Source organism: Elaeis guineensis, chromosome 2 (assembly GCF_000442705.2).
Source record: "Elaeis guineensis isolate ETL-2024a chromosome 2, EG11, whole genome shotgun sequence".
Lineage (NCBI taxonomy): Eukaryota > Viridiplantae > Streptophyta > Magnoliopsida > Arecales > Arecaceae > Elaeis > Elaeis guineensis.
In genome coordinates, this window is record NC_025994.2 from 61,809,527 (window position 1) to 61,881,615 (window position 72,089).

A 72,089-nucleotide genomic window follows, 5' to 3' on the forward strand; every position below is an offset into this window, starting at 1 on the left:
AGCTCGATGAGGAGAAGGGTTCAAGTTCTTTACTTTTTGGTTTGGTGTTTTAGATGTGAGGAAGAAAAAAAAGCAGAAAAGCAAGTTTTAGAAAGCAAAAAATTTTTGCTTTGCATATAAAACAATTATTTAGATTTTTGCTTTTTGCTTTTCATGGTATTACCAAATATTGCTTTTTGATTTTTATTTTTTAAAAATTAAAAAGTAAAAAAAAAATTAATAGCTAACCAAACGCACTCTAAATAAGTTGTTATCAATTTCTAAAGTTTGTAATTTGTGGGCATCTTGTAGTCATTATATGTAGGCTTTCTCAGCCAAAAAAAAAAAAAAAGATTTTATCACTAAAAGTAAAGACAAATCAAAAAACAAAACTACAAATCAATTTGCAACATTCTGAATTGCAATTGCAAGTGAAACTATAGTGAAATGGAAGCACATTTAACAAAATACTTCCTAAATCAACTAACTCTAGATGAAAGAAAAATTCTCTAAGATAATTATACTTCTTAGCAACCAAAAAGCAAAAAAGACAAAGTATATGTATTAATCAGTTGCAGCCTTTGATCATCCAAGCAAAATGAAATGTTTTCTAGCCGAAACTATGAACAAATTAACGAAAAAAATTATAAATTGAACCATAACATTTCAAATTATAATTATAATTTAAATTACATAAAAGTGGAAACATGTACAAGCAACCCAATGGGTCCCAATTGGACAATTCTCAGAATAAGAAACTTCTTATAGATTCGATTATTACTTTAAAATAAAATTTATTAATAAAAATAATAATTTTATATATCAAAAAATATTAGAAGAGATAACGAGACATGTTTATGTCCTGGCAACTCTATTGATCAGTTTAGAAGTGCGGTATATTATAATAAGATAGTTTTACTTAACTAAATTTATGCAAGCAATTAAGTAATTCCAAATTCTTCTAGGGGATTAAATGAATTAAGAGTGTAATATATTATAATAAAAAATTTTATTAAATATGGTTCATGCATCTAATTAATGATATTAGAAGCTTTGCAACATTCAATGCACTGGCATTATCCATTCAGCTAACTATTAAATACCGTAGGTTACTAAAATAATTTCTTTCCCCATATTAATACTCCCATGCTTAGTTACGTACCAATTTTGATCTATACATTTAACCAAATTTACACCCGAGAAAAAAAAGAAAGACAATCTTATCTTTTATCAAGAAAAAGAAAGATAATCTTTTAACAATAAATTATAGTTCAGAAAGTGATAGGTACAAATTTAACTTTCCATTCTTGTCTTTACATGCATTGCCAAGGAAAGTCAAACGAAAGATAGCCACACTAAACTGTGCCATTCTTTCTAACGTCTTTTTTATCGCTATGCATCCGGCGTTTCTTTATCACCGTTAGACGCACGATAGTTTTCAAAGAACGAGGACGAAAACCATTCTGTATCCACTCATTCTCCGCCACGTACACTACAGGGGCCCTCGCCAAGCACAAAACGGTAGCGCTAAAGGCGGACGCGAAAGTCGCGGTTCCAATCCGGCTCTCGATTCTTTCAGGCCCGACGCTTCGCTGACGCCGTTTGCGGGGTCGTAGCGAGACCGGGCACCGGCTGAGACCCGGCGGTCCTTAAAACCGTCAATTATTTCTTCCCCGTATAAATATATTAATATTTTTTCCCGAGCTCGTGCCCATTCGTTCGAGAGCGGGAACTCGTCCATTCCAGCGAAAACTCGAAAACAGAGCAGATGGCAGCCAACGACGCGGAGAAGAAGGTAGTGGAGGAATCGCCAGCTGAGAAAGAGTGCGGCGCGGCAGAGGATGTCGACAGGGAGCTCACGGCACCATCGGGCTGGAGGAAAAAGGTTCGATTTCGATTCTTTCAATCTCTTTTTTGGGGACCTCTGGTTCGTTCTTCTCTTCTCCTGCGCTAATTTCTTGTTTCCTGTGTGTTTTGCTGCTTCTGAGATGAGATCTTAGCTCGGTTTGACTTGTGTGAAGTTCTTGCTTTGCATGCTAGGGTTTCCGAGCTTTTCTTTGGCTGTTTCTTGTGGTTTCCTGATCAAGATTTGTTTTGGAGATGTTTTGGTTAATATTAGGGTTTTGAGGTGGTGTTTCGTTTGGAGTTTGGGAGATTTTGAGGTTCTAGGTGATTGATCGTGGCGAATTATAGTGTTTCCTTGCTGAATCGTCTAAGATGAAGTGCTTCGGTGTTGGAGTGATCTAGGGTTAGGTGTGGGTTGTTTGTTGATGGTAGGTGGTTCCAGACGATAACTGTTTGGACCAAGTTGATCTTTTTGATTCTCTTACTGGCTATAAGACTGCAGAGGAAAAGACCTGTGATAAGTGGGGTGGAGGGAAATACTGCTAAACATAATTTTCGTACTAGGGTTGAGTTCTTTTTCACACTAATGAAACATTTTCATGCCTGCTGAAAACTTCTTTTTCGTTTTTTTTTTTTTTTAATTTTTAAATTTTAAATTTTTTTTTTCTTTGTTTTTCTGTTTTTTATGCGTCAGTGCGTACATGCGTGCGTGTCTGATAGAAAGTCTTACATCTGGTTAGAGAATAGGATATTTGAAAGCTTTATTACTAACTTTGAAGTGCCATAGCTACTCTATGCGGTAATTTGATTTGCACTTGTGAATTTTTCAGTTATCTATGCTAGGACATACTGGAATACACATGAACCCGTAATGCACTTATCCTGTAATACTTTTTAGTTCTAACTTTTTTTTTGCTTTTCCATTTCAAAGTGTTAACATGGTGCGTAGATTATACTCATCACTATGCGATATTTCTGAAAGCAGGTACATCCTACACATTATTCATCTGAAAGCGTAATCCTAAATAGCAGATGCTATTAAAATTATGGCGAGGCTGCTTTCTGTACTTTATGATTTGTTCATGTTATCAAATGTCTGAGTTGTATGTTAGAATAAATAGATATGTTTTAACATATTTAATTGCATGAAAAGTAGTTCAACTGATGGTTTAAAATTGTATGCTCATCATTGTTCCCCTCTAATTTTTCTTTTCCAGCTTCTATGGGTGTGGTGTATATTTGACCATGCAATCACTGCTGATTAATCACAGTCTACCATAAGATTTGGGAAAAGAAATATCAACAGATTGTTTCATTAGAAGTTATTGTCTTCTAGTTTGTTGATAATTATAATTTTAGTAGTGGTTTCATAAATTTCAATCAACCTACAGTCTCTTGTGTGCCCCCTCAAAGTTTTAGTTTAACCTGTTTTCTTGAGTTGTAGAGTATTTGATGGTCAACTTTTTGTCTTTTTTATGGAACCATGTTTGATTTTGCTTCAGATGATTATTGGCATTGATTTGTATTAGTCAGTTTCACTAGATGTTGCTGCTATAGCGTGCACAGGAATAAACACTCTATGCTCCATGTGAATTAATTTCTGTTAATTTCTGGGTGGACCAGACTTAATGGACCTTATCATCAATTTACTTTAGATGGACTAGGAAACTTCATTATTTCCCCAAACTCACAAATGCACCCACTTGTGATGGGAAGACCTTTAATCAGTAATGTGTTTCCATTCATGGTAATTATGGCCAGACTATGCCACATACCACAAGTATGTGAATTTGCAAAAATCATATTATTTCATGTTACTGACGTGTTTATTTTCCTACTTGGGGTTGCAACCAGATTGGCTTTGAGGCCTGTTTAGGTTTGATTATATGTTGCCACAGGCTGGAATATGTCCTATTTGAAAGCTTTGGAGATGCTCTGCACAATGTGCTAGAATAAGATGGAAATTCACCACTTCAATCCACAAATTGAAACAATGATACAAAAGCAACAATGTAACTAGACAAGAACCTCCAGATGTTGTCGTAGTATTTATAACATCTAGGTATGATAAAACTAGATTATAAGTGGAAGTTTCACATCAAATTGCAGGCAATTGAGAAAATGAAACCCTTTCCCTGATGTATCTGATAATATCAATTGCTGATTATCTTATACATTATCCTCTCATTTTTAACTTTCTGTGCAGAACCATTATGTAGCATAATTTTTTATTAAAACTCAAGCTCCTTATTCTGTTTTGGTTTATTTACTTAAGTCTAGCATTATTGGATGGTAGTTCGTTAGAATTTATGATCTAAAATTGTTTGAGTATGCATATTGTTCATGTTATGCTTGTCAATATGAAATTCATGTTTATTTTATTTTAAGAGCTTATGCTTAAAACTTTTTGTCTAATTGTTCTGTCTATATACCCCTGTAATGCATGCAGAAGCATGCTGGGTTCAAAAATGGACTTCCCTTTGGATGTGAGTAACTGTATGCTGCAGTAATGTGGCATCATTGCATGTTGAGTCACATAGTATGTGATACTGAGTCAACCTTGGTATGATGCATGATGGATTGTAATTAAAAGGAGAAAGATGATACATTGACACCATGTTGGACTCTGTAATGGAATATCCCCCACCCCCCCTGAAAGTAAGAAGGAAAAAAAAAGTAAAGGCTTTTTGGTCTGCAAGTGCACAACTTGGATACTTAATTGCACTTCAGATTATGAAACATGATGACATTGTATTTACATGTCAATGTGAGACATTCTCATAGTCTTATAAAGCTTGTCGATTTCAACATTAAATTGAGTTCTTGTAGCTCTTGTTAGTATTCTTAAATTTAACATGTTGGTCCTCTTTGTTATTCGGACATCGTGATGCTTAACATTAACATTGATTTCATATATTCAACTAAAACCCCTTCTAGTGTAAGGTTGAAATCATGGAATGCTGTACCGGCCCATACTATGCAGTATGGAACGTACAGTTTGGCATGAAGGAAGACATGGGTAGTGTTCTTAACACTTCGCGATTATGACTTAATATAATTTAAATGAAGGATTTTGGTCTCATGCACATCCAAAATATATTTAAATACATCATATGCAATTTTAATTCTAACTACCAGCATGTAAGAGCATATAAAAGAAATCAGATGGTTATGGAATAAAAATTCATCCGAGCTATAGGATGGTAAATAGGTTAAACCCTATGTGTATCATAGATGGAACTATCTCATGGTCAATCTTAATACGTCTTTGCTCTCTAATTGCCTGGTAGTCCAGTCTTCATCTCCATGAAGACTTTCACAAAAGCTTCATCTTTATCTGAAAATAGAAAGAAACAATTTCTATCTATTTTCAAATAATTTTTTTTTTATAATTTTATATCAATATGTAAAACTTCCAATCAACAGTTGAGAACATATAAAAAAAAAGTACAGCTGAAAATACAATATATCAGGGGCACCCAGTCCTTATTGCAACTATTGCAGATACATCTATATAATCAGCTAACAAGGAAGCATTCATGTATACATCCATCACATGGATGTACCATAGTCTATAACCACTGATCATGTATTTTATAATAATTATAAATCATGATAAAAAATTTCTCATGTTATTCTAATTGTGATATCATTCATAAACATGTCAATGAAGATGTTTAAATATATGGGCATAGGACCTATATAGGATTTTAGATTCGGGTTCAACTCTTGATCTAATTTTAATTTAATCATTTATCATCCTTTTGAGTTGAGTTGGTCAATTTTTAGATTGACCCTAATCCAATTAGGTAAGCAAAGATTCGATCAACTATAACTCAAGCCCTACTTAAATTAGGTCAATGACAATTTGATCAATCTTAATCAAACATAATTTCTAATCAAATTAGAACTATGAATTTAATTTAATCTATAATCATAAATTTTAATCACATTAGATCAATGAATTATAGTTAAAATAAATCCATCGGCAAAAATCCTAATCCATGTCTTGAAGCATCCTTTTCATGATCAAATTTTTTCGGTTCCACACATACCTAGGGCAATAATCATAATGGAAGACCCATAATGATGAATGCTCAATTACATGGTGGTCGGCTCTTGGATCTTAGGTGAATGCATCATATGCAAGAACCCAAGTCTTGGCAATGTATATCCAATGTATCATTCCAAGACTTCGCGCATCACATGCACTGGATTTACAATTTTATAGAAAATTAGATTATAGGATCTAATTTAAACTTGTCTCATAAGTCTAAAGACCACGGAATCTCATATCCAAGTACGATCATGGATTGATAACATTTATCCTTAATAAAGGATGTATCAAGAAATATCAATTAAACATTATTCAGAAAATATGATTTTGACATAATGTGAATAGGATCTAATCTATATCATAATAATAACATGATGTTTGATTGAATCAACCAAGGGTAGCTCTAATATCACTTTTGGATTCCGGTGACGCAGTGGAATATGGTTTTTAAAAATTTTTATATGCATTCAACTATTAAAAACAAGTTTTAACAATTAAAACATGATTACCGGAATACAAATCTTAGGAAATTCTTGATGATTACACTCAAACAATTCTAGCATGCAGATTAACGAGAGATTAGAAGTCATATACCAAACATGAAGATGATGATTTGATAATAGAATGATCTCCACAAGGCTCTAAAGTAGAAACCCTCCAGCGGTGATCCACACGGAACAGATCAGGGTCCTTCCCAATTTGATGTAGTGCTGTAGCCATCTTCATAAGTTCACTGTGATTGTCCTTCTCAAGAACGGATTGCACCACTGCCTGTATGCCTTCGAACCTCCATCAGAGCCATACTATAAATCTTTTCCCAAAAGGTCTCACCACACAACATAGACTAGAAAATCCAACAATTGGAAATTTCTATTTCTAAGAAAGGTAGACAATCTCCTTTCTAATTCCTTCTCACTTTCTATTTTTCTTTCTTTCCTTTTTCTTTACTTTCTTTTTTCTTTACTTTCCTTTTCTTTTCTCTTCTAATCCCATGCCTAACCAGAATTTTTTCTCTTCTATTTTATCCATATGGGGCGCCCCTTATTTATAGGATAAGAAAGGGCGCCACACATTCCCAAGGGACGCCAACACTTGGCATTAAACACTTCCATATGGAGAAAATAATTAGGCATGGAATAAGAAGTGTTTCACAAGCAGAAGGACTCTCTTTTCTGCGTCCACATCCCAAGATGCCATCTGATGGCGCGTACCACAATTAAATGGCGTGGGAAAAAAGGCAAGGAATTTAAGAGAAGTAAATGAGAAAGACTTCCTTCTCTTGATGCCAATTAAAACTAGGCATCCCAATTAAATGGCGTGTGAGTTCCTTCATACAGAAGGATTCTTCATCTTCTGCGCCTACATATTCCCAAGAGCCATCTGATGGCGCGTGGAATAATGCATTGCATGGAAAGATAAGAAGGAAATTAAGAGGAGTATTTAAGGACTCCTCTTTCTTAATGCCTAAAATAAAAGGGGTGTGGCTTTTAAATTTGTGTGGACAAATGGCGTGGAGATGGTTGAGTCCAGATAAAACTCTTTTAAGTGGATTGGTTAGCCAAATCAAGAAACTAAAAGATTGAACCTAATCCCATTAGGACAAGGCATCAAGCTTAGGGTTAGCACAAACACCTTTGCACCAAACTCAATTGGAAACTTGGGTTAATTCATGTACTAGCAATTTAATTAACCTATAGGATTTACAATAAATCCAAATAGATTAGATCAAGATCAAATCCTTATTGTGTGTGACCCATTGGATTTCATATCTAGTCAGCAGTGGATCCAGACTCATGACTTAATCCGATTAGGTCAGCCCAAAGGCATCAATTAATTAGAACACCTTCTAATTAATTTTTGAATTAAACTCCTTTAATTCTTGCAAGTCCACAAGTTAAGATTGACGTCTAGCAACGTGTCATGACTATCTAGAAGACAGAATTTGGTAAAAATATCAAAATTATCCTTTCGTAGTGAGTTACCGTGCAATTCAATCCTTCGATCACAAAACATTCCAGACAGATCATGGGCATGGAATCATGTCAAGCCCAAATACCTATCCATATGTATTTTGATCTGATGATGATGACTTAATTGATGAACCAATAGAAATTTTTTCTACTGTTCATGCCTGCTCTGGTCAGAGACTCTCAGAGTCATCATCCTATGAGATCACATAGGATGTTCTCTCCTTCTACAAGAGTGACCGATTCCATATTGATCACTCACAACCTCTATACACACTTCACCAAATCCAGAATATCCCACACACGTCTTAAAGTGGCATGCTAGGAAATAAACCAAAGTATAGATCCATATATACAAGGCATCATGGTGATCTCAGATTAAAGGATCACTTGTACCACTCTCTCTGGAGAATTATCCATCGATATGCTATAAGGCTCCATCAGATGCTCTCTCTGTGGATCAGTTCAGTGAACTCATTCTCTGATGAGCATCTACATCCTTGTATTAATGTCACCACACAAGTGATTGTGAGATTAATCACCTTCTCTATTGAGCATATATAGGATGTACCAGTCTTATCGGTATTATCAATCTTCGACTCGATGATCCAACGACTGAAAATATTTTAGATTGGGACTATCAAGATTTTAGGTTTTACTGGCATGATCTCATCATGGTCCTAAAATCATTGTCCTAATCTATGGGATTTATTATAATCATAAAAATATGATGCAACAAATGATGAAACACAATACCTCATAAAATAAAAATAACCAATGTCATGCAAATGAGCAGAAAGAAAAAACACAGAAAAGTCTTTTCGCATCACCCATGCGATTGGCTTATAGGGCACTATTCTTTCAATACCTATCAAAATATGTTTCAAATTTATCTTGATAAGGCATGATTTTATCATCTAGTAAGATTTTATAAAAATTGGGGGGCATTTGGTATTTGAACCTACAAAAAGTAAATTTGAACAAAATTTATGTATTTATAGCATATATTGCTTATATATATGCCATATGCCATTTCATTTATGACATTTATTCCATGATAATCATTCATTTTATATCTCAAATTTTTAATTATAGAAGTATGCATGTTTAGTGCATATTTATGAACAAAGTTTGAAATTTATGAATAATTTGACATTGGAAAATGTTATGGGGGGAATCAACCATTCGACCTTAACCTCTTCTACCTTGGGTTGAGGCCGAGCACTCACCTCGGACTGTTACCGACAACCCATATGGAAGCTACATCAACTCCAAAGGACCTCCTCAGATGGAGTGGAAGATTGGATGACCAGATTGTCTTGCCAAGATGATTCTTCGACATCGGCTATAATCCGACCCCGTACTCAGACGCTCATCGATCTTAGGGTTGGGCTCATGCTGATGACACAAGACGAACTCCAAACCATTAAGTTGTTAAGAAAGAAAGATTGACTTGATGAAATCTCCCAAAATCTCCGGCGGTTCTGTTCAATTTTGGGTAGGTGAGCTAAAATCACATATATAACACCTGTAACCAATAACCCACGATCCTCGTGCTCGTGGACACTGACTCTCTGCTTCCATTATCGAATTTTGAGGTAACACACGACTACTCCCTTCTATATAAAGGGGAACAAAGGAGATCTTTAGATAAGTTTTTCTCCATGAGAACAAGAGCACACACTCTCTCTCTCCAATTCTCTTTTTTCTACTGTTTTCAAGCTCTGGCTGACTTAAGCATCGGAGGGTCCCCTATCGGAGAATCTTCGATAAGAGTAATCTTCCTTTTTCAGGCTTTCTAAGAAAAGCCAGTCCTTGGTATGCCATCGAACTCCAGGTCAGTAGGAGACCAATCCCGTCTGCAACAGCTTGGAGAATGTAGCAATAGATTGGTGTGAGTGGAAGGATCTTGCGCCATCTTGAAAGGAAAGAGAAAATGGTGAGAATAAGGGTATAGAACAACACCGCTTCACGCCGTTCGTCGTCTTTGGCAAAGTTGCCGGGATGCATGTCCTTCAGCAGCAGTAGGGCCCACATAGCCCACCATGATGGTGGATCCATAGCAATTCGATGTGCTGGTCTCACAAGTCTAGGCATTGACCATTATTGTACTATAATTCCAAGGCGATAGCAACAAGAACCCGTGCATTAGGCAGCTGTGCCACGGAAGCCCAGAATGCCCCCTTGGCCCTCACATCAATGCGCTCTTGCCATCCAGTGATTCCCTTCTTGACGTTGGAGCCCTAGAGGAGAGGATCAACACTAGTGTAACCTAGAGTCTTCGGACGGAGATTTGACTTCGGACTACTCGTTGCGTCTTGGAAGATCCTATCGAAAGGGCGATCTCGAATAGAAGGTTCGAGAAATAGAGCATTGGTTGGGAGAAGTTCAAAATGAGAGTCAGAGGTAGGATGATGGCCTCAATTTTAACTCGCATCCCCCTTCTCTCGAAAGATACTAGAAGAACCGATCTCGAGTAGGTTTAAGATACCGCAGATGGAGCCGTACGAAGGCTCAGATCTACTTGACCACTTGGAGGGCTACAAGGCCCTCATAATGCTCCAGGATGCTTTGGATGCCCTCACTTTCTCAGCCATGCTCAAGAAGTTGATGCGGATATGGTGCTCCGGTCTCCAATCGGAGTCCATTTATTCATTTGAGCAACTTGGGAAGCAGTTTGTCGTGCATTTCGGCAATAACCGAGCATAGCTGAAGAACTCCAATAATCTCATCTCGATCTAGTAGGAAGAGTGGGAGTCGTTGTGTAACTATATGGTGCGGTTCAATGCGGCCATGCTTGAAGTGTGCAACTTTGACGAGTTGGTTACTATGTCGGCTCTACAGCAAGGACTTCAGAATGAGCACCTCATATTCTTTATTGATAAAACTTTTCCTAGGAACTACGTTGACCTCCTCATGTGAGCTCAGAAGTATGCACAGGTGGAAGAGGCCCGGTTGTGTGTTGGCATGCTGAGGGAGGAAGAGCCACCAATAAGAAACGAGCTCATAAGGAGCCCCGTGAAGCTCGGAATGAAGGTGACACATCTAACCACTAAAGAACCTTAGGCCAAGGAGCCCACCTCGGCAATTTAACAACAACATCCCCTATCCACTCCTCGAGCCTAGATCCTGATGGACATTGAGGGATAGGGATATTTACGTCGATCTCAATCAATGAAGGCCCCATTGACGAGGAGCAAGAGAAAGTATTACCTTTAACTAAAAGATGAGATCGAAGCACTAATCCGAAAGGGCTACCTTGGCAAGTATGCCAGGAGCAGAAAAATCGGGCGACTGAAGAGCCACCTCGGTATTAGCCCGATGAGAACAATGGTAATCGACCGTTGGTCGGTGTTATAAATTTGATCTCAGGGTTTGCCAGTAGTATAGGGGTCAAGGTTTCGGAAACTGGTATTGAGATCTGTATTGGTTCCTACTCGGTACGATATGGTACCATACCGTACCATGACAACATTAAAAAAAATCAAAAAATTCCCACCCACCACTAAAAAAAAAGAAAACTGCGCTGAATTGTACTAGATCGGATCTGTACTGCACTGAACCCGACTGAACCGTCTGGTTTTGCACAGTTTGGGCTTCTATTGTACCGAACCGATCGGTACCGTCCGATTCGGGCCATGTACCAAAAAATCGATCTGAGTTGTGCCAGTTCTCCATCGGTACGGTATGATACTGAGTGTATCGATCGGTTCGAGCCGATATGGAATACCATAATAGGGGTAAAGGATCGAGCTGGAGATCTGAAAAGGTGGTGCACGGGAGAGATTATTTTTTTCTGATGATGATCTTTGAGGAGTTCAAATTTCTCATGATGCCATCGTCGTATCAATGACCATGGCCAGCTATGATGTAAACCGTTTTGATTGATGATAGAAGCTCGGCCGATATTATTATTATTATTTTTTTACGATGCATTCCAAGGAATGAGGTTACCCATCGACCAACTCGGAAGGTGAACATGCCCCTAGTCGGATTTTTCAAACTCTGTTGCAGTCCAAGGGGAGATTAATTTGCTGATAATTGCTGGACAAGAATCTTGGCAAGCAACCGTCCAACTTACATTCCTTGTAGTTTGGATGCCTGTGCCTACCATGCAATCCTAGGTCAATCCGATTTGAACGCACTGCAAGCAATCATCTCCATGTACCACCTGTTGATGAGATTTCCAACTTGGAATGAGGTCAGAGAAATTTGAGGACATCAGGTGCTAGCCCAATAGTGTTTATTAGCAATAATAAAGGGGAAGAAACCAATGGAGACACTGGTGATTGAAGGATTGGACCATAAAGAAGAATCCAAAGAGGTTCGAGGAGAATTGGCCGAGCAAATAGTCTTAATCCTGTTCGGAGACGATCCGAGTAGGACTATTCAGATTGCGGTGCATCCAACGCTCGAACTTCAGGATCGACCAATGGCCTTCCCATGAGTCAACGAAGATGTCTTCACTTGATCGACATTCGACATGCCAGACATACCATCTGACGTCATTGTTCACAGGTTGAACATTGATTTGGAGCACTGCCCAATTCAATAGAAGAAGAGTTTAGCTCTAGAGCGACAGTAGGTGATTGAGGAGGAAGTGGACAAACTCTTAGTGCGAGGTTTATCCAAGAAGCCTACTATTTGGAATGGCTCGCCAACATCGTTATAGTCAAAAAAGTCAATAACAAGTGGAGGATTTGCATTGACTACATCCATCTCAACAAGATGTGCCAAAGGACAACTTTCCATTTTCAAGGATTGACTAGCTCATAGATGCCACCATGGGTCACGAGTTTGTTGAGCTTTAGGGATGCCTTTTTGGCATACAATTAGATCCAGATTGCACCTAAAGATGAGGAGAAAATTACATTCATCATGGATAAAGATCTATATTGTTACAAGATGATGCTTTTTGGATTGAAAAATGCAGGAGCTATCTATCAATGTCTTGTCAACAATGTGTTCAAATGCGAGATTGATCGCAATATAGAGGTCTATATCGATGACATGCTGGTCAAAAGCACCGAGGCAGATCGGTATATAGCCGACCTTGAGGAAGCATGCGGCAAGCTAAGGCAACACCAGATGAAGCTCAATCTCAACAAGTACATCTTTGGCGTGTCTTTGGAAAAAATCTTAGGTTTCATGGTGGCATAATGTGGGATTGAAGCGAACCCGAAGAAGATTCAAGCACTATTGGAGATGAAGCATTCAGGCACCAAGAAGGATGTAAAATGCTTGGTGCGTCGGGTAGCAGCTGTCAGCCGATTCATCTCGAGATCGATCGAAAAGTGCCTCCCATTCTTCAAAGTCCTAAAGCAGATGCAGAATATCGACGGATCGGAAGAATATCGAGCTCCGTTCAAGGATCTCAAGAAGTACCTCGGAATACCCCCATTACTGTCCAACCAATGGTAGGTGAGAAATTGTATAAGTATTTGTCGATCTCACCTATCATAGTTAGTTTAGTCCTTGTCCGAGAAGATGTGGGAACTCAAAAGCTGATCTATTATGCAAGCAAGGTCTTACAGGATGCAGAGATGAGGTACTCAAAAATTGAGAAGATACATGCGCTCATCACCTCCATGCGGCAACTCCGACCATCTTTTAGGCCTATTTGGTGGTTGTCTTGATCGATCAGCCTCTAAAATGAATCCTATAAAGGCTAGACATCTCGGGGCGTATAACGGTGAAGTGGGCGATTGAGCTCGGAGAATTCGACGTCAGCTACCGACCCTACCAGCTATGAAAGTCCATGTATTGGCCGACTTCCTCACCAAGTGCACCATATTCGACGAAGAATTGACCTCGACTGTTGCCTAGAAGATTAGCAATCCAAGAGGGGGGTGAATTGAATTTTTCAAAAACTTCTAGCTAGTTTAAAATCTAAACAATTATGTTTTTTAATCAAACTAGAGTGTTTGTGGTGAATATGCAATGTGTAGTAACGAAATAAAGTCAATGAATGAAAAGCAGGAAAGATAAAGCACAACACAAATATCAGAAAATTTATAGTGGCTCGGTGCAACCCCGTATGTATGTCCACTCCTGAAGCTTCATTTAAGAATTCTATTATAATCTCCTTGATTACAGTATGATTGTTTTAATTGGACTCACAATCAAATCTAGTTGATTTTTCAGGCCCATCAATCAAAATCTTACATAATTATTTTTGAGGATCACAATCCAACCTAGTTGATTTTTTGGACTCATCAATCAAAACCATACAAAGTCCAATTCCGAACTTGGATGGGCCTAATCCAAGTTTCTTTCACCCCAAAGTAACTTGTAAAAAAACTCAAAAAATAAGAGATAAGAATTATGAGCACAAATAGAAAGATAAAAGAAAACTCTTTTAAGATCGGAGAATATGTTGAAGGATGGCTCTTTTGAAGCTTGAATTTCTCTTCTTTGATGTTTGAGAGAATGTAGCTAATGATGGTATGGATTACTCTTGAAAGCTTATTGAAATCTTTGCACAAAAAATCTCTTTCTTTTTTTTCAAGGATATTCAATGATGGTTCTCATAAATGATGTATTTCTCTTTCTAATTCTCTTGACTTTTTTCTCAAATGATTTTCTAATCTTTTGTAAGTTTAAAAGTGATTAGAGAATAAGTTTTGACCGTTGGAGATTGAACTAGCCATTAGAGCCAAAAACTAGCTGTTGGAGGATAGAAAGAACTAGCCGTTATAGCTTTCTCGTGTCAGGAGTCGGCTTGCAGTGTTTAGGAGTTGACTCGACCTGCCCACGAGTCGACTCGACCTCTTCAGGAGTCGACTCAGCCTCCAGATTCAAAAGTTCTGCATTCTGTCTTTTTTAAGAGAGTCCGTTTGCCATCTTCGTGAGTTGACTCGGCTTGTTCAGGAGTCGACTCGGCTTCTTCAGGAGTTGGCTCTTGCAAAGATTCTAAAAATGCAGTCTTCTGTCCTACCGAGAGAGTCGACTCGCAGTCTATGCTAGAGTCGATTCTTCATTCTCTAGGGTCGACTTCTTTTGGCCAAACTTGTGAAAAACTTATTCTTTGAAGTATTTTGGCTGGGCATCTTTGAGAGAATTTCTTCCATGGATAATTTCTTCATTATGAGCATCTAAAAAATCTATATCCATCTTTGAAACATGTGATTAGTATCATTTTTATTCAATATTTTGTTATCATCAAAATCAATCTTAGGATGCACAAGTCAATATCGGCTTAACCCAAGAAGGAAGGTCCTCAATGGGTCCTACACGTGGGTGGAGCCTTAAACTCGCATGGGTGTGCAGTGGAGCTTATTCTTCTAAGCCTAAAAGGAGCTGTGACAGAGTATGCTCTTCGATTTGACTTCAACATCTTTAGTGGTGAAGTCGAGTATGACACATTGATAGCTGGCCTTGGCATCGCCAAGGATCTCAGGATAGAAGAACAAAGTCTTTACCGACTTGTTGCTCATCATCGGTTAGATATGAGGTGAATGCGAAGCTCGAGATCCGACGATGACCCAATACTGCAAAAATTGAAGGACCTTTGTTTGACTTTCTAGAGTTTGGAGGTGCAATAAATCTTGAGGTCAGAAAATGCCTGAGCCGATGTCCCATCTCGTCTCGCCACCTCAGGGTATACCAACCTGAATAAGGGGATCTTCGTCGAGCATTTAAAGAAGCTGAGTATTAAGGAATAGTCAACCATCCTATAGGTCGGGCATGAGCCGAGCTAGATAGACCATCTCATCGATTACCTCATTGACGGCAACCTACTGACCAATCTTGTGGAAGTCTGGAAGATCAAATGCCAAGCTCCTTGGTATGACTATCTAGATGGAAGACTATACAAGAAGTCATTTTCACTATCCTTGCTCCGATGTCTATAGCCATTCGAGGTAGATTACGCACTCTAGACGATCCATAAAGGAATCGACGGCAACCATTTCTCATTGGCCTACAAGATAATCTGACAAGAAATTACTGGCCAACCTTGCAATAGGATGCAGCTGATCTTGTTAGGAGATGTGACCAATGTCAGAAGTATGTTAACATCCAGCATAGGCTGACGACACAGCTTGCATTGATCACTATCCCATGTTCTTTTGCCATGTGGGGAATTGATATCTTTGGACCATTCCTGTAGGCAACTGGATAAAAAAAGTTTCTAATCGTCGTAATAGACTACTTCACAAAGTGGGTTAAAGTCGAGCTGTTGGCATAGATCATTGAGAAGAAGGTCTAAGCTTTGTTTAGAAATCCATCGTACGTCGATTCAGACTACCTCGTGCTATCATTATCGACAATAAGTGGTAGTTCAATAATCCAAAGCTTAAAAAATTCTGCTCGAAGCTTTACACCGATCATGAGCTCACCTCGATTAGCCACCTACAATCCAATGGAGAAGCAGAAGTGACTAACTGCACCATCTTGCAGGATTTGAAGTCGAGACTCAGTCGAGCAAAAGAGCTCTGGACCGAGGAGCTTTACAATGTATTATGAGCCTACCAAATGACACCTCGGACGCCTATTGGAGAAAATCCCTTCAACCTTGCCTTCGGAGCCGAAGTTGTTATTCCTATCGAGATCCGCATGCCGACGATCAGGGTAGAGCAGTATAATGAGTAAGACTATCCAGATTGGCTTCGGACGAGCTTAGACCTTCTAGTTGAAATAAGGGAGTGAGTTCAGATTAGGATGGTTTCATATCAACAGCGAGTGGCTCGATATTACAATGCTCGAGTCAAGTCGAAGATGTTCTTGCTCGGGGACCTTATCCTTCAAAGAGACTGTCCAAGTCCACAGAACAAGACAAGTTGGTCCTAAATTAGAAAGGGCCCTATCGGGTTACCGAAGTCATCTGACCCGGAGCTTATATAATTAAGGACCTCGATGGCACCACCATTCCTTGGATTTGGAATGTCGAGACCCTAAGAATGTACTATCAATAAGTCTTGTGTTGACTACTTGATCAATGAAGTTAATGTTTTCCTTAGCCTCTGTACAGGTCCTCTATAAAAAGCACTAAGGAAGAAATCGATTGAGGTCGGCTAAAATCGATCCCTCACGAAAACCTCGGTCATAACTGAGGACCTCTAAAGAGATGTGCTAAAGTGCAAACAATCTAGAGATATCCGAGCTTTAGCTTGGTCCTCGACAAACGAAGGTCACACAAAAACCGACCTGGGGATATACAAACTCCAGCCTGGATCCCCGATGACTAGGTCGAAAAGAACTGACCTTAAGGAGATACCCCGATTTCGGTTAGGACCTCCAAATGAGTGCTCGATAACATGCTAATCATAAGGAGATATCCCGACCCATGTTAGGACCTCCACAAATTTCAGGTTGGAAATATCCCAACCTCGTGAGTCAGCCCCAGTCGGGTATAGACGACATCATGAATTCGATCGTAAGGGAATTGGCCAAAGCAACCCAACCACAATTCCCATCAAATTTTGCTGAGTATCTACTTCGAATGCGAGTTCGAATTATCAGACTCCACATTGTATTGACTTCGGATGTGAGTCCGAATTGTTGGACTCCACATCAGATCAAACTTCAATTGTGAGTCCAAACCGATGGAGTCCACATTGGAACGACTTTGGATGCGTGCCAGAACTGACGGAATCTACATTAGATCTGAAATGATCAGCTTCGGATACTTGTTTAAACCGATGACCTCCATATCCGATCCATCTCAAACACTTATCCGAGGTGGCATGTTTCAGGTCGGATTGTTTGTAGCATGACCCCAGAACTCAGAAAAATAAACAACAAGCACATCAGGGCAAACACATCAAAAAGTGAAGAAGAGAAAAAGTTCATTTCATTAATAAAGAAGTTCATTACAAAAGATTGGAGGAACAAAAATATAAACTAAACTAAGGAGCCTCGACGATAGGCTTGGATGCAGATCGGAAGCAGCTTCGACAGCTAGGGCAACCTCGGCCTCGGCGGCACACGACGATGTAGCCTAGTCATCCTCCTCTCAGCTTCATCGTCACTGGCTTCGGGGTCGAGACGTCTTGTGTCGACTCCGGAAAAGAGTCGAGCAACCTGTGCCTTACAGGCCTAAAATCCGAAGCCATAGGCCACCATAGAGCCCTTAAGCGGCTTCAGCTTCAAAGTCGGTGGAAGCCTTGAACTGGTCGATGGCTTAGGACTCAGCCTCGGCAACCACCTTTGCCTTATTTGCTGTCATGGTGTGAGTGTTTTTCTTATCCAAACATCCGTGTAGTGCCCCGACATGCCACACACCAAGGCTAGCCCTTTTGAGTCCTTTTCTTGGACGTACAAATAAGCAAGCAGTAGTCCAGCCACAGCAAGCATGCACCTCTATGCCTCTGTCTAGCAACTCTGTTGCATAGAACATATGCGACACCATCAAGTGCCCGCAAGCAACCCGACCTCTTGGGTCAATCGCAATACTCATGCACACCTGCGTGTCATAACGTAGACTCTTCTCAAGAGTGTTCCGTAGCTTGGCACCTCTGTGCCAAATTTTTAAGGCATACACAATAGACTGGATGATCTTTGCAGGTAATGCTGCAGATTTGGAGGGCTCCTTTAGGCTGTCCTTGACTACGAGTTCCTTTGATATTTCATCTATTTCAGATTAATTTGCTTTTTCTATATTTAACTAATAGTTATGATCATTATTGACTTAATACTAGAGCTTGATCGATGTAGGCATTGCGAAATTGTCGTAGCATGTCAATTTGAGTCTGAAAGATCTCTTACATGGGCTGAAGTCATTTCGAAGCTTAGAGATTTTAAGGATGAAAACTTTTAGATTCTGAAATCCGTGGTATCTGTCAATTAAGCTATTGAGAACATGCATAATATTCAAACTATTACGGAAATATTATTGCAGATATATTCATATGGAACACGTTTAAAAATTTAATTGTGATGTTTATATCTGTTGTGTCATGCATTTTTCAATAAATATTGCATATTCTGGTCCTTGTTTAGGTGCAGCAACCCTCTATGCTTGCCCAGTGAATACCCTAATGAACATAGGATGAATCATCTGAAACTTTTGGGCTTGACCTGGAAATTCCTTCCACAGTTGAGAACTCTTCAACAGTTTTAAAAAACTCACTTTCTATGAGAAATAATTTGAACTTTTAACATAGGAAGAATCATCTAACTTTTGGGCTTGACCAGGAAATTCCTTCCATTGTTGAGAACTCTTCAACAGTTTTAGAACTCAGTATCTTTCTATGAGAAATAATTTTTGAACTTTTAACATAGGAAGACTCATCTGACTTTTGGGCTTGACCAGGAAATTCCTTCCATAGTTGAGAACTCTTCAACTGCTTTATAACTCATTATTTCTCTGTGAGAAATAATTTTAAAACTTTCATTCTCACTGTCATCATTTACTACATCAGTTTTTATTATTCTAGATTTTGGAAGCACTTTTGCTTTATACTAAATATATCTCAGCTGTAATGCTTATGTTTTTAGTTACTCTTTATGGTTTAGTAATAGCTGATCTTCTTTTTTATATTATTTTCCCAAAATACAAATTCTTGTCCTATTCAAGTTATTTTTTCAAGTATGAAAAGATTGCATGGTCATGCTTTTGTAAATAATTCCTACCTCTACATTATTATTGCAACCATTCAAGTATCTCCTTGTTCAGTGGCAAATTATAAATTTTCCCACCATATGCAATGCTTCAGTTGCATGCCATTCACTTAACAATTTTTTGGACTTCTATTCAAGAATATTACCTACCATATGATCTATTTTATCCATGATATTTGGAGAGTGACATAAGATTTTTCTTATGGCATTTATCACATCCCATGGGTGCTGTCCAAAGCGAGCTGTCATGATCAGCTTGTGTTTGGCTTGAAATTCACCTAGAAATCAGTTTGCTTGATCGGTACATGGGCCAAACCCAAGCAAAGATTGTGAACTTGAATATGTAAGTGAATTGAACGCTAGTTATCCCAGCTTGCATGTGTCCAACTAGAATGTCTTGAATATAAAGATATATATATGTGACTGTACATGCTTATACATATGGGAAGACAATTAAGAAGCATCTCAGCTGACCCCAACGAGACCGAAATTCACCAGAGGACCCTCAAAAATATATGAGCATATATATGTTTATTATTATTATATTCTTTCTATATCTTTTAACTTATTTTATAGAAAATTTAGTTTTATTGATGGATAAAAGTTAGTAAACTTGGCAGTCTGATCAAATCTAATGATTGAAATTGAATATTTGATGATAATGCAGATGTAGAGGGGCAAAACCCACCACCACCCTGGCTTTTTACCTACATATTGACTCTCCCTCAGAAACCTATTCTTCTCTCCTCTTCCCCTCTTTTTGTTCAACTCCTTCTCTCTCCCTCTTTCCAGTTGAAAATAGTGGTAACATTTAAACTGATCCACACTCCCCTAATTTCTTTGGTACATTCTTTGGTGCCTCTGCCTCAACCTCAACCTCAAGCTGGTCATCATGATGCTTGAAACCAACAAATTCTGTCCACATCTTGGTTGACTGTTCCACCTACCTGATCCATTTCATTACCAACTCCTTGATCCTCAAACAAGGTAGGAGCTGACTTGAGCTGAAACAAGTAGAGCTTGAGCTGGACCTAGCTCGCTCTAGTTTGGCTTGTTCACACACCCTTTCATGCTGCCCCTGCTGTCAAAACTGCAGCTAAATTATTCTTTTTCTTTTTGTTGGACTGAGACAAACTGTTCTTCAATGAGATGGAATTTTTGTTCAGTTAGCATAATGCAGTACAAAACTATTTTTGGTCAGTTGGCATAATGCAGTACAAAACTGTTAGTCTATATAGGGAATTTCATTTGATGGATGATATATAAAGGATTTATCAGTATTCTATGGGTCAAGATTGTCAAGCAGATTGAATAGGCATTTAATTGCATTATCTTCAAAGTAGATTTAATCATTTATTTTTAAAGAAATGGTATGGTTATTTTTTTCCAGCTTCTGATGAAATTTTGTGCGTGTCCTGTTGGTTAATGAATTGTTGTCTTTTACCATGTTGGTGCCATATGACTATGGTAAGTGCACCAGTTCTGTCTTTTCTTTTTTTTTTTTTAAATGTTTTTTTTATAAATTTCTGCCAATAATGTGTGCAATCTTAGAATTTCTTTTTGCATGGGCTGTACATTTTATTTGGCCACTTTTTTGGAATTATAATCAGCCGGTAAAACAATTGCTTGCTTAATACTTAGTTTGAGGTTGGTCATTTTCTCTTAAAGTCTTGTATGAGTCAATAAGCTCCATGCATTCCATTGTGCTTATAAGTCAAAAAACAATAAGCCTCCACCTAAGTAACATAAGTTACATTACTTTGTTCTAACTAATGTGTATTGTGACATCAGAGCTATCCATGGACCAATCCTAAAGAACTGAAGAAGTCTATTGAGGGCCAACTCTAACGTGGTCATAGGTGGGCACCTAGGCATTTGGACAACTCAAACTCCTAGGCACCTGGCATTTTCTAGGCCTTTAGGCGAGGTGGTCATCTAAGCACCTAGGTTAGCACCCTAAGTAGGTGCCTAGCTGCCTAATGGCTGCTTTTTTTCTTGGTTGGTGTTTTCGGTTGCTTATTAAGGGCATTACATTTTCTTAACTTATTTCTTATTGAAAAAGTAAAAGAAAGTTATTAATTTCAAGAGAAAAAGAAGTTGAGTTCATTTATAACATGTTACCTTAAATACTAGTTGGTGCTTGAACATATTGCTTTTCTAAAATGTCTTAAATCCTTTAAATCACTTAATTGAAAAACTATAAGTAAAAGTAAAGTAATTAAACCAAAGAATTTCATTACTACATATCTTAAGTAATTGGCAACCTTACTGTTTATCTGCACGCATGTATATATGACTATATATAAATTATATGATTTTATTAACTCTTAGAAATATGTTTAGGTATGCACCCACTTGGCTGCAAAGGGATAGGCCTAGGATTTAAAAGGATCAATGGCTAGGACAACCTAGGCAATTTGACTACCTTGGGCCTAATCATGGATTGCCATACCACCCCGAATTGTTTGATACAGAGCATATCGTACTGTAACGGATTGGAACCAGTACAAAACTCATTTTTGGGCCGTATACTGAGGTGTACTGATGTGTACCATGGGGCGTACCAATCCATACCGAGGCATATTGAGATAAAAAGTGAGGTAAATGGTTTGAAAGCTATTTCATATAGGGTGCATATCGTATCATATCAACCCAAGGATTGTCGAACCGGAATTGGTGGCCGTGCTGGCCGGTTGGCAGTATGGTTCGGTACAGTTTCGTACCATCTCGTGTTGGGCTGAACCGAGAGGGTAGAGAAGGGGAGAGGGAGAAGAAAGAGAGGTAGAGAGAGGAGGGAGAGAAGGAGAGAGAGGAGGAGAGGGCCTCCGATGATCGAGGCCACGTCAAGGTGCCAAAAAAAAGTAACATAGGTGAGTCGGCAACGGATTTGTCAACTTCACGTGATGAAAGCCAAAAAAAAAATCTGAAACAAGGGCCAACCCTTGTTTCACACGGGATGAGGGTGGAGTCCCTCCTCTGGCCTCGGCAGCCCTTAGGCCCCTCGGTGCGGCCTTGGACGGCCTCCAATGGTCGTTGAAGGCCCTCTCCTCTCCCTCTCCTATTCTTCCCCCTCCACACTCTCTCTCTCTTCCTCTCTTTCTTCTCCCTCTTTCTGAGACGGCCGCCATGCCATTTTCCATGCCGGAATCGGACTGGTTCCTGCTGGTACGATTTGGCATGGCCTGAACCATCCAGTTTAGGATGGTTCAGAAAATGCTATACCAACCTATACCATACCAAAATTGGTAACATATTGGCATGGTACCTGGTATTGAGATTGCGAACCTCGGCCCAACTAAAGCAGAACAGTTGTTTTTGCCCTAGCAATGAAGCCCATAACGTGAAGCACATTTGATTAGCCCCTACTTTTGATGTTGAATATTTTGGTCGGTTCATATTTAAGGGTAAGGCTAGTTTTCGAATTAATTTCTAATAGCCACAAGTTAAGCTTACAATTACTTGTTTTGTCTCCCTCGAAAATTTGGAGTGTCTATATTGGAAACATATTTCTAATTAATGCATAGAGATAGATACTTGTTCCTTCCTATGGTGTCCAATCTTTATTCTCATTCCCTCCTATACCATAAAATCTTTATACTATGTATGGCGAAGATAAAAATTTTCTTTAGGGAGTTCTTTTACTTGCTTCTCCCTTTCATAGTTTATTCCATAAAGGTGTGAGTGTTAATCTGACGTCTCTGTTGTGTTGCCTCTCCTCTTTCTCCCACATCAAGTTGGTATTGTATCTTGGGTCATCATGATGGCCGATCATTGTAGGCGTGGATTGGACATGGATGAACCAATGAAGCTTCGATTCATAAACCCATTTGGCAAGACATCGAAAAGGAGACAAGTGCGGCATCAAGAAGAATGTCTTCACTTAAAGTCTTGTAGCATGATGATGCTTTTCATGATTCAAAGGAATGTAATGATGATCATCTTTACTATACGAGATTCATGGTCAACCAATTATTGCTTGAGTTTGCCTCCTAATTTTGATGTTTATTTAGATGAAGTTTCTTATGATTCTTGTGAACTTATCTTTGCTAGTGATTCTAATCTTAATAAAGATAAACCTATATTTGTTAATGAAAAAAGGGTGGCCCAATGCATAAGACTTTTGCAATTGTGGGAGGGTTAAATATATGCGGCCATACCCCTGCATGTAGAGAGGTTGTTATGATGTTTTGAACTCATGACCTCCATATCACAATGAAGCAACTTTATCATTGCATCAAGGCTCGCCCTCATAAACCTATCTTTATTGCTGAAGCTCAAAAATTATGAAGGGGGTGATGTCCAATTCTTATAGGATGTTTTAGATCATGTTAACGTTTCCTTGTAAAATTGGTTCTCAACCGTGGTTGTCAATCATGTAGTGGAGTTAAAGCCATGCATGGTGAAGAAAAATGTATCAAATTATTCGTGAAAATTAATGGTTTGATCTCTTCAGAGTTCCGTTGGAAAAGAAGAATCACCATTGTCAGGAAGTCAAGGAACAATACTTAATCACTTTCTCTCTTCCTCTCATTTATTCAAAGAATATAAGCAAGGTTTTAGTTACTGCAATATGGGGCCGTCCCCTTCTTTCTCTTGGAATGGGATGCCCCATCTACCAACACTTGCGTGATGGTGGATATGTCCATTTCTCAAGTTATCCTCATGCTGGAAACAATGGGATGCTCTCTATCACACCTTTATTTAAAACCATGAATACAAGGATCCTACTTGGAGGCGGATTAACATGCTCGTCATATTATCAAACTTTTATTAGAATCAAGAAAAGCATATGGAAGGAAAGCTTTTAAGATGTTATTGAACATAATTTTGCAGGAATTTCACTAACAATTACAAAAGAAATTGTTGATGAGAAAGTTATGAAGAAAACAATCAAAGTAGCATAGCAAAAATTTTTCTTTTGTTTGCTTCATTGACTTCTTGATGAAGAGTTGAAATTGAGGGCAAGTTATTATTCGTTATAGGAGCATGACATTGGAGGTTCCATGCACCAAGATTAAAGTAGCCTCCTAAGTGGCAAGCCAGAGTTTGATTAAAGTAGGCCTAATTAGTTGGCCTATACCCAAGGGGAGTCCATGGGATGATGCATGTTTTATCATCCTTTTTTGAATTTCAAATATATGAGTTACTAGATGTATTTGAGGTCACAGTTAGTTTTGATTAATTTTTAAGTTCCAAATTTTCTATGGTTACTTTTATTGTCTCTTAGTATCTTGGATGGCTATTTTGCAATTTGTTTTTGATTGAATGCATATAGTTGGAGACTTGTTCTGTATATGCTATATAATCTTTATAACATGCATGATAGTGGATTACTATTTTATATTCAAAGAAGAAAGTTCTCTCTTGAGGACTTGCCAAGATATGCCATAATGTACCAAACAAAGCAGATGAGGCATATCGTACCATATTGGTTCAGTATCAGTACATGATACCGGGGGGGGGGGTGTATGGACACATATATATACTGAACCAGCCCTCATACTGGGTGCGCCAACACAGTGACAAGGTGGCATTGGTATGGGGCTTGATACTGAGATGGCGTACCTTGTGCGTTGCTGTATTTTTGCTCATGGTGGATTTTATAAGGGTATTCATGCTTATTTGGCAACTAGGTACCATCCAAAGATTCAGATCCCAATGGGACGTCTCACAGGACATCGAGATGGGGTACCATCCCATGTGTCGGGACAGGGCATTCCGCTAGCATTCCAGCATCCCGGTGTTCCGATCGGGATGTCTTGAGACATTCTTTGTCCCAAGTATCAGGATGAGGCGGGACGACAACACATCCCGTTCCATGAAAAAATCGGAACAACCCCATCCCATCGGATTTAAAACCTTGGTACCACCTCTCTCGATTTTATGGCATTATCTAGGGTTGTTAGCCAAGATAATTTGAAGTCGTAAGAATGTTAACCAAGATAGTTTGAAGTTGTAAGAAATAAGAATGATTAGGTGTGAATCCATGAGAAGGGCAAGGAAAACTGGTAATGCAATGCACATCTATTGTTGGAAGACTCAATCCGATGGCGATGGACTCTTGTAATATAACCTAATAACCTATAAATTCCTATATGATGGTGGAGTTGTTTTCCTAGTTGCAAAAGATCTTTGGAGCTTTCCCCTTCTTGGGAAGCCTAAAATCTTATTTGGATGTTACTTTAAAATAAATTGCTTACAGCTGATAATCGTAGAAAGAGAATCCAAGCTTGATTTGATAATTGTGTCTTACGTAGAAGAGTGAAGGACTCTGCTAATATCTTTTTTCGAGTTGTGGATTTGTTTCATCAAGCTGGAAACATTTTCTCTACAAAATAGGAGTCTGAGGTCTGCACTTTCTTTGGATGGGATAATGGATTCTTTGGAGGGAGGATAAAATCCTAAAGAAGCTTATCTCTCGATTGGATATGGTTTCAGTAATTATTTGTTAGAAAAGTTGGTCCGAATTCATGAAAAGCTCGGATCTTCAGGAATAACAAGCACATTGGAATCCAAACAATTAGAAGCATTCTTGCATTATTCAAGTGCTATGCACTTTTAGAAGTAGAAGAATGAAGTGGGCATAGGAAATTCGGAGTTCTTGTTAGAGTTCATTGAGTGTTAGTCCTCTTTCTTGTTTCCTACTCTATTTTCATATTTTATAATGTTGTGTAGCCTTCTTCCCCCAACCCTCTCATACTCTCCCTGTACTACTTTTCTGTAAACTTCTTTTGTAGTCTTCTTTTCGTATTCGATAAAGTTCCTTGGTGCCTAGCCCAATTAGCCTCTCAAAAGGAAGCCAATAAAGGAAATCATGAATGCAATACAAAGAGGCAATTATCATTAATGGCTAGACTCTAGGTATTATGTTGTTCACCCTTGATGGCATTAGCCAGATTTGGTTGTGGTATGGGGAGACCGGTAGAGAAAAATTCATCCTGTGGATTAGTAGGCACAAGAAGAAAAATCATATGTTGCTTCACCATTTGCATTAGTCGGAGTACATACCATATTCTGAAAGCTATATATGATACATCCTCTTGCCTTCTATTTCAAACAAAAACAATAACACAATGATGATATTGTCCTTATATTTTTGTTTCTATTTATGTTTCCTTTTTTTTCCACCATTCCTTTTTCATGGTTCTGTTTTTGATTGGTACATCGCTTTGTCATCACTTGTAGTAAGCTAGCATTTTAGGATCACAAGATGCTTGTTATTTGATATTTTTCTATTTAAATATCCAACCATGTTGATCTCATACCTAGACTTCTTTTTTATAGGGTTTTAACTTGAGAGAGGAAGATACAGCTTGTCCATGACCTTTTTAGTGACATCTTCTTTTAAAGGGTGCTTTGTGGGAGCAAGAAATGATGTGCTATAACAAGAAATTACTTGACTGAAACATGTTCGCATGTGGTGATGATATCCTTGTATTAGGCTGGTATACAAATTAGGTAGCAGCATGCAAGGTTTTACGTCCTGGTGGGATAGGGGGTGTCTCGGCCTTCCCATTCCATTCCTGTGAGAAAACAGGATTGGGACGGGCTTGTGACTTTGAAACCCACCCACATAGGGAGAGAATAAGAAGGGAAAAAAGGAAGAAGGAAAGATGAAGAAAAGAAAAAAAAATGGAAGGAAAGAAGAAGAAAAATGAAAAAAAGGAAGGGAGAAGAAAAAGAAAGAAAAGGAAAGAAAGAAAGTTAGAGGAAAAGAAAGAAAAAAAGAAAAAGAAAGAAAGAAAGAAAGGAAAGAAGGGGAGAAAGATGGAGGATATTCACAGAGGTGCATGATCAGGATTGCTGTCAGGATGGGACGGGATGGGACAACAAGACGTTCCATTCAATGGAGAAATCAGGACACTTTTGTCCCATGGGATTTAAAACCTTGGCAGCATGTCTATATCCATATCATTTTTTTGTTTGAAAAATATGAATATGGATATAGATGTTAGTTGATGCTAAACTTAGTGTCCATATTTGTGTTGAACTTTATGGGTAGGATATTCTTCTACTTTTCAAACAATGATCAAAGAAACAAAGATGTTTGTCAAAATCTACTTAATCACTAACTCTTTAGTGGATGTTGATAATTCCACTAGGTTGGATGCTTTGGATTAAAGAATGACAATTTAGGATGCAATCCATCAAATCAAAGATATTGCTATGCGAATAGATAGTTAAATTAAAGACATATTGACTACTACAAGGACACAGTCCATTAAATCAAGGACGTATCCATATGAAAAGAAAAGTAGACACATGTTGACGTTCTCATTTATTTCCTTTTGAAGTTTATCATGGATTGGACATTTGTGTATCGGGAGCAAGAAATGCATGTGCTATAACAAGAAATCACTTGACTGAAACATGTTTGCATGTAGTGATGGTATCCTTGTATAGGGCTGAAAAAATGATGGTACACAGATTAGGTAGCAGCATGTCCATATCCCTATCATTTTTTTTGTTTGGAAAATATGAAGGTGGATATGGATATTAGTTGATGCTAAACTTTGTGTCCATATTTGTGTTGAACTTTATGGGTAGGATATTCTTCTACTTTACAAATAATGATTGAAGAAACAAAGATGTCTGTCAAAATCCACTTAATCACTGACTTTTTAGTGGATGTTGATAATTCCACTAAGTTGCATGCTTTGGATTAAAAAATGACTATTAAGGATGCAATCCATCAAATCAAAGATACTGCTAGGTGAACAGATAGTTAAATTAAAGACATATTGACTGCTGCAAGGACACAGTCCATTAAATCAAGGGTGTATCCATGTGAAAAGAAAAATAGAGATATGTTGATCTTCTCATTTATTTCCCTTTGAAGTTTATGAAAGCTATATAAGATTAAATGGAAGTGCCAAAGGAATCATGGATTGGATATTTGTGTATCCATTTGCTTATCTGCTTTCCTTTGATGGATGCAATTACAGATATGGATATTCGCTGGAGGCCAAAATGTATATCCACATCTGGATAGATTCAAATATGGAAACATGAACAGTATTTCCTCCATTTTCATCTCTACTTAGATGTTATTGCAGTGCAACCATTAGGCATGAGGGATGATATCTATGTACAAAAGATTAAACTAGATGATAATGTCTACTATATTTAATTAAAGAAGCCTTCACATCTAGATTTTCATCTGTGGTTGAGTACTTTGGTGTAGCCAGACTTTTGTAATTTATTACAATATTTAAACCCAACACTATTTGGAGCATGAAAGTTTCAAGGATTTGTGCTTTGTCTTCAACATGCAAAGGCATTGGGTTGTGTAGTTTTGTTTTCCGTCATTCTCTCTTCCGCCTCTCCTAGGAAATAGAAAAGGAGGAAGCCTCTAACCTAGAAAATAGAAAAACTAATTTTCTGCAACACATCACAGCCATCTAAGAAGACCATCTTACCTCTGAAGAAATCTCAGAGATCTCAACAGAAGTAAAAGATGATAGCCATGTACAAAGAACCAAACTATATGATAATTATTGTTAAATTGGCAGAGGTGATTCTTACCTTGATTAAAAGGAGTAACTGCAAGGATGTGACCACCATATTGAAATCTATTGTGGCGCTCCTCTGTGTGTTTGTATGTGGAAGCATGCACAGAGAGTATTGCATGCTTGGCATTGGTACATATCGTAACACGTTGCATGCTAGTATTTGCCAACCATTGGTATGTGATTGGCTCCGTAATGCTGCTTGTCAATTAGCTGCTAGTGCTGTATGTCATGTGACATGTTGTTTGTCATGAGTGACATTTAAATCCACGAGCATGCACATCTATACTATGATTTTAAGGGACTTCCTGGGTGGAGAAACTATTTGATTGATCTTATGAATCTTTTATTAGTTGACTGTTCTGGTTAACCGTGCCCTTTGCTGCTGATTTTAACCTTCCTAAACTTTTTCATAGTTCCCCTCCAGGTCAGCCTACTTTATTACCCTCTGTCTAGATTGTTTGTCATGAATTACTAAGTTAAGGCTGCTGTAAATGTACAGCATCTTTTGAGTGCTTACATGTAGAAATGAGGTAATGATATGCCATTTGTGTTTATTAGCAAAGAAGGAAATAGAGAAGGGTAGTTTGGTCAGTTAACCAATGTATAAATCAGTAATTGCTGAAGGTTTTAGAATTCTTTTTAGTTGCCATAGTATGTGTATTATCCTCTACACATGATGATGATGATGATGATTATCTTAACCATGGAACGTTGAATCGTCCCGAACCATCCAGTTTAAGGCATGCCGAATCGTACTAGTGGTGGATTGGGAAATGGTCTCTGGAGTCCATCGGAGGGTTGGCGAGGCCACCGCTGTCGTGTCAAGGCGGTGGGCCTCGTCCCGATTTGACACAATTAAGGGGAGAGGAGAACGAAAGAGAGGAGGAGAGAGAGAGAGAGAAAGGGAGGGAAAAAGGGAGAGTAATGGGTTGCGGAGGCCATGGGCCTCCATTCAATCGAAAAAAGGGCTTTGGTGCATATCTTTTTTATTTTGAGTTCCTCGGGAGAAGCTGATAGTGGTACGATGGCCAAACATGGGCAACGGATTGGGTTGCCCATTACACGGCCCGGCTCGGCCCAACATGAAACGGGCTTGCCAGGCACGGCCCGTTTGCTACAGTAACGGGCCGTGCTAGGCACGACCCATTAAAAAGGGCCGAGCTGGGTTGAGGGATTGCAGCCCGCGGCCTAGGCTCGGCATGGCCCAAGGCCTCGTCCGGCCTTTTTTTTGTTAATTTAAAAAATATAATTTTTTTATAAATTAAAAAAGGGTTGAGTAAAATTAAATATAAATGTGGGATTTTTTTTATAAAATAAAAGATTATCTTGTAATGGTGGAGGATTTGGCATGGACCCCTACTAGTTTATTAATAACAATCAAAATGATACAAGGATGGGAGGGGGGCTAGGCTTGACCTTTGAATACAATGAGGAAGAGAAGAAATTGAGGTGACTCACCTCAATAATTAAAAGATAAAAACTAAAAAGTTATAAATATCTAGTATTAATAAATAAAAATCTTATTAATCGTCAATTCGTCATGCATCATTGGTAGTATTTGTATCGTCGTCGTCATCAGATGTTGTATTATATCCATCTTTATCTTGAAGTTTCGCCTCGGCATCAACCAATCTTTGAAACAGAGCCGTATGTCAATTATTTCATCGGTCATCCTACTCTTTTTGTCCAGAACACGTCGATCTGCACTAAAAGCAGATTTTGATGCTACTGTGGACATCAGCACAGATAAGATATCACGTGCAATGGCGGACATTATAGGATATTGATTTTTAACACTTTTCTATCAGGCTAACCCATCAAGATTCTCTATTTGATTTTCATCATATGCAGATGGAAGATCATTTCGTAAATAAAATTCAAATTCACTACTTAAAGATGAAGATGGAGATGAACTTGAAGAAGCATGTGTATGTCTCTTATGTGCAATGAATTAGAAAATAGATGATTAACGAGAAGTATTAGAAGAAGAGGAGAAGGTTTGTGAACGAAAAACACTAGACCCACGAACCTTTTCATCATATAAAGCATAAATGTCATGAACAAGTTGGTTTACCTCAGCTTTAGTGGGTTCGGGATCTTGATTCATATTTTCACAATATGAAAATGGAAGAGGAGGGTATTTATAGGAGTTCTAAAATTTTTATTTTCCTCAAATACCCCAAAAACTAGCTGTTTTATGGCTGTTAGGGGGGTAAAATGATAAAAAAATAAAAAATAGCCATTACCCAACCCAAAAAACAAAAAAAAAAGGAATTAGCTATTACGGGCCGTCCCTGGTCCGTAACGGCCTTAAACGGGCCGTGCCAGGCACGAGCCCATAACGGGCTTAAACGGGTTGTGCCAGGCACGGCCCGTGGGCCTGACGGGACACTGCACTGTGCCTAGCATGGCCCGTCAGACCTCGGGCCTAGGGCCATGCCAGGTTAAGGTTCGGGATAAACGGGCCGTGCCTGGCATGGCCCGTTTGGAGCCTGGCCCGGTGGACCTGGGCCGGGCACAGCCTAGTGCCCATGTCTAACGATGGCATACCGAAGTGTACCGTTGGCCGACTGATTTGAGGTCCGGCACTAGCATGGCGAACCTTCATCTTAACAATATAATTTTAGGTTGTGTCATGGATTCTTATTTTCCCAATCAATCTTGACCACAAACTTTACAAAATACTTTCTTACAAGTACCACTCATGTTGTCTTGGGTCTTCTCATCCTTGTTCCAATGCTTAACAAAAAATTCAAACACCTTGAATACCTTGTTAAATCTCCTGCAAGTGTAAATCTGTGCACTTATGCATATTCATGTTGGAACTCACTTTCCAGATATTTACATATATCGGACCATTTATCATAACTTTCTTTTTGTTTTTTTGCTGAAGGAATGGTGCTATCATAGTTGCTTAGGACCATTTGTCCCACCATTGTGAGGCCTGGGAAAACAACTGATTATAGTTGTTTATTATTCTTATACAAGAAGCAGTATTCATTGATATGGTCTTTGGTAGATTATAGTCCCATTTGTGCAAGTTGTATGGTTGTTTATTTACTTTTGTTTACCAAAGCTTTTGTTATTTCATAATATTAGATACCCCTGCAGAAATATGTCATGGATCGGAATTTGCTCTAGATCATAAGTGCCTGATTTGATCTTGTTATGTGGTTTACAAGATGCCCGATCCATTGCTCTTTTTGGATATTATTTGGACTGAAATGGAGTTCCAAAAGAAAGGCCTGCTGGTTGTTATTTTAGCAATTCATACATTTTCCATGTTGAAGAAATTCTCGAATCTATGAGATATATTGGGGGGCCTATTTTATTGCTTTAGGAGATATTTCTGTACCACAAGATGCATAATGTATCCTAACATTTGAGTTTTTTTCAGTTTTTCTGTTCTTGTCAAGAGTTGAGGTTCATTGCACCAATATTGTGTACTGTATTGGAACCTTACTGGTATGGTACAATAAACTCCTTGTACTGACATAGGGTTGGGAGACCCTTTTCTCACCCCCAGCTATGTTATCGCCCAAAACTGGATGGTATGGGTTGATACAACAGAATGCCATGCAGAACAGGCTAGCTCCATATGGTACAGGCTGGTTTAGCCTGTGCTATATTAAACCTTAGTACCATAATGGTACCTTACTTATACAGTACAATATCCTCAGTACTGGATAATTCATATTAGTATGGCAAACCATGTTAAGAATCAAAAAAGGAAAAATCTTGGAATTAGAGTTGGCTTATTTTATTAAATTAGTAAGGGATGATTGGTTGCTTGTAGGGAGAGTCAATAAATAAGCTATTTTGATAATAAAATGGGGATTAGCTCCTTTCAACACATTTCTTTTTCCTGGTCTTTCTCATCCCTTCTTTGTACTTTTCTAATCCTATTCCACTTCAGTAACAACTTGTACTCCTGCTTAAGTCAAAATTTGCCATGCACTGCATATCTGTAAGAACTTATAACTGATGCCCTCAGTTTGATTGAATTGCTCATATCCATTTTTTCTTCCTCTTGTATCTTCTCTGTATTTTTCTATTTTTTTATGCTTTCTTCAATTTCCAGTTATGCTGAGCGTGGGATTAAAATTTATTGCACAGCCTGTACCTACGATCAGATCTGATCAATGATTTTCTCAATCTAAATGTTGACATGCATGCTGTATTACCCTGTTATCAGTGAACTTTAATGTTTTTATTAGATTTCATTTCAGGTATTTATACCAATCTACAGATCTCTGACGTTGTATTTTGAAAACCTTCCTTGTAGCTTTTAAATCAAAAAGGAACCTTAGCCTATGGAATCCCCATTTTTGGACAACCTGTTTCTCTTTCCTGTTTTAATGTTTAGTTAAAAAACCTGAAACTATTTCTGAATAACCGTGTTTAACATTACACTCATTTATCTCAATAATTGAAGACCAAAGCAACCTGTCAACATTTCTTACATCCTCTTTTCTGGTTTCTTTGTTTAAACATTCAAACAAAGGTTCTGAGTGAAAATGTATGTTTATCTTACAGGTCCTGATGTGCTCCCTCATTAGCTTGTGGTGTCCTAGCAGGTTTTTACACACGGAATTTTATGCTAGCTCTGTTACTATGTAAACATCAAATGAAGATTTTGCTGGCCCTAATTGTGAATCCCTTAGCATTTTGGGCCCATCCTTACATATTGAATTGGAAAATTTTTTGATTTATTTTGTTTCATGCTGGGAAATAGTTCTGACAGCATCCTCACCAGGGAAACTGCAGTTATGGTGTTGCCTGATGAACTTAGTTGTACACCACATTCCCTATAAAACTCTGCCAGATAAACTTAGTTATGGTGCAGTTATGGTTTTTGATATTTTGAATGTTTTGGGCAAAGACGTACAATTTAATTTTTAAACTTTTGCCACTGCAATCTTGTTATTGACACTTTTTACTTGACTAAAAATTGTGTTAATCAATTTTGAGATTGTGTGTAACACAGCGTATTTGAAATGGCGTATGCTGTATACAGGTTTTACATAGTCAAAGTTATTAATCCTGAGATTACGTAAAATGATGTATCTGAATTGGCATATGTGTGCAAAGCTTTTGAGCAATCAAAGTATTTATTTCTTTTGTTGATTAGAATAGGTTGTCTTCTCCATCCTCTTCATTCTGGTGTTTCCCACATATTCTGTTTATTCTGGCATCTTATAGTGCTAGTATAACATCGTGGGTTTGTTGCTATCTGACCAATCTTAAATGTACTAGGAACATCTCTGTATTACTTCATGGTCATATCCTTATATGGTAACATTTGTCGTTTCCTCTCCTTTATCTGGAAAATTACTTGTTTCCTATTCTTTATTAGGAGGTTCTTCTCATAGACAGAGATAGATGTATAATTATAATTTCTGTGTCATCTGGGATAATATTAAGAGGAATCATTTGTATTCGTTCTTTTATAACTGTGGAAGTCCACGAGACCCGAATATGCATGGATTTTTTTTAGTTTCATAAGAAGTTTAAGCTGCTTTAGGCTAGAATAGTGAATTGATAGATTTTAATACTGCTTTATCATAGATATCTATGCAGCATTCGATGGACATATCCATCATGCAGTAGATTTGATATCATTTCCGCCCTATACTTGGTGAAATTGTTTGATTTTTATAATTACAAAAATCTTTACTATAATTAATTATTATGATACTAAAAAAAACCAAAATTATGGACATGTTTGCTTCTATATCAACAAGGTTTGCTTCTTCAGAAGATATCTATACCAGCCCTCATTTATTTAGTGTACATGCTGCTTAGACCTCATATACAAGAGGATTTCCTAAGTTGGAAGTTGGGACTATGGTAGGATAAACATAAAAGGGGATGGACATGTCATCATTTATATATATATATATATATATATATATATATATCTGTGGATATATGTACATATACACAAAACATGTATTGGAGATGCAAGAATTGGGAAGTGTTCGGAACCTCCCCTTTTTCTTTCCTTTAATGTACTTCAAGGGAAGAGCGTGAAGTCCTATTCTTTGGTAAGTATAATTCCCAAACGTACCTTTTCAACAGAGAACTATTTCAGTCAGATATTGTTCAACCTCTTTCCACAGGATTTGCTTGTGGGCCAAAATCTGGCACTTTGTTGATGTTATATTTGGAGAAATATTTGTTACTTGTTGATGCATGGAGAACACAAATAGCATGTGGAGTAAAATCTGGCACTTCGGTGTCATATTTGGAGAAATATTTGTTACTTGTTTACACAGAGAGAACACACATAACACTTTCTTATGTTTTCATTTTCTTGACTTAATAACACAATTTGTCTTTTCCTGCATTCGCAGTTGATGCCCAAGAAAGGAGGAACGCCGCGCAGAAATGATGTAGTTTTTATATCACCTACTGGTGAGGAAATAAAAAACAAGAGACAACTGGATATTTTCCTACGTTCGCACCCAGGAAATCCACCGTCCTCTGAATTTGACTGGGGAACAGGTCTCTCTCTCTCTCTCATGGTTGCTTGCTAATCCTCCACCTCTTCCATGCATATGCACAAGCTTTGCATACATGTTCTAGCAAATATGATTCCTTTGTTCACTCTTTTTTTTGACATGGACTTTAAACAGGACAAACACCTAGGCGCTCAGCAAGAATAAATCAAAAGTCAAAGGCAACAGAAAACCCTGAAGGTGAAAAATCAGGAAAACGAGGAAGAAAAGCAAGCTTCAAAAAAACAGAAAATGAGAAAAAAGATATTGATAGTGTGACTGAAGCTGCTGCAGCTCAGGAAGATGCAAAAGTTGAAGCCAAAGATGCAACAGTTGAAGACACAGGTGCAGCTAATGAAAAAACGAAAGCAGCTGAAGAAGTTGAGGAAAAATTCAAAGAAGAGGTTATTTCTGCAGAAAATGCAGTAAAAGAGGGAGCAGAAAATATTGAAGAGAAAACTGAAGAATTAGAAGAAAGCAATAAGGTTGACCCTGCTGATACTGAAATACTGCCTCCAGCTGCTGATTCAGCTGAGAAAGAGATCAAAGATAGCAAGGTTCCAGAAGATGGAACCCCCAAAAATAATGATGCAGCAGTTCCTGAGGATGCACCTGTCAACCTGGATGATGGCCAACATCAGCCTGAGATCTACCCAGATAATTGCTGAGCCTGTTCTAATCTGTTTATTTCTTAGTTTTAGTCTGAACATATAGTTGGTGATGGTCGTTGAGAGTATCCTGTTTGAATCTTCTGAGGTGTAATTTGGAATATATTCTGATACCATTTAGCCTATCATGTGAACTCAATATTCTTGAAATATTTGTATTTTGTTTTTACAGTAGTATGTCACAGGTTTCGTGCATGAGGCCAGACTTAAATTCACTGGTAACTTTTCTAACTGCTAAGTTTGTTTTCATTTAGCAGGTTTTTCCTTGTGCTTTACAGGATATTACTTATCGTTCTTCATAGCCAATTAATTCTCTTTGTAAATTACTGATGTAAGAGGTAAAATTTGTTGAAACTTTGCAGGCATTCTGGGTAAAAATCTTGTTGGTGAACAATGTTGTGTATGAGCTATTCATTCAGTGTTTTATTGCTAAAGATTGAACGGAGTCCGCATTTTAAATGGTGATGGGATTTTTTGTTTTCCTTTTCACTAAAATGTATTTCCAGTGTGAGGTAATATGTTTGTGAGTTAAACATGCCACAGCCTGCCTGATGATGTCTGCCTTATTTAAACCCAAATTGAAGTATTATAGTTCATTCCCAATAAATAAGTTGTGGCTATTGCTGGAAGAGCTGTGAAATAAGGGAAAGTACATGCTTATGTTTCTATAATAACCAGGTCTAAGATAATAAATTTCAGTTTATTTGAAGAGAACCAGCTGTAAAAACAAGAATGAACTTCTCTTAGAACATGGAAGAATACACGAAGAAAGAAAAATTTTCCTTAAATACGAAGAAGGCTAATCTTTTGACGGTTATTTTTCTAATACCTTGACGTGTGTCCTTTATCGGAAAAGTCTGCATTACTCTACTAAATGATGGATCTCTCTTTCTAATTATTATATCCATATTGTTCTGAGGTTCTGGTATCTCATGTGGGGTGCTTTCTGTTTGGGCTCAATATGTTAATCGATCAGAGAAAATTTCATCATAATTGTCGAAGGTTTAGTGCTACCAGCCTGTTCCTACTTCCTAGGGTATCATTCTCGACCGTCATCAAATTTGTTTTCCGAATCTTATTTTTCTTCCATTTGTTCTTTCCTCCCTGCGGTCTGGCCCATATACTGATCTAAGAGGGTTGGGAGAGGGTGGCAAGTAGCGCCCTCCGATAGAGAAAGTATGCGATGGACCTTCTCACATTCTGTTATCAGCCTAGAGGGAGGTGCACAATCCATTTAGGCAAGGGCCGTTGGGTATATTCTACCAAAAAAATGACATGAAAATGGGAGTGCCAAACCTTTAAAAAACTCGGAGAAGCTGGCTCGAAAAAATATGATATTCGGATACTATCGTGAGACGAATAGTGTGGCAGGTTGGGTGGCTTCGTTTGTTGCTCCTGATGAAGTTTGGAGCGATGTCTCTTTTTTGCTGAGATGCTTGCGGATATTTTTTTTGATTTTTGATTTTTGTATGATTTATGGACGAACATCTTATAAAAAAAAAAAAAAAAAAAAAAAAGTAGGATGTATGCTATCGCCAATGATGAGATGGTTTGCTTACATAGAATTTTCCCTGATAGACAAAGGATTATGGAAGATTCATAGGCAATGGTTGTGATTTGATCGACCATCTCACCGATGAATTATTGATAGCTGAAGAGTAGGAACCAATGGAAACTATAGGCAGACCAAAAGTCTGGAGTGTTGGTTTGGATGGTACAACCCTTGCCACTAGGCAAGGGAACGGGTTCGATTCCAAACAATGTTCGTCCCGGCTATCGAGGCTGATTGGCATGTGGAACATAAAAACTGGCATCATAGGTCCCCAATCCCGCTATTCTCTAGCTTATTTATTTATTTATTTATTTCTTTTTGTTTTGTTCTTTTGAGAGGCCAATAGGCGCCGCGGGGTGCCCAAGCAATTTTTGTTGAAGAAAGAAGTAGACAGAAACGAGTACACAGTAGTAGGAAGAAAAAGGAGGAAATAGGAAGGCCAAGCAAAACAGTGGAAACAAGGAAGATGGACAACCACCAAGAGAGGGGAGACAACTGAGACAAAAAAAATAAACGGAAGGGAGTCTTGCGGGAGGAAATATTTGGCTGACACCAGCGGGAACTAGGAACTGAAATGACTCTTAGCTTTCCTTATCGGATCCATCAAAGAAGCACTAGAGTTTTGAAAAACTCCGTTGTTTCTCTTGAGCCAAACGCGAGAGTAGATTCCAAATACTTGAGACACATCCGCTTTGGATAAAAAGGTGATAGGCCGATTTGTCCCCACTTCCGCAGACCATATGGTCAGGTTTAAGTTTCTTTTACTGAGGTTGACCGAAGTTGGGAGCTTGTTGTTCAGAAAGAGCCATATAAAACTCCTCTAGAATTACCTCTCTCCAAATGATGGGGAAGAGAGTGGAAAGAACTCCTCCGCAGTTAGAGCTAAAAGGCTTACAAGAAAGCTAATTGCTGATAATTTGGCTGCTTCTTTTTTCTAGTTCAATGAGCCAACTTTATTGGCAATTACTTTAAAGAATGTTGAAGAATAATTACTTGGAAACAAATTTAGAATCAACCTACAGATAGAACGCAGTAACAAAATTAACGTGCTGACATGACTCACGGTTTCATCAAAGAAGAAATCCGACTAGGAAAAAACATGGGGCTGAAATGCTACAAGGTGGCACATTCACCAAGTCACCCACCAAGGAAAGATTTCACTAGCTTAGATAATGCATGAGTAACTTGAAAGATGTCTTACTCTCAAAAAAACCCTAAAATATGTCTTTGAGCAGTTCTAGAATATTTTTCTGTGGCATCAAGATACACGTGTATATATATATATATATATATATATCGCAAATTAAATGCTCTCAAATATCAGCAATAAATATTCCAAGCCTTAAATACAGATCCCTCTAGAATGGTAGCAAACTCTTCCTTAGCAATCTCAGAGTCGTCTATCCGATTATAAGAGAAAGGGAGGGTAAAAGGAGAAAAAACAATATCAGAGAAAGAGCTCCAAATTTCATTGCCAAGGTTCGCAACACTGAATTATTGAGAACTTCAAGCCCTCTTATATGTTTGCACCAATAGCAACCGCCATCTGGCAAAATGACTGCCAACCATAAATCGGAAAGGACAATGGAGCAACTTTGCGAGAAAGTAGTTAGAAGATCTAGCGAAATTTTTGAGAGGAAGTAGATCAAGCAAAATTGCCGTACCATTTCAAACATATTCGAAAACCTTTGCACATACATACCCACGAACAGTACACATGATGCAGCAAAATGACCATCAAAAGAATTTAGAATCTCTGGCGAGATCTCCAAAGGCAAGAAAACCCAGCATGTTCAGCAACAAATGGGGCATAGTATCAAACCATTCTCATTGCAATGACTGCATTGGATGTGCATCACATTCTCATCATGATAAAGCTTGCGACTGCCACTACACTCGGAGCACATCATGAACCTCACCCCACCGCACCCCTCGCAGGCCACTCCACCCGACCGGTCCAGCGGCAAATCCTGCACCAAAGGCAGCAGCTTCCCCTGCTCATGAAGCCCCAGCACCTCATCAGCCCCTCCTATATATCTCCCCTTTATGAAGAGCCTCGGGGGATCGTCCGGCCCCCTAACACTCTCCAAAGCTCCTCCCTGAATTCCATGTGCATCGATACATCTCTCTCCAAGAACAACAGTTTCAAGCTCCGAAGCAGAAACCGGACGCTGTTGCAGTCCTCGAAGGTCTTCCTCACTCCTCGGAGGGTCGTCGTGTACAGAACTATAGCTCCCATCCCTCCTGGAGGGCAGCACCTCTCCTCGCATTCCATCAGTGGATTAAAGTAGTCCTCACTTTTGCGAGGAACTTTTGATGGAGGCTCTTCATCTATATGGGATTCTTCTTCTTCTTCTTTTGGTGCCCTGGCCCTGCTCCTAGATTCCTCATAGCTTTGTATATGGTCCATCACTGCCTGCTCGAATGCAGCCAGAAGGTCGGGGTCGAACAGGGTGTCGGAATTGAGGTCCGGCCGTCGGAAGGTGGGCATGTCGAGATCGGAATTATAGTTTTCGGTTTTGGACTGGATGGAGTTCTCTGGTTTCTTCTTCCACGAAGCCGGGTATTTAGGCGGCGACACCGGTCTGATATTCTCTTTATTTCCACTGCTGAGCTCCGGTTCCTCGTCTTCGAGATCTCTCATGAGCTCATCCACATCGATGATTTCAGGTTGGGAGGGTGTGGAGATTTTGGAGTCGGGGTCTTCTTCTCTGGTGACCGGGAGATTGCGGAGAATCCGGCCGGGGTTGGGAGGAGGGGAGTCATCGAGCAACCCATCGGAGGCATTCACGTGGAGGATTCGGCCTTGTTTGAGGTATCCGACATGGGGGATGGACTTGAGCTTCTTCAGGATCCTGCCTTTCATCCCCTTCATCTCTGCTTTCTCCCCTCTGATAACCACAATTTGGTATCGTAGGAAGGCGAAGATTTGGAGGAAAAAGAAGGAAGGAAAAGAGAGGGGCGTTGTGTGGATGTAATGTAGATTAATTGGAAATAAGGACACGAAATGATTCTATTTAGAGATTGAAGTGTGAGGGAGTTGGGAGGATCAGAAGAAGCAACGCCGAGCTTTTACTCAAAGCTGGGATGGCAACGGCTATAATGGTGTGGGGTTTTTAAATTTGAAAATAGTTGCCACCAAGAATCCAATGCTGGGGTTTTGCGGGCAACGGTCATAATTCCTGGTGGGGCCACGCGGAGGAAGATGGGATGCGATGAATGCAATGCGACTTGCCGGAAACTTTTGGCCTATCCGAAGGTTAAAGTAACTGAATGGACCACAGCCAGGCAGCATTGTTTCCCGTGGAAAACAAGCATGTGAATATGTGATCAAGTATCCATCAAACGTCTATTTATCAAGAAAATATTTTCTGATAACACAAATCTCACGGTAGAAAAATAACTATCAGTTCAAGAAGGGATCAGTACAGGTCTCACGTGTAGTTGTGAGACATTTTGGCACAAGGTTTACCTCTTGGAATGGCATATCCTAGTCTGACACTCCGGTGATCCTGCTATAGCTTCGTTTTTAATTACCATGGATGGTGGGCTCGGAATAGGGTTTTGTGATACAGGTATTTGCTCATAGTTTCCTAGACTATTGCACCCTAACACCAATCACATGAATAAAAAAACCATTTTCTGAAAGGTTGGTCGATAGTTGACTCTGCTTAAACCTAACCCCCTTTCATTTTATATAACATATTGATTATTGATTAAATAGAAGGCCAGCATAAGGCATAGCAAATCGTCCACTTTATCGCTTTAGGCCCCCGTGTCCTTGCGATAAATTTCCACAGGTCTTCCGAGATCATTGTGGCTCTCTGATCAGCGCTGTTCTCATCCTCTCGCAAATCAGAGAAAGGTTTCATAACCCATGTCTAGCATAAATTATGGAAATCCACATCCGAATTACCTAGTGTAAAGATTTGTGTGCAGCAATTGCAACCTGGCAGCGTTTCTGCCAACTAGATTTGTCAAACATTCTCCCTTCCGTGGCAGAATAACAACTGTAATGGATAATACAGTACATTGACAGTAATTTTTCATGTAATCCATTTATAACAAAGCCACCTCCATGCAAAACAATGTACATTCTCCAAATCTACTAAACCAGATAAAGGGATGTAAACATAATAGTGAATGAACGTGTGTATGTATTTACCATGAATACTTCAACACCATTGCATGTCTTCACTAGAGAGAGAGAGAGAGAGAGAGCTGGTTTGAAGGGAAGAACTACTCATATCTAAACCATTTGTTTCATAATCCAGCGGAAATATGGAACATTCATACTGATTTGGATTGCATTCATGCATGATGATGGATACCATAGAGTTCGACCACATGGAAATCCATCCAGTTCGGTGATGTCAATGAACAAAAGACTAGGCATGATACACATTATACTATTGATAGCTCATATTTGAACCACTTAGATATCAGCTACAGATGAGAAGAATCCGATGTAGAAATCAAAGGTGATGCATGTCAGTGGCTTCTCATCTTCTCCTGTCATTGTCATTGTAAGTGTGTAGGAGCCCTGCAATGAGAATGAATCATCAGAAGGATTAAAATAGCATTACTAAAATGATTCCACACTTATTTTTGCAGCAAAAATGATCCCCCACTGGCTCAACTTCCACTTCCAATTCTCAGTATGGGCTTAGGATATGATAAAACCACATGGACAAAGGGCAAGAGGAAAGGGGGGAAGCGGGTGGAGGGATAAAGCAGGACAAAAGTAGACAGACCTGAACTCATCCCACTTATTGCGATTAAATATACTTACATAGCTATCACGTGCCACAGTAAGCTAAAAGCGGGGTGAAAAGAAAATTTTCACATGATTTAACAGAGAGAAGCAAACTTGTGCAATATATGCTGGTTTTAACAGACAATCACAGAGAATACATCTTTAGTAGATCAAGCAAGAAATACAACTTGAGAGCCTGAAATCAAAATGACTTTTGAACATAGGCTACAAATGGTATCCCGTGAGTTGACACTTCGTGGTCACACGTTTTCTAGTTCGCATAATTTTTCAGAGCATTGACTCATTCCAGGCAAACAGTCTTACATACAGGATAATTCATTGGGATATAGAATATGCTTTAAAGTTTTAGGTTGCGTTTGGTAGCTGACTATCTATCTAGATTGCTGGCAATTTAATATGGTAATCTGAATTACTGCGTTTGGTATGCTTTTTGAATGATAATCCAGATTGCCTTTCATGAGGCAATCTGAAATACCTTGGGGAGGGATGGCTATCCAAATTACCATTTCTTTGGCAATGTTACAATAAAAATTTTGGACAAAATTATCCTTCAAAAAAATCACACAAAATCTATTGTCCAACCCTCCCCCCCCACCCCTCTCCATGTGCTCCCCTGGCCCGTGGCTCCTCCATCTCCCTTTGCCTGCCCGCAGCTCCGTCCTTGTCCCCCATCACCCCCCGTGGCTCCTCCATGCCCATCCCCACCACCCTCATGACTCCACACGGGCCCACCCCCCAATACTCGTGATTCCCCACACCCCTCGGCTCGCCACCTCTCCGCGCCACCAGCACACCCACATCACTCCTATTACTTCTCACCGGAGAAAAAAAAAGTACTAGGATAAAATTATTGAGAATATTTTGAAAATTTGATTTCACATTATCGGTAATATGATTGTCATACCAAACATGTCAACTAAGATTTTCAATAATTTTACTGTAACATTATCTATGTACTAAGCACAGTAATTAACATTACTGACTATCTAATAGTGGCAATCTATCTTGAAGACAATCCATATTACCTTCCAAGATTGCCTGACGATGCACCAAACGCAACCCTAAATAAATAGAGAGCAAAAAAAAACCCAAATAGTTCATCTTCCGAGTTTCCTTTTTTTAACATATATATCAGTTTTAGTAGTCCTGGCTAACTTAACATTACATGACTTGGTTTCGTGATCCTATCCGAAATCAAGGACTCTGCTCAGCAATCAGTGAGCAAGAAGCCATAATATTGTTTGAAAGCAGTCAACGTGGCTGCAATGTGGCTATACAATACATCACATCAGTTGCTATATGTGGATGGGCTGCTCATGGACAGATATACAGGTCTAAATTAGTATCATACAGTCAAGAAATTCTTTGTGCACTGCGAGCAGTGCAGAATGCACGCACCGCCCGCGGTGATTGGCTCACGCACGGGGCCGGGGCACAGCGTGCGAAATTTTTTTTTTTCTTCCAGTCCCCGCCGTGAACCAATCATTGCGTGCGGTATGCGCAATTCTGCACCGTCCGCGGTGCACAAAGAATTTCTCTATACAGTCATATGTGTGGGCCCACTTAGTATTTTGTGGCTGCATATGCCGTGAGAGCCCACAGATTCAACAGATTTGTGGACAGCTGCAGGTTATGGCTGGGCCAGATACAGGCATGGTTAACAATATTAATGTAAACAATATCATAACTCATAACTATTGCTAATGGCTACTAAGCATGAAGTACTAACTTCTATGTGCTCTTGTAATTAAAGTTGCTACTGTTACTATTGCAATTATTCTATTTTTATGTATATTATTTATTTTAAAATTAGAAAATACAACTGCATATGCATACCACATTTTGAAACACTGAATCATAACTTTAATTTTAAAATCTGTACGCATGACACAATCCATCTCCTTTTTCTTCCTTTTTCTTCTGCCCATGAAGAACTTCACACAACCACATCTGTTGGTCATTTTGGTAGAAACAATGGTGTCATGGTGCTAAGAGATTGTTTCCTACATTTTTCCACAAACAAATCCATCTGTATGGACAAATATTTCCTATACTGTAGAAGGTTCAAGAATACATTATAGCCAAACCACATTTCTTTCAAGGATCTTGTGAATCGTTGAAAAATTAACTTCTCCAGCAAAATTCAGCACGTTCAATCAAATGCAAACATTGCATATGTGGGAAAAACGCTAACAACATCTTACCGGTGGTGTAAATATTGGTAATGTCTGTTTATGGGATATCTCAAATGCACCGGTTGAGACAGGGCATGATGTCTCCTTGCAAAGGTCATGAGTTTCCTTGTATACATGAAATCCCAAATATTTGACATCAATAACCAATTTTCCTTCAGGAATGACACTCCCTGCATCAGACCATAAAAAATGGTTAATCATCCTGTGCATACTGCATAGTAGATTATTCAACTAGTGAGCCTACAAAAGCAAGTCCATATCTAAGAAGTAAACTGAGACACCTTAATACTTTGTCCATGCATTAAATAGTGATTGCATTACCCACACAGATAACTAGGTTATGGGCATATTAATATTTCAATCATTTCACAACTTTTTACAGCACGTCATGGCTACAAAGCTAGTTTACAATGATGTATCATTGAAGAAATAGAAAGAAAGCAAAACACAAACAACCCCATTGCCAATAGGTCTGATCAAAAACATCATTAAACCCACAAATCAAAAAATTGGGGTTTTAAATCAACCCACAAGACAGCTGAACAGATTATTCACAAATCCAGAGATAAAATCATTTCAAAATGATATTATTCACGCAGGTGTGAGTGTGTGTCTCTACGCGAGTGCGCGCATGTGTGAGAAAGAGAGAGAGAGAGAGAGAGATTTGAAATAATATCATTTCAAGAGGATTGAAACCTCAATATCATTGATGTGAAACCAATAACAAGGTTTTAAATTGCAAATCCGCAAATCTTGATCAAAATCGAGGATACTTCAATATCCATAGAAAAATCCATATGCTTTGGAGGTTTCCTACACATGCATCAAATGGACATAAAAGGACATGTAGACAGACTTAGTGTGCTACAACATGTCCTAGGCTATATAATTTTAGAATCAAACTGTTCATCTTCATGGAGACATTTAAAAAGGATATCAAAGTGTACTTTGGATGCTCCTAAATCAAAGTTTATCAAAATATTGTTCTATGCCTTTAAATTGTATATTTGAACCACTTGATGCATAAGTGCAAGATACCAAGAATTTCTGGTTTTGGTTTCAGGAGCATTTTGAATTTCCTAGACCATGATTAACAGTCTGAATTTTTATTTTGGTTTTCCATACTGATTTTAAAATTATTATAAGCTTCAATTCTAAGGATACACCTCTGACATAGTTATCAAAAAGCACAGGTGACCCCAAGAAACAGACCTAACCTATTACCCAGGTGATTGCCTAGGCCCCAAGGATGTAACACATCCAACAGGACATGGATCACTCAATTATTCTTTGGTTCAGCAACATTTCTGCTGTCATATGATCTTAAACAAACCAACACTCTAATATGCTGTAAACAATGCATAATGATCTTACAATCAAAAACACTTTCAAGATATGCAATGTAGTTTCTAAAATTTATATTAAATGTACAAATAAAAGATAATAGAAGAACTGGCATATATCTATCTTATCATGAAGGGATGAGATTGTGGAGCTTCCTCAACTATCCATCCTGTTGAAGGCTAGAACCAAGCTCTGGGGTTTTGAATGGAACATTTACACTGTGTATTTTGTTTTTCCCTGAGTCCGATTGCATATATATCTCAGTCATTTATTAGCATTTATGAGCATTATAAAATGAATTTATTAAATCATAAATAGTATTTTTTATAAAGCAGAAGTTTTGAATATAATACAGATACAAACATAAATGTGTACTTGCTGATACTTTACAAGCACACATAGACATAGCATTTATGCAGAATTGTGTGACTATGCTATACGTAAATACATATATGTCTGCACAAGTATGTTTATTTCATTCATGTACATATATGTGCATGTGATGGTCCAATTGAGGTCACCTACACATCTTGAGGCTTGTTTTATTGCTAAGGAGATCATCCATAATAAAAATTATCTTAGATCTCTCCTTCCACGGTATGTATATAGCAAAGCTATAAGCCTTGATAGTATTTCACTCCAAGTACAATCAAAGAAAATTTACTGGTGGTGTCAAAATGAAACAACACACATTAAATCATGATCTATAACATCTAAATTCTCTAGAAACCAAAAATAATGTACTTTGGAGGTCTCCTATGCATCAAGTGAATGCAAAATGGATGGTTGCAATACAGATAGCAAGTTGAGGTATATTAGAGGTCATATAATTTCAGAATCCAAACTGTTGATCTTGATATATACATTTTAAAACACATGTGAACCAAAATTTGATTGATTTAGATAATACTAAACTAAGAATGAAATCAAAGCATGCTTTATATAATTAAAATTGTCCATTTTGTATCCACATCATGCATACACAAAAGATCTTACACAACTTTTGGTTTCTAAGCAATTTAGATATTTTAGATCATGATCAATGATGTCAATTTTTACTTGATAGGGGTACCATTGATTTTTTTGTTGGTAGTATTTGGGGCCAAGTGTTATCGATTGTATGCTAACTTCACCAGACATAAGCATAGACAGACAGATATCCATAACATATCCCCAACCCACCCCCCAACATTTAGTTTGCCTTCAAAATTTTGATTAACATAACATATCCCTACTATGACAATTTACAACCGTTAGGCTACAACACATACAGATATTCATGCACACAGAGGAAGAAAGAGGTTAATTATCAAAGACCAACCTGTCAAACATAACCACGTATGAAGGTTTTGATCCCTTAGGGTCATTCAGATTTAGTCTGACTAGGATTTTGGTATTTTAAATTAAAGTTCAGACCTTTCAATTCAAATCACATTTATATGCATTATGCCCTAGTATTTGGGGCTATGCATTTACCATCAAAGTAGCATCCATTGAGTTGCTGGATACATCGGGTCCTTGTTAACAGAGTGACATATGCTTCTGGGTGGACTGGCCTTCATAACCTTAATAATATTTAGAATCATCAACTAGTCCTGTTCGATCAGTATCTGATCATCTAGGAGGAAAATGTGGGGCTAGCCACAAAGAATTTGGCAGGCTACTCCTCTGAAAGTCAATATTTCCTTTTGGACTCAAACTACCCAGGGCCACAACATTAAGAACGGTCTCCAAGAATACATGGGATTTCATTTCAAGAACAATTTGCATAACTTGCTAAACAAAAAGGTAATTTGAAAAATCTTTTCTTAACAGTATCTTTTCTCTTTAATTAAAAATCTGTTTCTCAAGTTACCATAACTAGTAATTTCAACACTAGTGAGTGTTATCTCAAATAGCAAACGTTAATTATTGGAAAACAGTTATGATCTGAAATTCAATAGCCTACAAAACTCCAGCATTAAATGGCCAGCTAACACTTATCTGATTAAGGTTTCCTAAAATGGAATAGTTCTAATTTAGAATTTTGGCTACTGAGAGTATAAAAAAAAATAATAACTAAGAAAGGTAAAAGTTTCTATGATTAGGACTTGGAGAAACAATTAGTAGAATAGCCTTGAGCTACTGTTCACATAACATCTCTATTGCGATATGAATTTAGCATAAGCTTAATGTAACAGGGAGAGGGGACAAAGGAAAAGGACATTCCTCAAAGAAAGAGAGTTGTAGTAGAAGAAACAATTAAGAAGAAAGAACAAAAGAAAAGATAGAACAGAAAAGGATGGGGGCAAAAGATGAAGGAATGTTTAGTAGACTAACATAAGAAGAGCAGCATTTTTTTTTTTTTGTGTGTGGTTGGGGGTGGGGGGTGTTGGAAAAAGAAGGGAAAAGCCTACATGAGAAATAAAGATGAAGTGTTGCAAGTTAGTCAGAAAGAAAAGGCAGGAGATATGGACCAATTTGCCAAGCTCTAGCCAATCTAGGTGCCTAATATCTAATGCCAACATAGGCTTGGATGGACCAGATTTGCTAGCCCAGCCTAGCAAAATACTCATATGAGGGTCTAGGGCTAGGTTGTGCCTCGCATAATTAAGTGTGTTGGAATTTCGGAGTTTGAAGCATGCATATGTGTTTCAAAACTTAATTTTCTAAACACCGCAGCGGAGAATAAGATTCAAACAATTTTAATCTGAATTTTGCATGCATAAAATATAAAACCACATGGATCTATTTCATATGCTGAAATTGATATATGCTGAAATTTAGATTGTGATCAAATTATATACCTATTTGGCAATCTCTTTCTTCAAATCTGGATCTGGAAGATACGAGGCTCTCTGTTAGCTGCACAAGTGTCTGACCTCTACGAGTATCCACTCGTGATCAGCTTGGAACAGTCCTCTATAATCTGAATTTTGAATCTCCAAAATTTAGTTTGCTGAATCTGAACGAAGCCTGGATCGCGATTAACACTTGATCTTTCTCCTTGATCTTCTTCTTCTCTTCTTCTCTAGAGTTTCTCCTTGCTATGTGCTGCTACCAGATGCTAGAAACCAGCAAGGAAGAGGCACCCAAACTTTTTTGGACATGAAACTCCTTGGGACGAGCGTCCCAAGGAAGGGGTGTATAAAACACCCAAGAGGAGAGAAAGGGAGAGAAAGAGAGGGCGTGGGGAAAGCCTTTGGGTGTGAGGGGCTGCTGGTTTTGATGCTCTAGGGACCTTAGGGGAGATCCCTTTAAATAGGCATAAGGATTGAATCCTATTAAATCTCATAATACAAGTCCTACTTGCATTAGGATTTCTATTAACTTAAGTTATCCAACTTACATTAGGAAGCCCATTAGGCACCAACTATTAGAGCCCTTGCACCCATAATTAGACATCCTCTTTTGCACCCAAGAGACATCCTATATGAAAACTAAAAGCCCTCTAATTAATGGACATGCCCAAATTGATCAAATCAAAATGACACCCCATAATAACTATCAAGGAGATTTATAAGGAACTTGCACCCTTAATTTATATGATCCATAACCTTAGAAACCCAATAATTGAAGTCTCATGAATCTTATTCATGTAGGTTATTAGTAGGTAATTAAGTTAGAATTAACTTATCAAATAAGTAACCCCAACGAAAAGAGGAATTGGATCCAACCATGTGCTAGCAAAGTTACCATGAACTCAATGGATTTTTCTAAATCCAATTGACACTTCATAAGCTTAATTACTTATTTTAAGCCTAATCCCTTTGTTGTGTGACCTCATAGGTTCAATTCTATCTGGTAGTGAGACATACAATGATCTCTATCATTGTATCATTGAAACTCTTTTCAATGGATCAAAATAATTTCACTCTAACTCAACAAGGATTGTCGATCCAAAACAACCCTAGTGAGCTCTCACAATCCACTAGTGACACCTAACAGTATGTAGTGACAATCCAATAGAACTGAAATAAACCTCTAGATGTAGTTAACGTATGATTCAATTCCTCTATCGTGAGTCCCGACTAGATGACAGGTCATGGATAAATTGTTAAACCTCAACATCGGTCATATGATAGATTCAATCAGTTTAAGTCCATATGTGATTCTATGAAAATTCTTTTTCATCAATAACATTGCTATGGCCATAGACTTAAGAACTCAACCTCTTAAATCTCATAGGACTATTCTCTTTTGCTGAAATCGATAGATCCCATCTTGATACACACCACACTCCTACAGTGGACCAACTGTCGCCAACATCTACTACAAGGGCTCCTTGAGACCCATGTTGATGTGTCAGTCAAACTCCAGCAGCCTCGCTGCGAGCAGTTGTATTATCTCAGGTCAAAAGATCAGTCATACAACTACAGCATCGAAAAAGTCACTAACGAGTGAGCAGACATCCATGTAACTTCTCGTATTGATCACGCTCAGTGCTAGTTGTTCTCTAACAACCACTTGCACTTTCGCTCCAGTGTCTCTACACTGCAAACTCGAGACCCATCTGTCCGAAAAAAGCAATCCGTACATTGATCTATCCAGATCAATCACCATCCCCATATGATCCTATGACCAGGAGCAATTTAAGAATCAACCATCAATAACATATGCTTCAAATTCTCAATTCTTTGAAAATATGTGTCATCATCTTGTTAATCCCTTAGATGATTCATGGACACATAGATATGAATGGTAATATAACTGCCTAATAAATACAAAATTATGTCCTAGAGATATGAAATGTGCCAGTCAAGATTGGTTTCTAGGGCATACATCCAACAGCATGTTGCAAAACCTTCTCCATTATGCTTATTAAAGACTTAATCCAAGTATTTCTTATCTTATATCCAATCATCAAATCTATCTCCTACTTTGTTTGATCTTAGTTACCAGATTGGCAATTTTGGACCTAACTCTACCTGACCTGCTTTCAATCTGCCTAATCCAATCTAGCTTGCTCATGGATTATGCAAGCCCGACTTATTGGATATGTTCGATCAAACTGAAGTTTTTAAGTTTTCTAACTTGTCTTGCCACGACGCTGCTAACATATAACAAATGCTATGCTAAACGCTTCTCTACTCTAAATATTCCACCTTTCCTCTCCTCCCTCTCTTATAATATCCTTTCATCTCCACTAGCTTGAGACCACCACACCACACTTTCAGTCACTTCCACTTGTATCTTCCTCTTTTCTCTCCTTCACCCCCTCTATCTTCTCCTCCTCCCTATCAACCTTGGTTGGTCACAAGTCAGCTCTCGACTCACTAGCAAGACTAAGTCAAGCATGATGGACTTGTTAGTGGATGGAGTTGGATTTAGATCATGCTTTTAAATTAGAGGTGGCAATCGGGCTAGGTCGAATAAGACACGAGTTGGGTGAGATACATGATAGATCAAAAATTTGTTGAGTCAAACCCAATTTATTTATTAAATAGGTCAAAAATCCACATCCAAACTTGCCCATTTTATTAAACAAGTAATCTAACTCAATGTACAACAAATTGAAATAAAAAAGGATTCAGGTTCTGATGGGACATTCTGCAGGATACTAGAACGGGATACCATCTCATGTGTTGGGACATAACCATCCCACTAATGTCCTAGCATTCCAATTGAGACATCTTGGGATATCCCCTATCCCAAGTGTCGGGACGGAATCGGACGGGATGGCAATGCATCTTGTTCCATAGGAAAAGCGAGACAACCCGGTCCCACGGAATTTAAAACCCTAGAAATAAATTAAATGGGTTAAGTGGTTAAATATTGCCACCCTTATTTTTAATATTGATGGTTGAGTTTGATGCAACTCAACATAACCCATTGCCACCCTAGTTACATATATAATCATATAGTATAATAGCTATGGCCCGAAAAGACCTAATGGTCAGCCTAATACTGATCAAATATAGACTCATGAACTGAAAACAGCAGCCTTCTATTTCAATGATGGCCTGCAGGCTGTTATATACAACTCAATCATAGCCTACGATAATCCAAGACTTGATAAGTTAGCACGACTTCACTAAAGTATTGGTTGGGGTAAGGTGGGTTTTTCTAATGTGGAGAGGGAGAGCAAACATAAAACTCATCAATTACATAAGCACTCCTTCACAAGAAGTTGATTTGAATATCTCTGATCAAAAGAATTTTAACCATAATTAATGTATTAAAAGAATTATGCCTGTTTGTGCAGAGAATTTTTTTTAAAATTAACGTTACAAAATATGTTTATAGTGCAGGGATGAATAATGAACTACAATAAAAGCAAGACTTCTATGGACATGCAAAGAGTAAATGAGAATGACTGAATAGACAAACTAAAGAAGCAAACATGTGCTTTTACCAGTATATGCAGAGATGGTGAACGTAGCTGGCTTGCCCCGTGCAATCGGATCTGGAGATATGTCAACACCACTGACCTTAACTGCATAGTCAGCTCCCTTCTCTGCAAAATTACACATGAAATGAACTCAATTCACCACTAACCATGCAGCCAAACACACAAAACAATCCAAGAATCCAATAATGATCAAACATGTAAATATGAAAACATGAAATTGCCATGAGATTTAGAAAAAGTTGATAACAAAATAAGCCAAATTATTACATCAAATTATTTTACATTTATCAAAAAGAAAACTAGCAAGAAAATGATGTAGATATAAGAGAATGAATAGATCAATAGAACTATTCAATCATATGGTCAAATTTAAGAAGAAAAGACCACATGAATCAGCTAAATGAGCAATTAAACATCATCCTACTCTCAACCACATGCCTAACAGAATTAAGAAAAGTTCAAGCCTCTAGAAGAAGTTGAAATTGTGAAGAAGATGGAGGAGGCAGTTGAGAATGTTTAGCTTGGTACAAGGCTTCTTTGAAGAATAAAATCCACATAAAGAAATGTGGTTTTGGGCCTTCAAAACCATATTTGTATTGCACATGATAAGGCAAGAGATGAAGGTAATAAAATTAATATTTGATTTAATTGGATTTTTTTTTTTTAACAAGATCAGAGAAATCCTTTCCTAATTTTTAAATACATCAGTAATTATACACACAGTTAGATGCTATTGAAGCTTTCCCAAACTTTCACCAAAATGAGATAAACTCTTTTCTCATCTTTAGATATGCCAGAAACTTCCGGCACCACTGGGGAATGGTAGAGGTTTCTAAATTCACCAAGACAGATGTCAGGTACAACAGGAGAGATGTCAAACTTGAGCAATTACAGTTCCGTGTTCTCCCATGACCATGAGAATCATCAAATCCACATACTCCACAGCATGCAGGGATAGATTTTCAGATCACCTGTCTCTGAGGCATCTTAAAATCAGTTTGGCCTCAAACATATTCCACGTAGCCTTGTAGATGAACTGAGAAATAGCATTCGCAAGAGGACATAGCACAGCTTTCATGCAAAGTCACAAATACAGGGACATGACTTTAACCAGCAAAACCCCAGGAACTTCACATCATCAATGGAATCCATAAAGACCTGACTCTAGTTCTTTCACAGACTCCACACCAGCATCAGAAAGGCTTCTAATAGAAGAAAACGAGGTACCCTTTATCTACATAGATAACACAATCCTATGCATCAACAAGTAATTCCTTTTTAAACATCAATATACAAAGTCAGCAGCATAATCAAAGAATCATAATTCCACGAAATGTCACATCACGGAACCACTCTGCAAACCAAATACCAGCTAAACAATTTTCCAAAACATATATCTCAAAATAAAACCACCAAAAATCGACCATCCCGGTGCCATTTTTGCAAGGCAATCATAACTCAGTAACTAAATTACAAATAAACAACTCTCCATATAAGTTTAAAGAAAAAAAACGATTTAAAAACATCTCCGAGAAAGGGAAAAAGTCAAAACCCTTTGAGATGCGTGCAGTATGATCTAGAAAAGACAAAAGGAAACAGTTTCAGCTGGCGACGATGTGGAATTAATTGGCATCGACATTAAGATAACAACCAAATCGACATTATCGCTGCGCACGCACGAGGAGCTCACGGAATCCCACCTAATACGCCCCTCTTTCGGACAAATCAAAGGCAACAGCAACCATCAAGAAATCCTCCAAAAAATGACAGAGGGAGAAGACAAATCAGAGACAGAAAGAGATTCGAAAAACTCACTGCAGTACGCCACCGAGGAGGCGACGATGGCGGAAGGGAAGAGGAGGCAGAACGCCAGAAGGAGAGAGCGTAGGAGCCCAAAACGAGCGGCCATCATCTCCATCGTTTCTTCTTCGTGGTCGGTCCGTAGGACAGGAACAGCGGTGAGAGAGGAATTTCTAGGGTTTTGTCAGAGGATAAAGATGGATCTCTGGACTTCGTTTTGTTTTTCTTTTTGGGTAAAGCCTGGACTTTGTTCGGATACAGCGAATTTATTGCAAGAGGATATATTTAGATATTCCAGTTTTTGGAGATGGGAGAGAGAAAGGCTGGTGTTAGATTGCGGAAGCGGAGACACGGGGGCGTTTCCCCAGTCGCTATTCCGTCTTTCCTCGTCAAAGTGAAGCATGCGCCAGAGTTGGGCTAAAACCTCGCCGGATCTAACGGCTTGCACTGGCAATCGGATAAGATGAAAAATTAGATACGGTAGGTCTAAGCTAATTGGGCTGGCTTGAAACTGAGAGCATGTTTAGAGTAAGAATAGAAATAAGTGATTTTTATTTTAATTATTTGATCAGAAAAAAAAATTATTTTTATTCTGATTTAAAAATATATATATATATCTTAACTCTCTTCTAATATTCAAATTTTATTTTGATCATGATCATAAATCAAATATATTAGCTAATATGGCTATTATGATTCTTATCTCAATCTATTTCGATTTCAATTCGTTCATGAACCAAGCATATTTAATGTTCCTTGCTTTCTTTTTAACCAGGAGAAAAGAAGTCCCAATATAAATTAATGTAAGGGTGAATTTGAGTCCCTGTCCTTGGGATGAACTCCTAGAGACTATTACACGGCACTAGTTTGGTTTTGAATTTGATCCTTGGTTTCAAGATTAATGTCAAGTCTTAAAAGTCTTAAAAGATTAATGCCAGCAGAGAAGAAGTCCAGCTAATCAAAGATCAGATATTACACGCAAGTTTAAAAGGAAGGAGATTCGTGTAAAGCTTTGAAGAGGCAAACGAGATCCATCATTCTGCTGAACAACTTCAATTAGAACTTCAGAAGTGCTTTGATTCAAACGTCTGCTATTTCTCTATTTCCCCGTCTTCCACCGTGATAGGATCCAATCAACTCTCAGATTCTTTGGAATTGGCCATGAATCGAGCAATCCCGAAAAGAATATATGGAATCAGGATGAGAAGACCTGACTTTGAACAGATCCCATATTTGCCCGGGGGGGAGCCACGTTTTAGCGTGGGGGTTCAATTGAACCCCATCAATACCCTTAGTGGTATATAAATATTATCCAAAAAATTATTATATATATAAATATATATATATATATATATATATATATATATATATATAATTTTGGACCTCCATAGAATAAAGAATATTAGTTAGCTTAGTGGTTTGAATCTCCATCCTCCATGATTCTTCTTTATTTATTTATTTATTTTAATTTATATATTGAATCCCTAGGATGAAAATCCTGGCTACATCACTGTATTTGTCTAGTATATGAGCAATCCCAAAGCATTGTTCATGACCAGTAAATTGTTGGAACAGACTTTAAGAATTCTTGATATAATTTAAAACTAAATAAAATAACAAAATTTTATTGTAGAAAAATTATAATTGACTTACAGAAGATAACAAATCAAATTTGAAAAGAACCGGAAGTGTGTTGGACACTCTCTTATGTAGGAAATATCCGAAAATATCATCTTAAAATACAACCGATACCCTCCGCCTATAAACACGATCGTGGAGAAGGTTGATGAAGATTTTTCAGTATCTAAAAAAAAAATATTATAGTAGAAAAGAGAAGTACCGGAGAAAGCATAAAAAGAAGAAGAAAGGAAAGCTCTTGGATGGCTTTCTAGATTAGGTCCCAAAGGGACTTTTTCATAGCCAACCAATATAACTGTTTATGACCATTAGGGCTTTTATTGATCCATTAAGACTTTTAATGAGAAGTCCAATGGTTAGAAAATAAAAATAAGATTAAATATACATGATCGTTTGACTTTTTACTAATCTATTAAGGTCTGTAATTAGAAATCCAATGGTCAAAAATTAGAATTATGATAATAAATATTAAATAATAAAATTAAAAGATTTGTTAAAATGCTTGAAGGGGAACTTTAGAAAAATTTTGAATTTTTCTTTTTCGATTCCCTCCAACATTCTCCCATAAAACTCAAAATTTTTCAAAAATTATAAATAAAAAAAATAAATTTTAGGATATTTGTACTATGTAATAGGTACGGTGACTTAACCTTACTTAATGTGAATAGTTTCCATCTGAAGGAATTAGAGTGAACTAGATCTTGAACCATATTTCTTTGATCCAAAATTCAACTATCACACATAGTATAGGATCATTTATTGTGAGTTTGTGCATTAGTGGCCCCGTACTTGTATTTTGATTTTTCATTAGAGTTACTATAGATAGCCTATATTTTATATTTGCAGCCATGTACAGATACTCTCATAGAGGTGAGCCCCTCCAGAGATATATGTAGTATCACATCTTGAGGAATATCTCTCAGATCTTATTCAAAGATAAACTCTTTCTAACCACTATATAGGAGCACTAATCATCATAGAGATAGAATAGAGTCTATAATTTCTATATTAAACAAATCATATGTGCTTCCTGATCAATCAATCAGCTTGTTATTATCATATTGAATCTCTTGTAAGGAATCTCTTATCACAATGGTTGGATTTCCACTGCTCAAAGGTTTTTTATAGTCTAAGCCCCATCCCCCTTAATGACTTTAGGACCTTAGTCCTATTTAAACCTTTTATAAGACAGATTGATGAGCATTTGTATTATTTATAATTAACCTTAAGTGAGCAAGTAATGTTAAGAAGGCACACACTTTCACAATACATGGGTTTCTACATATCTAAACATGTAAAATTTGATTATTTTGCACTATAATAAAGGTAAGCATCAAAGTTGACATGTCATCGTCATGTGGGGCATGGTAAGATAAGAGTCTACTAAAAAAATCTTGTAGGGTTATTATATAAAACTAAACTGCAAAAGCATGACTGTGGTCTACAGTTACCTTTAATGGAAAGGAATGAGTTTCAAAATAGAAAAATAATTTTATTCAAAGTTATACCTAGACCCCAAATTATAGTTCAACAAATCGATCATATCTAAGGGTGACAAGATATGACTCAACCTATCAATTCGATCAGTGTTCAATCCATCATAAGCAGGTTTGGATTTGGATTAAACGGATTCAGATCATAAACGGACCAACCTATTTAACCTATTTATTAAACAGATCGGATTTGAGTTTAAATTTTTCAACCTGCCCAACCCATTTATAATTTTTATTTAAAATATTTGAGATATAGGTCATGATAAAATTTAAGCTGTCTATTTGAATTCAGATCCGCAGTGCTCCACAAATATTAGGCGTGGCTACCGAGAGTCCCAAAAGCTGCCTCTCATCTCCCCAAAATCCCTCCCTGTGCTCCTCCTCCAAATCCCTCCCATAATGCACCTCCACCTCCTCTGGCGGCCCACCGCATTATCCAACATGCTGTGGCAGGGTGTAGCTTAACCATCCAATCTCCCGCATCCATGCCTCCATCTCCTCTGGCTACCCCTTGTATCTCGCCAATACCCTAGGTCTCGTGGCTAGGGTTTTCCACGTTCTTCTCCTCCCTTTCTTTCTTCTCCGGCACCGTTGTTCCGGGAATGTCGAGGCCGAGTTCGATATTTCGACAGGGTTTGTTGCTTGCCGGAGGTGAAAGAACCGGAGGCGAAGGAGGTGGTGGGGCGTCGATAGGAGGTGCTCCCCAATGCCATCACCGACGCCACCATCAAATCCCTCTTCCAGTTCGCTCCCTCCTATCCCTTCTCGATGACAACAGCCTTCCCCTTGCACCCACTCCACCGCCATGCACGCCATCCACTTCCCTTGCTCCTGCTCTAACGACCAGTGCCCAGTGGACGGTGCGCCATGGTCCACTATGCCCATATGGTGGTGGTCGGGAGCTCAGTGTAGGGGATCGCGGCGGAGTTCGGAATAGAGTGCCAGAGTTGGAGGTGGCCAAGAGAGCTTCGATCGGGTAGAGTCAGGGGCAGCGAGAGCGCGATCGGGCATAGATGTAGTGAAGGCGGTCGGGCGGAAGCTAGCAGATTTTTAATTTTTTTATTTTTTTTAAATAGGTTGTAAATGGATTGGATTTTATTATTTTTTTAATTGGATTATAATCGGGTTGTAAATAGGTCAGGTCAGATAATCCATTTATTAAATAGGTCGGGTTCAGATTTTAAAGTTTGACATATTTATTTAAATAAATCGGGTCCCAATTCTGAGTTTTTTGACTCGATCCATATCTGACCCGACTCGTTTATATCTGATCCGACCTGATTGCCACCTCTAATCATAATACATTCTTCACATATTGCTTTTTCATATTTAGATAACAAATCATCGATCAAAATAGCCACAACAATTTAAAACTAGATCATCCGATAAAATATGATCAAAGGCAGAGATAGCAATACCTTACAAACAAGAGGAGTTTCATGATGCCATGACAACTAAAAAGAAGGTACAATATGAAATATAGGATCAAAGATGAAAAAAATGAGGAATTGAGATGGAACAACAGAATCATCAGATTAATGATATCTTCTCTAAGGAGGCACTCATGTAGCCTTCCATGCCTCAAAGGAAAAGGACAAACTTCAAGAAAACCCATAGTTTAGATCCAACACGAACAGAGAAAGGGAGAAGATGGAATGGAATGCAGAGAAGAGGATACTAGGCCTGTCGTCTTAATAAACTCAATCAATACATAGGATTTATTACTATTATTCTTATTATTACTACTACTTTTATGACCACGTCAAAAAGAAAGACTTGCAAGCCTGATCCAAACGAAGGAGAAAAAGAAGACAGAGGGATTGATTAAAAAGAAATAGCAGAAAATGAGGGACACAAAGGCTTCTCAGCAAGATATGCACACATAGAAGAGGGCCACGTGAGCATGAGGGGTTTATTGCTTTCAATATGTCAAATTAGATTTTTTAAGAAGGCAATGTGAACAGTCTATGAGAGAAAGGATTGACTAAATTGAGCAAATCAGAGCATAGTTACGTTTCAAAAGTTATACTAGAAATTATCTAATTTAGTTGTTAATTGTCACATAAGTAGAAATGTACAGCTATGTGAACTATGAAGTCATTATACTGCTAGATTTGTCCCTTTATTTCTTGATAAGTAGTGCATATCTGATAATCAGGTATCATTTCTATAGTTTATAGTTGTCAATACAAGAAAACTATATTGAACAACAAGTAGTGTTGCTCTAGATCCACAAGTATAAGAGAGAACTAATAGCCCACAAACATAAGTACCCCACTGAACTATGCAGAATGCAACTTTATTAAGATGTAAATCAACCTCTGAACTTCACTAGATTAATGACCCTACAACTTGTATGCATAGGCATTTACAGTAGAAAATTAGAATGGACAAAGCACACAGAAAGAATACTCAAATTCTAAGCAACAAAAAGCAAGTGGCCCAACATATTATTTACTGTACGCAATAAATCACCTATTGAATTTGACTCCTAATATGTGGCCTAATTATCACTTAGGTCAGGTTTAACTCTTTGATCAACTACATATATTGAATCAATCATAGTGAGCCCAATTAATTAAAGAGTTCTATTCCTAATCAGATTTAGACTGGCAGTTCAACTCTAATTAGGAGTTAGTCTTTTCAAAAGATAATATAAGTATAGATATAAATATAGAGGTGCCTTGATCTCTTTCTCCAACTCTCAGAAGGATGTGAATAATTCCCATTGATTGCCCATGTTAAAGAGAAAAGTGAGGAGAGAGAAGATTAGACGCCCCATGGAAGAAGACTAAACATCTTGTGGGCTATGGGATCATCATATTGGATACACGATGATGTAAGATATGAATTATTTATAATTTGATTTTGCTTCAATATAGGAGCATGATTCAGGCATAATAGTTTTAAAATTATCTAATATATGATATCAGAGCCTCGGTTTCATACTTCATGTTCATGTAAAAATTTTTCGATAAATTTTTGGCTTATTTTTGGAATATTAAAATCAAGATTTTAAATTTTTTAAATTAAATAAAAGCTTAGAGAATTAAATTAAGGTTTTCTTAATTTCTTGAAAACAAAAGAAAAGAAGAAATTAAATGAAAAGTGGGAGTGTTCCAATAGATTGTCTCTCATGATTATTAAAAACTTAATAATGAGAGATATTAAGGGATCTGTTTCTGATAATGAATTAGCCTTTGGATACTTTTTTCTATAGAATAGCAGTTTACCAAATCAAATAAAGCCTTAGCTGATCCTAATGAACAAGTTAACCTCTATAAAATATCATAAAATTTTAGGAATGTGAAAGCATATTATAAAAATATGTGATATAGTTAAAAATTTGAATGACTTAGGAATGACAGTATCAGAAATTTTTTTTATCCAATTTGTTCTCGATTCTCTTCTATCCCAGTTTATCTAATTTATAATTTACCACAACATACATAAGGAATCATGATTAATGAATGAACTCATCTCCTAGTGTATGCAAGAGGAAGAGAGATTGAAATAGGAAGGAGTCTCAATTGTTTACGTGATTTCACAAGAGCATCCTAAAAGAAAGAAAATGAAGAAAGAAAATAAAGGATCTAGCAATCCATCAAAGAAAAGTTCTTATAAATTGAAATATTTTTTCTATAATAAGAGGGATATATCAAGAAGGATTGTGAGAAAAAAAAATTATTCGAAAAGAAGGATATTTCCTTATCACTTATTTATTTCGAAATTAATTTTATTGATTTCTTTCTAATACCTGATGGATTAATTCGGATGCTGTAATTCATATTTTTAATTCATTACAGAGATTTCTTTCAAGCCAGAAGCCTAATGATAGAGAGCAGTGGATCTTTGTAGAGAATCAGCTGAAGTCCAAGATCATTTCAGTTTGGACCTATAAACTTATTACAGATATCGAATTTCAATTAGATGTATATGATATCTTTTATGTTTCTTCAGTATCTAGAAATCTAATTTTTTTATCAAAACTTGATTTAGAAGATTTTTTATTTATTTTTATAAATTTAAGTTTTAAATTAATAAAAAAAATTCTATTTTGGTTGGTATCGGAACATTGTGCCAAAGATTATATAAATAAATTTGAATTCTTCTTTTGAACAATCTTTACTTGTTTTGAATGTCAATATAGTAATGAAATGTGGTATTGTGAATGAGAGTTTTTGTGTTGTAGCATAGATCATTAGATCACATATATAAAAAAAAAGATGATTATATTGATTAAAAAAAATATTTTATTGAATCTAGATTTTAGTGATTTTAGTATGTGCATAGATTGTATTAAAAAAATAAATTAAAAGTTATAAAAAGCATGCCACTAGAAGTCAAGAACTCTTAGAATTGATATATACCGATATTTGTGGCTATTTTTCATCTTGTTTTGGAGGGCAAAGATATTTCATCCTGTTTATTGATGATTTCTTACGTTATAGTTATTTTTTCTGTTACATAAAATGTCTGAAATTTTGGAAGCCTTTAAGGTATACAAAGCTAAAGTAGAAAATCAGTTAGACAGAAAAATTAAAGTTATGAGATCTGATAGGGGTGATGAATACTATAGTAGATATGATGAATCTAACCGTAATTCTAGATCTTTTGCCAAATTTTTTGAATAGCATGATATTGTAGTACAGTATACTATGCCAGAAAATCTCCAACAAAATGATGCGGCTGAAAGACATAATCACATCTTGATGGATATGGTGAGAAGTATGATTAGTAATTTCTCATTATTTTTAAATTTGTAATGAGAAGCCTTGAAAATCACTATGTATATCCTAAATCGGATACCTAGTAAGGCCCTTCCTAAAACTCCTTTTGAGTTATGGATGGATAGGAAATCAAGTTTAGTGTATTTACATATTTGGCGTTATCTTGCAGAGGCTTGATTATATAATCTACAAGAAAAAAATTGGATCCTAGAACTGTTAGTTATTATTTTATAGAGTATTCAGAAAGGTCAAAAAATTTTAGATTTTATTTTCCATCGCACACCATTAGAATGGTTGAAACTGAAACTGCTAGGTTCCTTAAGGATGGTGAAAATAGTGGGAGTGGTGAGCTATGTAATGCGGTATTAGAGAAAATAAGAGAATATTTTTCTATTACAGTAACACTTAGAGATATTCCACATGAAGCTGTTCAATTTGAGATTGTGGAACATCAACAGGTGGTTGATACATCACTTTCTGATTGAAAATAATTACAATTATGATATTGAATCTGGAATATTATGAAGATCTACTAGAATTAGAAGATTGACCATTCCAGATGATTATACTGTTTACCACAAGAATGTGATTATAATATTGTAATGAAGGATGATCCAGTCTCATTTAAGAATGCCATGAATAGCGATGATTTTGAACTTTGGTTAGATGTCATGAAAGATGAGATGGAATTTATGATTAAAAATTAAGTCTGAAAACTTGCCAAATTTTTTGAAGAATTTAAGCTTATAGGTTGTAAATAGATTTTTAAAATCAAATAAAATTTCAAAGGTAATATCGAAAGATATAAGGCTAGACTTGCAGCAAAAAAATTTACTCAAAAAAAAGTATCGATTATCATGAAATATTTTTTTCTATTTCTAGAAAAGATTCATTCAAAATCATTATGACATTAGTAGTTTATTTTGATTTAGAGCTACATCAAATGGATGTCAAGACTACATTCTTGAATGGAGATTTAAAAGAAGAGGTGTATATGGAACAGCCTGAAGGATTTTCAGTGCAAAAAAATAAAAGGCTAGTATGTAAATTAAAAAAATTCATATATGATCTTAAACAAGCTTCCAGGTGATGGTATTTAAAGTTTAATCATATCATTGCTTTTTTTGAATTTAAGAAAAATATTACTGATCAATGTATATATCTAAATGTGAGTGGAAGTAAGTTTATATTTTTTATTTTATATATGGATGATATCTTACTAACTAGCAGTGATTTGGGTCTTTTGCATGAAACTAAAAGTTTTTTTTCTAAAAATTTTGACATAAAAGATATGAAAGATGCTTCTTATGTTCTTGGTATAGAAATCTATTATGATAGGAGTAAGAGGTTGCTTGGTTTATCTCAGAGGATTTACATTACTAGGATCCTAGAAAGGTTTGGAATGTTAAGCTGCTCATCAAGTGAAGTGCCAATTGTTAAGGATGATAAATTCAATAAATTTCAGTATCTCAAGAATGAGATTTAGAGAAATCAGATGAAGGATATATTCTATATATCTACAATGGATAGTCTGATGTATGCTCAAGTATGTACTCATTCTGATATTAGTTTTACTTTGAGAATGCTTGGTAGATATTAGAGTGATCCAGATATAGACCATTGGAAAGCTACTAAGAAGGTGATGTGCTATCTTCAAAGGATTAAGGACTGCATGCTCACTTATAGAAAGATTGATCAGTTGGAGGTGATTGATTATTCAGATGTTGATTATCTTGGTTGTCTCGATAGTAGGAAGTCCACTACAGATTACATCTTCCTACTGATTGATAGAGCAATTTCATGGAGAAGCACAAAATAGTGCATTATTGCCTGCTCTACTATGAAAGTTGAATATATAAGCTGTTACAAAATTTTTTCACATGCTTTATAGTTGAGAAAATTCATCTCAGGGCTCGAAGTTATGGGTTCTATTTTTAAGCCACTGAAAATTTATTATAATAATTTTGCTGTAGTTTCTTTCTCTAATAGTAGCGAGATGATGAATGCAAACAAGTACATTGATGTTAAGTATCTTGCTGTAAATAAAAAAATTAGTAGTCATCAGGTGTCTATTAATTTTATTGGTACTACTTATATGATAGCTGATCCTTTAACTAAAGATTTGGTGTCAAAAATTTTAAAGAGCGTGTAAAAGTTATGAACATTTGTCATTGGGATATTTAATTTGTAATAGATACTTATTTTGAGATCTCTTAATAGTTTAATAACTACTATTACTTCCGTTTACTTATTGTTTGTATACATTATGGTTGACTTTTGTCAAAATAAAAATAAACAGAAGTGTCATTCATATAACATAATAGAGGAACCATTATCATAGGCATTATGATTTTTAATAGCCTATATACTCTAGTATATAAGGCTGGATTAAGTAAGAATTGCTGATGTCATAATACATAGAAGGGAGTATGTCAATTAAGATGTATAACCATCATGATCTACATTAATGATTTTTGCTTAATCAAAGTATAAAGGATCTTTCAAGGAATAGATAATTAGGTAAATTTTTAAAAATGGGTGCACACTTGTCGGGTCGATTTCAAAATTTTGATTCAGGAATGCTACTTTTGAAAATTGAAATATTTTTGTTTGTAAAGTAAAATATTTTTGAAAAAGTAATGAGTTATTTTTAAGTAATAATATAGGTCAAGTGGAAAAATATTGGATTTGACTCATAATATGTAGCCTAATTATCACTTAGTCAGATTTAACTCTTTGGGTCAACCACTGAATCAATTACAGTGAGCCCAATTAATTAAAAAATTTTATTTCTAATCAGATTTAGACTGGAAGTTCAACTCTAATTAGGAGTTAGTTTTTTGATGGGACAGGATAAGTATAGGTATAAATATAGAGATGCCTTTGTCCCTTTCTCCAACTCTCAGAACGGTGTGAATGATTTCTATTGATCGTCCACGTTAAGGAGGGTGAGAGGAGAGAAAGGAGAGAAGACCAGATGCCCCATAGAAGAAGATCAGATGTCCTATGGGCTGTGGGATCATCGTATTGGATATATGATGATGCAAGGTATGATTTATTTATTATTTGATTTTGCATGAACATAGAAGTCCGATCCAGGCATAATAGTTTTAAAATTATCTAACATCACCAACAAATAATTAATGAATAATTATATACTCATTCGTATGGACATTGCAGCTTAAATGACAAATGAAATTTCTATCTATATTGACCACCATACTATCATACTGATCACATAGATTGCATTTCTTCTTAAAATAAACAAGTGCTGCTATTTCGGCTGTATGCAATGCGTGGCATTTCAGATGTGGCAACAGACTAAGAATTTTAGTATGCAAATTTCAGATATCTTAAACCATGACTATCATGCATCGCCCCAGCTATTTAAAGGGGCATTATATGTCAGCTAGCCATTCCAGTTTAGATATTTCAAATATCAAACTAAATAATTATGCATATATTTTGAAGCTAGATAATGTAATAACAAACCATTCAAGAAACTTCATATCTTCAGCAACAACATTACATGTATTGGTTATTGAATTTAGAATAATATGTTTATGTAACTTTAGAATTGATTCATTGAATTCATTGCAACTTATGAAATAGCAGAGTTTAACCTATTTTCAATAGTATATATGCAGCAAAAGGATTTAAAACAAAAATATGAAACAATCTAGTAATTAAATTATCATATTTGAGAAATGACAAAAAGATAACCATGACTAGAATGCAAAAAAAACCATAGAATTTATTTGTAAACACTTTATTGTCTTCTTAATCACAATCAAGGAATTACGCCATAGATTGTTGGAATAAGGTTTTAAGAATTCCTGATATAAGTTAAAACTAAATAAAACTAACAAAATTTTATTATAGAAAAATTATAAATGACTTATAGAAGATAGCAAACCAAATTTGAAAAGAACCAGAAGCATGTTGGACATGGTACTAAGGCATATTTCCATCCCTCGTATAGAAAATATCCAAAAATACCATCCTAAGATATGATCAGTATCCTTCACCTATGAGTATGATTGTGGAGAAAGTTGATGAAGACTTTTCAGCACCCAGAAAAAGAAAAAAAAATATTAGAGTAGAAAAGAGAAGTATTGGAGAAAGCTTAAAAAGAAAAAGGTAAAGCTCTTGGATGGCTTTCTAAATTAGGTACTCAGGAGGTCTTTTTATAGCCAACCAATATGACTGTTTATCACCGTTACAGCTTTTTATTTACTTATCAAGATTTTTAATAAGAAGTCCAACGATTAAAAAATAAAAATAAGATTAAATGTACATGATCATTTGGGCTTCTACTAATCCATTAAGGTCTGTAATTAGGAACCTAACGGTCAGAAATTAAAATCATGATAATGAATATTTAAATGATAAAATTAAAAGATTAGGTTAAAATGCTTGGAGGAAAATTTTAGAAAAATTTTGAGTTATCCTTTTTGGATTCTCTCCAACAAAAAATTAATTGGCAGGGACTTTAAATTCATTTAAATTTATTTTCAAGATGGAATAAATTCTTCAAAAATTTTGTAAATAATAGAAAGATGCCTGCGATATTTACTAAAATTGAATGGGAAAATAATAGTGAGAAAATAAAAATTTTATTATATTGAACACTTGCAAAACTTGACAAATAGTTGAGCCACTGCTCTTTGACATAAACCCTCTCAAAAGACTACTATTGGACTCCCCGGAGTTTTAGGCCAAGCACCACTAAATACATGTAGAGAGAGATGCTTCGTAGAGGGAGAAGAAAGACAAAGGGAAGCAACTACTGGACTTCCACTTAGATGGGGAAGAATCTAGGTGAAAAGGAATGCTGTCAGTGATGGTAGATGAGGAAAGACGACACAACAATGTGGCTCACTCTCGGAGGTGTTAGACATATGTCCTAGAAGCCAATATGACTGACACATTGTAATCAATCTAGGATATAATTTTGTACTTAATATATTGATATGATCAATAAAAGGATAAATTCTTTTTCATTCAAGTATAATGTGTCTTTGAATCATCTATGAAATTAGTTTCGATATATACTCTCAAGGTATTGAGAATTAGAGACATGTATTTAATTCCTAAAGGCTCCCGATCATAAGATTATTATGAGGACAGTGATAGATTTGGATAGACTGGCACATAAATCACTTTTTTTGGGATAGATGGATCTCTAATATACTGTGTAGAGATACAAGGCGATGAGTACGGATGGTTGTTAGAGAACAACTAGCACTGAGCGTGATCATACGAAAGATCACTTGGATTTCTATTCAATCGTTAGTGATTGTCTCGATGCTGTAGTTGTGTGACTGGTCTTTTGATTTGAGATAGTAATATTGCTCATTGTGAGGCTGCTGGAGTTTGATTGACACATAAACATGAATCTCAATGAGCCCTTGTAATGGATATTGACAATAGTTGGTCCACTGTAGGAGTAGGGTGCGCATCAAGATAGGATCTATCAACCTTGATAGAGAGGAGTAGTCCTATGAGATTTGAGAAGCTAAGTCTATGAATCTGTGGCCACAATAGAGTGATTGATGAAAAAGAATTTTCATAGATATCACATCTGGACTTGAGCTAATCAAATCTATCATATGACTGATGTTAAGGTTTGACGATTTATCCATGACCTACCATCTAGTCGGAACTCACGATAGAGAGACTGATCATATGTTAACTACACCTAGAGGTTCATTTCAGTTTTACTGGATTGCCACTATATACTGTTAGATGTCACTGGTAGATTGTGAGAACTCACTAGGGTTGTTTTGGATAAACAATCTTTGATTAAGTTAAAGTGAAATTATTTGACCCACTGAAAAGAGTTTCAATGATACAAAATATAGATCATTGTATATCTCACTACCAGATAGAATTGAACCTACGAGGTCACATAATAAAGGGATCATGCCTAGAATTAGTAACTGAGCTTATGAAGTGTCAATTGGATTTAGAGAAATCTATTGAGTTCATGGTAACCTTGCTAGCACATGGTTGAACCCAATTTCTCTTTCAGTTAGGATTACTTATTTGATAAGTTAATTCTAACTTAATTATCTGCTGATTATCTACATGAATAAGATTCACGAGACTCCAATTGTTGGGTGTCTAAGGTTATAGATCACATAAATTAAGGGTGCAAGTCCCTTATGATCTTCTTGATAGTTATTATGGGGTGCTACTTTGAATTGTTCAATTTGGGCGTGTCCATTAATTAGAGGGTCTTTGATTTTCGTATGAGGTGTCTCTTGGGTGCAAAAGAGGATGTCTAATTATGGGTGCAAGGGCTCTAATAGTTGGCGTCTAATGGGCTTCCTAATGTAAGTTGGATAACTTAAATTAATAGGAATCTTAATGCAAGTAGGATTTGTATTATATGATTGAATAGGATTCAATCTTTGTGCCTATAAAAGGAGACCTCCCCTAAGATCCTAAAATCATCCAAGCCAGCCCCTCTCCACCCCAAGAGAACCTCCCACATCCTCTCTTCCTCCCTCTTTCTCTTCTCCTTAGGCATCTCCATGCCATACCACTTGGGATGTGCGTCCCAAGTGTTGCATATGCCCAAGGTGTTGGGCGACCCTTCATCTATTGGTTGTTGGTCTCTCGTAGCACTACAAAATAAGGAGAAAGACTAGAGAGGAAGAAAAGATAAAGATCAAGGAGAAAGTTCAAACGTTGATCGCGATCTAGGCTTCGTTCAGATTCAGCAGGCTGAATTTTGGAGAATCAAAATTCAAATCTTAGAGGACTGTTCCAGGTTGATCCTAAGTGGATACTCATAGAGATCAGATACTTGTGAGGCTAATAAAGAGCCTCATCTCTTCCAGATCTAGATTTGAAGAAAGAGATTGTGAAAAAGATATGTGATTTGATCATAATTTAAATTTCAGCATATATCAATTTCAGCATATGAAATAGATCCATATGCTTTTATATTTTTATGCATACAAAATTTAAATTAAAATTATTTTAATCTTATTGTCCGTTGTGGTGTTTAGAAAATTAAGTTTAGAGATACATATGCATGCTTCAAACCCCAAATTCCGACAATGGTATAAAAGCCACGGATTTTCATATGTTGAATTTTGATATACATATTTTTGAAAAGATTTCAAAATTAATTTTTTTTTAATACATAAGATGTATGGATGGATCTTCAAATCTAAAATCTAATTTTAGATTTAGTTTTAGAATATATAGTTGATATGTTGTTGCATGCATAGATCTGAATTTTGATCTAGAAAGAGTTCTAGTTAATGTTCATGTGAAATATAGATGCATGTATAAAATCTGAAATTTTTTATGATCTCAATTTTAATTCATATATATGATATATGATTGCATATTTAAATCATAAATTTATTTTTAATCTTATTCATGACTAGTATATGAGATATATGATATCATGCTTAGATCTAAAATTTTGTTTAGATCTAATTATACATGCATATATATGATATATGTTTGTATATTAAAATCTAAAAATTATTTTTATATTTTAAAACTTACTTTAATGCAAAAAATTTAGATCTGAAATATGATTTTAGAATTTGAAATTTGTATTTATGCACGAGAGTTTTGGTCATGAAAAAAAATTAAAATTAAGTCATGTAATAGGATTACATCTAAAGTTTTTGATTTAAGTCATATGGTCTAATTCGATTAAGTAATTAGTCAAATCGAGTCAAGTATTGAATTGAGTTAGATCAATTAAGTTACTAATCATACAATTATTGTTGATCAAATCGATTGAGTCCCATATGTAGAATCGATTAACCTAAGGACCTAATTTGACTCATTGGTTTGAGCCCGATACGTTTGAGCTAACCAATTTTGATCAATCGACCTATTGATGTCTAAGGCAAGTTAATGAGACGTGATTATTTAATTGATTTCGTTAGCCGATCTGGTCAATTCATTGGTATCTAAGGAAGGCAACGGAGGGACCCCCACCATTCTTCACTTATCTAGCCAATTTGGAAGATTGGATCTTGAATTAAGTTGCTTAGTATTTTGGTTTAGCCCATGCCAGTTAGATCAGTCATATGATGACTGATTAGATGAGACCTAAATCCAAACCTTCCCATAAATATTAAGTCCATAGGTCTTCCACCATTGTAGATGTGCGGACATGTTACCGGTGTTGATTGTTCTCGACTGGTCACAGTGGTTCAGTTGTATCGGGAACACGCAATCACTCTATTAGCAAAGAATTGCTCTAGGATAAGGATGGGGTTAGACCCAATAACTGTTAGGTGAGGGATCCAATGATGGCCTTGCACCTGCTTGTGAACGGTGGGTCGAGTTTAACTAAGAAGTATGGACAATAACTATTAGGTGAGCCCATATGACTTAAAGACTAAGTAGCTGTAACATGCTTAGTGAAGCATCTGGGCAAAGAGTTGCCCATGCATTGGTATGCATGTTATTAATAAATGTTAGGTGAGGTGCATGTCATCGATGGGATCGCAGCACACATTAAGAATCTTTTATCATGTTAGGATTTTCATTTCTTTTTCGGAGAGTGGAGAGATCTGAAAAATTAGTGGGAGTCATTATTTGCATTTTAAAGTCTCTAGAAGCAAATTAAAAAATTAAGTACAAAAATTTAATTTGAATCTCTACTCTTGAAGTTAAACCATTATGTCAGCCTCAAACCCTCTAGCTCGCATCCTTGAAATCAATTATTTGATCGATAATAATTTCAAAGACTGGCTCAGAAACCTTAGGATTGTCTTGACTTCAAAAAAATTAAGCCATGTTCTCGATCAGGATCCTATTGTGTTGCCAAACCATCCTACTGCTGAGCAGAGAGCTGCTTTTGAGAAGTGGACGGATGAAGATAGTCGGATTAAGTGCTATGTGCTGACATCAATATAAAACGAGTTGTAAAGCCAGCACGAATATATGCCCACTATTCAGGCCATGATTACTCACCTACAAGAGTTGTATGGTGAGCAGAGTCGTACTGCGCGCTTCGAAGTATCCAAGAGACTCTTCAACCTGAAGATACATGAAGGACAATCGTCTATGAGCACTGTATGATAGTGATCAAGGATATTGAGGAGCTTGAGAAGCTCGGGTTGAATATGCAAAAAGAATTACAGATGGATCTAATCCTTCAATCCCTTAGCAGTTCATATAGTCAATTCATCATAAATTTTCATATGAACAAATTTGACTGCACTATTCTCGAACTTGTCAACATGTTGGTCACAACGGAGGGTTCCTTGAACAGTTCAAGGGGCTCTGTTCTTGCTATGGAGCGGACTTCTTCTTTCAAAAGAAAGTCTGTTAGAAGGAAGAAGACTAAATCCACAAAGAAGTAGAAGAAAAAGAGCAAGCCGAAGAAGGATGGTCCAAAGACGGCTGAGGCAAAGGAATAGTATTTTCACTGTCATGCTGAAGGCCACTAGAGGAGGAACTGTCTAAAATACCTGAAGAGCCTAAAGATCAAAAAGAGTGATAAATTTTTTGAAGGTATGCTCATAATTGAATCTAACTTTACAGTTTCTTCTATTTCTAGTTAGATATTGGACTTTCGCATGAGTGCTCATATATATACCTTAATGCAGGGTCTGATAGAAAGTAGGAGGTTGAGAAAAGGTGACATGATCCTTCGGGTCAGCAATGGAGCAAAGGTTGCTGCAGAGGCTGTTGGCACTTACTCTCTTCGATTATCGTCTGGCATTAGATTAGATTTGAAAGACTGCTATTATGTTTCTGTAGCTAGTTGGAATTTAATTTTTGTGTCTATGCTAGCACAGGATGGTTTTGAAATTAGTTTTAATAAAGATTTTTATTTTATTTATTTTCAAAATATATTGGTTGCATGAGGTCTTTTAATTGACAGTCTTTATCACTTGTATGTTGATGCGAATGTGAACCTAAACGAGCAAATAGTGAGTGCCATAGGCCAAAAGAGATCCAGAGACAAATTAACCAGAAGTATTTGTGACACCACAGACTAGGCCATATTGGAGAGGATATGATAAACAAACTGAAAAAAAGGATGGGATCTTTGGCTCTCTTTGCCTAGAGTCATATCTAGCTTGTGAATCTTGCCTTCGAGGAAAGATGGCTAAGTTACCCTTTATAGGACATGGAGAAAGGACCAC

General features: G+C 37.0%; 3 protein-coding genes across 3 annotated transcripts; 1 reads left to right on the forward strand and 2 right to left on the reverse strand.

Annotated features, from left to right (window-relative positions):
* The first annotated feature begins 1,673 nt into the window (after positions 1–1,673).
* LOC105034477 (uncharacterized) lies at positions 1,674–36,305 on the forward strand. The gene is made up of 3 exons (XM_010909659.4): positions 1,674–1,864; positions 35,279–35,429; positions 35,561–36,305. The coding sequence occupies exons 1-3, from the start codon at positions 1,748–1,750 to the stop codon at positions 36,088–36,090; spliced, it is 798 nt and encodes a 265-aa protein (XP_010907961.1). The 5' UTR covers positions 1,674–1,747; the 3' UTR covers positions 36,091–36,305.
* Positions 36,306–38,985: 2,680 nt separating this feature from the next.
* On the reverse strand, positions 38,986–41,392 carry LOC105034478 (uncharacterized). Its single transcript, XM_010909660.4, is given in 2 exon segments — positions 38,986–39,707; positions 39,710–41,392. Coding segments are annotated over 2 exon segments (1,080 nt in total). The 5' UTR covers positions 40,518–41,392; the 3' UTR covers positions 38,986–39,435.
* A 472-nt stretch (positions 41,393–41,864) lies between these two features.
* LOC105034479 (uncharacterized) lies at positions 41,865–54,448 on the reverse strand. The gene is made up of 4 exons (XM_010909662.4): positions 54,105–54,448; positions 52,293–52,394; positions 44,624–44,784; positions 41,865–42,185 (listed from the first exon to the last, which is right to left on the reverse strand). The coding sequence occupies exons 1-4, from the start codon at positions 54,205–54,207 to the stop codon at positions 42,078–42,080; spliced, it is 474 nt and encodes a 157-aa protein (XP_010907964.1). The 5' UTR covers positions 54,208–54,448; the 3' UTR covers positions 41,865–42,077.
* Between the last annotated feature and the right edge of the window lie 17,641 nt (positions 54,449–72,089).

Bases quoted from the DNA above. Each gene is read 5' to 3' on its own strand.
- LOC105034477 (XM_010909659.4), top strand. From the start codon at position 1,748: ATGGCAGCCAACGACGCGGAGAAGAAGGTAGTGGAGGAATCGCCAGCT. The intron at 1,865-35,278 runs GTTCGATTTCGA...CTGCATTCGCAG, and splicing joins CATCGGGCTGGAGGAAAAAG to TTGATGCCCAAGAAAGGAGG. The intron at 35,430-35,560 runs GTCTCTCTCTCT...GACTTTAAACAG, and splicing joins TGAATTTGACTGGGGAACAG to GACAAACACCTAGGCGCTCA.
- LOC105034479 (XM_010909662.4), bottom strand. From the start codon at position 54,207: ATGGAGATGATGGCCGCTCGTTTTGGGCTCCTACGCTCTCTCCTTCTG. The intron at 44,785-52,292 runs GTAAAAGCACAT...GGTCTGATGCAG, and splicing joins CACCATCTCTGCATATACTG to GGAGTGTCATTCCTGAAGGA. The intron at 42,186-44,623 runs GTAAGATGTTGT...TTCTCATTGCAG, and splicing joins TACCAATATTTACACCACCG to GGCTCCTACACACTTACAAT.